The 60,948-nt window shown below is 40.7% G+C and overlaps 1 protein-coding gene and 1 pseudogene across 2 annotated transcripts; both read right to left on the bottom strand.

Annotated features, from left to right (window-relative positions):
• Positions 1-3,101: 3,101 nt before the first annotated feature.
• API5 (apoptosis inhibitor 5) lies at positions 3,102-24,201 on the bottom strand. 2 transcript variants are annotated; one of them, XM_016197650.2, is made up of 14 exons: positions 24,071-24,201; positions 20,272-20,433; positions 19,133-19,226; positions 18,610-18,675; positions 17,959-18,110; positions 16,705-16,911; positions 15,688-15,792; positions 14,585-14,674; positions 13,410-13,591; positions 12,076-12,169; positions 11,250-11,306; positions 10,758-10,834; positions 10,101-10,237; positions 3,102-5,212 (listed from the first exon to the last, which is right to left on the bottom strand). In XM_016197650.2, exons 1-14 carry the CDS (start codon positions 24,137-24,139, stop codon positions 5,130-5,132), a joined length of 1,575 nt encoding a protein of 524 aa, XP_016053136.2. In that variant the 5' UTR covers positions 24,140-24,201; the 3' UTR covers positions 3,102-5,129. The 2 variants fall into 2 exon arrangements, with proteins under 2 accessions (XP_016053136.2, XP_016053137.2); XM_016197651.2 differs by having other exon boundaries at positions 3,102-5,207.
• On the bottom strand, positions 12,076-13,357 carry LOC148092046 (small nuclear ribonucleoprotein E pseudogene; annotated as a pseudogene).
• Positions 24,202-60,948: the final 36,747 nt, after the last annotated feature.

The following is a 60,948-nucleotide window of genomic DNA, read 5'->3' as shown; positions in this document are numbered from 1 at the left end:
GGCGCAGCTCCAATCCCAGATTGTAAAAAAGCCTGCCAGCTTCTATTTGCCTCTTCTGATTTCTGCCACATGAATATTGCAATTAATGCCATGTTACTTTGTGATATTGTTTGCACAGTTTGAATAGCTAAACTCTTGAGTAATTCTTCATTCACCTAGTCAGACTATTAGCGTCTTGAGGACAGGAAACATCTCGTATACAAGTATGTTTTTATCTCCCATAAAGCTTCCATAGACAAGCAGTTAGTTTGCTTAGTTTGTTAGCACCTCCACCAAAGGTAGCTTTCCCATTTTATGTGAATAAAACAATAAAAAACCTTTACCTGAGTAGAATTATTGCTACTTATTTTCTACACCCAGATAGATCACCTGTTACCCTTATTTTATTCTAAGACTTGGCATTTCTTTTCCCTTTTTAATTATATGTCCTCTTTTAGATGCTTAGATAAAACCAAAAAAATATAAGATGGTAGTTGAAAAAATTTTGATCTCTAAATTGTAATTTAATTCTCAGTTGAACAAATGATAGAAAAACCCATAACTGCATTTAATTTGGTCTTTCAACATAAAGTATTTTGGCAAATAGATCTTTTATTTACTCATTATAGATTATAGAATTTTTGAAGCTAGGAATTGGACAATGATAAAATGATTTTTCTGGGCTTTCAATTTCCTCCCTTGGGCCATTTTATCTGAAAGTTGCAAAAAAATCTCTATACTGTTTATTCCTTAGCAAAGAATACTTAAGATATAAATATCTCGGAGAGAGTTAACATTAGTTTCAATTCTGTTAATTTATTATCTTTTGCTTCATAGTCAACTTAAATCTTAGTGGCTTAAGTTTTAAAACATGATTATTTTTCATTGTTTGTGGCTGGACTCAGCTGGGTGGTTCTTCTCTTCCTGCTGTTGGCTAGGGTCATTCATAAGGCTGCATTCGGCGGATGCAGCTGGGGCTGGGGCTGGGGCTGGAATGTCTCTAAATGGCTCCTCTCACGTGTCTAGTGCTTTAGCTGGAGTGGCTGAAATGGCCAGGGTGGCTGGGCCTCTCTCTCAGTCAGGGTAGTTAGAGGCTTCTTACAGGGTGGCACAGGGCTCTGAAAAAGTGAAAGTAGAAGCTGCCAGGCTCCTTGAGGGCCATGCCAGAACTGGCAAAGTGTCACGCATTCTGTTGGTCAAAGAAAGATTCAAGGGGAAACAAACAGATGCGTCTTGAGTGGAGCAGCATGTTTGAGCATGAATGGAAGGAATTACTGGTTTGTCTCAGATCTTATTTCTAATATCAGCTCTTTACGATGACCAGAATTTTACTGGATTTTCTTATTTGTGGTTACATTAGTTTTAGGGAATCAGTGTACAACTTCTAGGAATAAGTCTACAGTTTCTTAGTTTTTTGATAGACTTGTTTCAACTACCCTTGCTAAAATTACATTTCACTTGCTGTTTTCTACCCACCCAGAACTGATTTGAGCTCCTCCTATAGTTTCTAAAACGGAGGGTAAGGATAGTGAGTTGAGGAGCACACAGGTGAATGGTTGAGTCTAGTCCAACCTGAAGGATCAATCAGCCAGATGAAGGGGGCAATTGTCAGGGAACAGTACTTTTCCAGACAGAGGAAACATGCCTCAGTATCTGAAAGAGCCTGGTGCCCTTTGAGTTACTGAAGGTAGTTCACAGTCAGAGCAGATGAGGAATTTAGGAGTTGGGTCAAGATGAGGAGCTACAGGCTTTGAGACAACCCCTTCTCTAGCAGGCTGGCATTCTCAAAGCCAGGTGTTCTGTAGGTTTGTTGCCTTGATCTCAAATGCTGTTCTTTGAAATCTTCATTAGGCCGGGTCCAAAAAACCATCCAGGTATCAGCTGCAGTGAATTCCTCAGAGGCTTTTTCCAACCATTCTCTGCTAGCTCTCTTACAGATTACCCCGAGTGCCTCAGTGTCCTCGTAACACTCACTCACTCTCTGAAATCAGCTTACCAGGCTCTGCATAATAAAATGGAAACTCCATGGGTTTGCCTGACTTGTTCCCGCTGTATGTCCAGAGCCTAAACACTACCTTTGACTTACTGAAAGCTTACTTTGTACCAAACACTGTTTTGAGATGCTTGGGGTTATCAGTGAGCAACATGCAAAAATCCTTACTTTGTGGCATTTTAGCCATATTACATTCTCCCAGGGGAGACAGGGAATAAACAACATATAAGCAAATTATATGCTCCAGAGAACAAAGGGTAAGTGGGATCTGGAGTCTTGGCAGGATAGAAAGGGGCATTGCAATATGAAATAGGATTCCTTGAGATCTTTGGGTACATGAAGGAAATGGAGTTAGGCAAGCAGACATAAGGAAGAGTGGCTAGAGGGAACGGCTAGTGCCATGATTCTGAGGCAGGAGTGCACCTGCCTAGCCTGCATGAAGCCAAACTGACTTGAGCAGCGTGGAGGGGAAGAGTAGCAGCTGAGGTCAGAAATGAAAAGCAATGGCAATATTTTTGATTTTTATTCTGAAATGAGGAGCCACTGAAAAGCTTCAAGTGAGAGTAGATGTCTCTTTGCTGCTGTATTTACAACAGACTATAGAATCTAGTGTAATAGCAGGAAGAATTGGGAGGTTACGGTGAAACTCCAAGAAATGGACACAAATTTGTCAGTCCTCAGTATATGGATGGTATTAAAGCCACAGGATGTGACCACCAAGGGAACTTACCTTGTTCTGATCCATTTCAACTTTAGCTTTAGAACACTCCTAACCTTTGGTGCTGCTTCAGGAAGACTTTTTCATAAAGGCTGGTAGTCAAGAAGTTCCAGCTTGCTTTGCATATTAACTTGAGGATGGAAATGTTTCATGATTTGGCAAGTATCTGATGTTTTACTTTGATTAGAACCAAATCCTTTTTTCAGAAGAGTGTATTAGCTTCTAAAAATAAATCCAAGGATGAAAATTAAAGATAACTTTTAAAGCTGAACTTGAAGGCAGAGCAGTAGCTTGTCTATCTTTGTATTTTCATGGTCTGACACACTGCCTGGCACATGAAGAGCAATCAATAAATGTTTAATGAATATCCAAGAATCTGAAGATATAATCATAACACATCAAGACACAAAACAAAATTACAAAAGGAAATTTATTTCAAAAGCATAAGGAAACATTTACTTTTGAACAATGTGATAAACAGGTGTCTTGCAAAAGAAAAAAAAAATCACACGGAAGTTTTTCATTTGAATTTTTGAAGCAAAAATAACCTAAGTTGTGCATTATTGCCTTAGGAAAGGGAAGGGGAACAATGAGATGGTAAAGGAAGAAACAGTCAACTCAATACCAAACTTAGAGTCAATTCTGCTTAGCTTTGAATTTACAAATATTCTTAAAAAAAGAAAAAGTTACATTTAATGTTCAAATTTATATAACTGTAGTCCTATTATAGTTCCTATATTTGAAATGGCTTTCGGCCACTGGCTGAACTGCCTCTGACGTCCAGCTTTCTGGTCACAGTTTTCAGATGGTAATTCCATATTCCTATGTCTGTTCAGATTCCAAGGGAGCTTAAGTTCAGCTCATTGCCTTTTGGAATGTTTAGATTATTGCCACCACTCCATAGTCAAGCTGACTAATTCTTTTGCTCCCTTGTATAATTCTAGTCTTCAAAAAATATTTTCCCCATAAACATGTGCAGTAATTTCAACAAAGGGGTTTTGCTTTTCCCCTAATGTAAAGGTTAACAGTAATGAAGACACCTGTATTAGAATCACTAACTATTCCTCAAAAAATATGTCCAACTACTAGAAAATGTCATTCAGACATTGGATTTGAATAGCAAACTTGGGGAGGGAAGATTAACTGTAGGACAAAAATATTTGAAACATTCAAATGCAGAGCAAAGGGCCTATGCTACTAAAAATGCCCATGACATTAAACACTCCACAAACCCCCGTCTGTTATTTTAACCTAAAGATTCTATTGGCTAACTTATACAATAATTTTGATTAATAACCTGAGAAGTTAAAATCTTCAAAGTGGCAAAAGCAAACAGAGAGCATCCCTTATTACTGGTACAGCATGTTATCAAGTCACTTTTCCTGGACTGCCCTGGTTATTAAATTCCCAAATTCTAAATTATTCTGTGTCATCCTGTAGAAACCTATATGTACATCAGATTCAATATTTTGGCTGTATTTCTCCAAAAGGGATCTCCAAACTCATCTTTGAAAATGCAGTTTTTGTTTATTTTTAGTTTTAAATAACAATAATCATGTAAGTGCAACTGACTCAAAATCCCTTACTACTGGGAGGAAAACCTAGATAAGAAGTTAATAATGGATTCAGTCTCAAAAGGGTAATCATCATGTCAAAGATTACCTGTTCCTGGAATTTAAAAAAATGATTTACGTTGTATAGTCAAGTTTCACAGCATGCATATATACACACACACACATATATATGCTTATGTATGTATGTATGTATGTATATTATACATACACATTTCCATTCAAATAGTAAGATCCCATATTCAAAAGTTTATATTACAACATATGGAGAAGAGTTAAGTAAGCAGTGCAAAGCAGCTTACTTTCTCCTAAAAATGTAATACTTCTACATTTTAGGAAAGCTGGTAAGTATTTTGCTCTCAGGACACTAGGTAGGAATGCTGAACCACTGCCTAGCAGCTTTATTAAAAAACAATGAAAACCAAATGTTAAGACTGACCATTACTCTTCTCCATACATTGGGGGAAAGGACAAAGGGAGAAGAGAATCAGTAACCCTTTAAAACTGATCATCTTTACTGGTTATCAGAACAGACTGAATTTCATTATATTTTAGACTTGTATAGCTCTCAATAACAAATTATTAAGATGTTTAAAAGTAAAAGATTCACAATATGAATGAAGCCTGAATAATGATGATATTGCAAAAACAAGATTGTGCACAAAGCATCCAAAAATATCGCTGTGGTTTTACCTTGGACACAACCATGGTCTGTTACAAAAGTAGATCATACATACAAAGGTATAAAGAACATTAAGTTTTTAGCTGAAGGCAGCAGTCCTTTTAAAGGGACATCCCCGGCAATCCAATGAGTAGTAGAATTAAGTATATTAAGCTCATGACGATGCTGAAGAATGTGACATCTTATTCAGTAGAGTCTTCCCCGACTACGATTTCCTCGTGCTCCCCAACCTCGGCCACCTCTACTTCCCCTGAAGGCTCCTCTCTGCTCTACGAAAAAGCGAACAAGGGTTTAGGTCTTGCTCAGGACTTCATGGTACAGCACATGTAGCTCAGAGCTCTCAATGTAGCAGTAGATGCTGTAACAGCAGCATTGATATTCTTCTACACCACCCACAAATTCAATCTGTACACAAAACCAGGGCAACATATGTACCAAATAATATATGACAAGGTGCAAAATGCAGTCATAGCAGGCACTCAATTAAACAGGTATCCCATTAACAAAGATGTTTCAAGGTCACAATGTTAAAACTATTATTTATTTCAGTGCCTATCACTACCAAAGATAATTAATGAAACTATAAAAATTTCTATACTTAATATGAAATTAACAAAAAAGCCACTGGCTTTTAAAAGTTGGTGACATAAATGCAAAATATCTTAAACTATCGATCAATTTTGAAATATCAGGCTAGACACAATTTTCCTTTCAAATGCAATGGATAGGCAATTTATTTTGGTCATAATATTTCAAGCACCAACACTCAGAAAAACGTAGATATAAATGCTGACAGCTTTCCTCACTGCTTTATCAGCTACATGAGCTGCTCAGAGATGCTGCCAAAAGGTGATGATGTATATACATACAATATTTAGGTTACTGACTGTAAATTAAGCACATCTTTTGATGAAAAATCACATCACTGTGTCAAATGGTAGAATAAGTCTTTGATTCATTAGTTAGTCTCTTTTATAGCTCCAGAGAAATATTCCTCAGGAGTCTTTCCAGTAAAGAAGACTGACTGAAGTGATCAGCAAGCCTAGATTTTTCATCATACATAAATTAATCAAGTCTCAAACTTCTTATTCCAGAGATCAAATCTCTTCATTGAACCTTCAAACTTCCTCATTGTAGCAACCTTATTAGGAGCAGTAAAAAGAACCTGGTGTTGCCATTTTTGGATCCATAATGTTGGATACTTCAAAAATTCCTATTCAGTCAGTATTGCAATCCACTTTTTGCCATTATGGCCAGAAATATAGTTACCTTATTTGGGTGATGTTTTGGTAATTTTTTCCCCTCCAGAAATTGAGTTAAAAAACTAGATCTTTCTCCAGCTTAGCCAACATTTATCTGTTAAATAGAATGGGATCTGATTCAAAGCCACCTCTCATGTCATGATACATTTTTCTAAGTTGATCTGTATGCAGACCATTTAAATGAAACCATCATGTTTATTACCCCAGTGAGCACATTCAGAATACTAGAGATGCTCTGAGGGCAGGAGGCTCCCAGTGACAGATGCAGTGACCATGGGTACATTCAGGTCGTGTCACGACCTTTATGTAGGCTATAACTCTGCACTTTTGACTAAGACTTGGCCTCATCTACTGCACATGTCTACATATTTTCCCATCATACTCATTATAAAACCTGAATTTCTCAGTAAATTTACTATCAACACACTTAACATCCTCACAGATCATTATTATTAGCTATGAGCTAACAGACAAGGGGTTACCAAATTTTCTTTTTGAAGAGCTTCATCCTGAGAGACTGTTCTGCACTTCCCTGATTTTTTCCGGTGGTTTCAAGCTTATATTACTAACTTAAAAAACCACTACTCCCAATTAAAATTATGCTGTTAAAAAAATTATTTTTATATCCTAAAAAGGTAAAAGGTAAAGAACACAAGTAACAAAATATAGAATATTTAGTACTCCTGAGTTACTGGGGAACTTTGTTCACAGGAAGGAAAACCAAACATGGGTATGTGTTTGTAAATGATCTGACTGAAAATGCACCAGGAAGCTGAACTCAGTGTGGAAACCAATATGATGTTCATAAAGTAAATGAAAGAGGCATGGGTTAGTAAAGTGATAAACTTGCATAAGGAAAAGCTCCAAAATATGCCTGCAGGGACTCGAAGGACAATCAGACGCTGGCCCCTTCTTTACGGTGAACAGGCTCAGGCCCATGACATTGTTACAAGTTATTTTCTTTACAATACACCTTTTCACTGTAATAGGTTGGGTGGTGATAGTAACACTACCTGGTTCCCTAATAACACAAAAGGAATAAATTTCACAACCCCTCAGTGTACATGACTTAAAAAAAAAAAAAATCCGTGCGCCGGGCATGGCTCAGCGGTTGAGCATCGGCCTAGGATCCAGCTGATCAGGGTTCCATTCCCAGTCAGGGCACATGCCCCAGTTGGGGCTGCAGCAGATCAATGACTCTCTCATCATTGATGTTTCTATCTCTCTCTCTCCCTCTCCCTTCCTCTCTCTGAAATCAATAAAGACATATTAAAAAAAAGAAAAAAAAAAGTTAAAAAAAAATAAAAAATCCATTCTTCTCTGGAAAAATAAAACATGAGCCCTGGCCGGTGTGGCTCGGTTGGTTGGGTACCATCCCATGTGAAAGGTTGCTGGTTCCATTCCTGGTCAGGGCACATGCCCAGGTTGTGGGCTTGATCCCCAGTGGGGGGGTGTGCAGGAGGCAGCAGATCGATGTTTCCCTCTCACGTCTATGTTTCTCTCTTTCTCTCTCTCTAAAAAAAAAATCTTAAAAAAACAAAAAATGAGCTTGGCTGACATAGAAAAGTAGATTTATGATGATTTTGCCAAATGTGGGCAACAAAATCTATTCTTAAAAAGAACACATTTTCCCCCTCCAAATTCTGAGGCAACATTGACATCCCAGAAAAAAAATGCAACATGCTTCTCCTGTCTTCCTGCCATGCTATCAGTTTCCTAAGCAATTCTCACCTGTAGTACTGTAAGAATACACATAAGCAGATAACATTCAACTCCCAAATATAAAAACCAGAAGAAATTTTAGTCCTATTTTCTAATAAGAAGAATCAGAGTTGAGCTTGCTTTGTAATTCAATTTTTGACAAGCACCCCAGTTACAAGTTGACCCCTATATAAATATTAAAGTATTGTAATACTAAACACAAAAACAATTAGCAGGCATGCTTGTTTGCCCTTCTATTACTTTGATGACTACAGAACTGAAGTTGTGACTCCTGGATTTTTGTCTTGGATAAAAATGTTTTTCACATTGATTGTTTAAAAAATATCACATACAATCTAAGGCTTTGCAATTTTCACGATTATTATCTGCTTCTCCCTAGCAGGCACAGGGCAGAATCCTCTTGGAAACTCAGAGTAACAGATTTGCTCAAGTGAAGTAATACAATTCTCTATGTATTGCCATAGTTTGTTCTTTTATTAAATCAAATGAAAGTAGTATCTGAGATAATAGCTGACTTTAAGAATGGTTGATTTTAAGACATGACATTAACACAAACTCCTTTGCATTTACAAAATGGTTCACAAATATTCTTTGAAGTTTTAAGATCTCGGTGTTATCCCTAGTTTTCAGGTAAGAAAAGAGGCTGAGATGCACATTTTCGTATTATTACATAAGAGTTCAGTGATCTTTCCCACACTAGAGTTGCCTCAAAGAAAAAGGGCAAAAAGCGAAAATAGTACTCAGCGTTCGTTCTGCTGCAAGCCATTAGAGGCAGCATGCAATGAACAGTGAGTGGCTCCGCCAAGCTCCTTCCCTGGGAACTACATTCACTCAGCATCTCAGTATCAAGCTGCCACAGCTCTGAACAGTGTCTGTGATCACCTGTGCTTTATCTTGCTTTTGTGCATACCTGAGCAAGATGTGTCCTCAAGTATCAGAAAAGCCTAAGAGACTTTGTAAAGGTGTTATGCTTAGTGTAAAAGTGGATGTAATTAAGTATTTCGATCGTGGTGAATGAAATAAAGACACCATGTGTGTTGAGTCTGCCTCTGTCCACCATTTACACTTACACACAGAGAGAACCTTGAAAGTTGCTGGTCACTACTGGTTCTGCTAGTATCAAAGTGATCTTTTAGTTGGCATCCAGTAACAGAAAATATACTGCTTGAGTGGACTGATGAATGTACAAAGCATGGTATATATATATCATATCACTCCTGCTTTTACTGTATTATTTGGTGTTTTATGTGTCATTTGGTAGGTTGTTTTTTGGGTCTGGGAATGCTCTAAAATTGTTCCATATAAATTAAAAGATAATTGCTTCACTTCATGCCATTTTGGCTTATAAAGGTTTCACAGGAACGCTCTACTTTTGGGTAGTGGGGGAAACCTGTAGTGCAGAATTAATTCTGATTGGTAATCAAGGTCAATCACAAGCATGCTTGATTGCTAGTATTATTAAACTTTGTTGTGAACAAGATTTGCTGAGTCAGTGATATTTTTGTCCATTCTTCTTTGAAAGGATTTATGAGGGTATAAGTCAGTGAGAAACAAATGCCACTTCTCATTCAGTAGCCCTGGGAAAAAATGGATTAGTGGGAAGCTCTTCTGGCACTAAGAGCTAGGTTTACAGGAGGAATGCACTCTGGGTGGTAGGGAGACCACAATGGGTCACATCCTCCTAGCAAGATGATGCTTTAACATCTGGGTCCATTTCTATGACCTCTCCTTTTGAAACAGCACAGAAGATGGGAAGATAAGCAGTAGGCTGACAAGGTCCAGGTAGGACCATTAATAACACATCGGCCAGAAGCTACAGTTCTATTACTGAAGGAGACTGCACAGAACTTCTTGTCTTGAAGCTAGAACAGGGAAGACTGTGCATGGATGGTTCATGCCAACCTCCTTTCTTTTTTTCTTGTTGGCTCCTCTGAATACAAGAGGCGTATTTTTCTTAAGTGCTTAGGGTTGCATGCTCAGTTCAATGAGCCCACAACAGGGGTCACAAAGGAATGGGATCAATTGTTTCCCCAACAGTTCTAGTTCCCCAAGCTAACTCAGAAAAATTGCACGAAAGAGCTATGATACTATACATAGTTGATTATGAAAATTAAGCACAACACAACTTCTGCCTAATCTCTCATATTGCTTGTACCCAAACGGAAACGCTCACCATAATTAAAGTTGCCCAAATTGCTGCTATATTTCCCACTAGGAGGATTATAAATCTGCCTGGCATCCCTTTTTGGTCCTGCTGGAGATTTCTTGGGTGGTGAACCCGAAGTTGTGTCTTCAGTGGCTCTCTTTTGCCTATAACAGTAAAAAGAACAGCAAAAAAAAAATTCTATTAAACCAGAGACACGTGTAATTTAGCATATCAGTTATGAAAAACATTCTAAAGATGACAGTCACACCAGAAAAAAAGAAATAACATTCTAATGTCATCAAATTAACTGTGCCTTAGTTATGCAGACAGTGTCAAAGAGCATTTACAAGGCTTTTAAATAATCTAATCTATACTACGTAGTTTCAAAGATTATATACAAGTGACTCATTTTGCAAAACTTGAGAAAGTCTAGTTATGCCACAGGAGTATAAACAAGGCTGGGAAATCCAGGGCTGTATTCCACCAGTTTATTTTATAAGCACTGGATTTATGACTTCTATATTTTAAGTCATGCTTCTAATAGTCATATTTTAACATCTTATTAAGAATCACTTAATAATGAACCATTTTGTACAGCAAATGTAACACCTGAATTCAGATTTTCATATTTATAAATCATAAATATTAGAACACTTAAATCCCTTTTATATATATGTTTCTTACCCGATTTCAACCTTCTGTACAGGTTTCCAGGATAATGTTACTGTGCTCTTATAAGAGGGAGGAATGTGGAAGAGATCCTGAAAAGACAAAATTAGGCAAGATTTCTATGAATTTGATGGTATGGGGAGCGGAGTGCTGGTGAGGGTAAGAAACAGGAAGACATCTTGAAGATTAATTTTAGGAAAGAAAGCTTTATCTTTCCTGCTCTTGTGCTTATGACTAAGAACCTAAAAAAAACTATAAGTAAACAAAGGCAATTTTGTTAAAACTTATACCTATTACTTATTAATGTCCTTTTTGTGCACAACACTTAAGAAATGGAAGCTAAGTTTTTTCTAAATGTGATTTCAAATTCCAGGATAAAATATCAGTATTTATCAACTTTAACAAAGTCAACAAGTAATTCTTTTGCACATTTTTAAGTAGTTCAAAACTAGAACACTACTTTTCTAGCTAGCTAGGAAGACTGGGTAAGAAAGGAAGACTTCCTACCTTGATTAAAACATTGATGTTATTGGTTATTTTCAACGCAACAACTTTAATCTTGTTCTGCAAAAGGAAAACAAAATTACATTAAAATGGCAATAACTTTTAAGATGCATATTCCACTACCAGAGAGAACTAGAGTAATTATACTTCTCTTTCAGAATCATTATTCCTATTTTTTTCCTCTAAACCAGTACAGAGATGGTAAATAAAGCATATAATCTTTATGCTCCCTTGACAGGTTAGAACATTAAAGTGTTACCTACAATTTACCTGAAAAAATGAGCAAGGGACAGGGCATATGCACATAGGAGTTGTTTTAAAACAATCAGTTTAAGTTACAGAAAGACATGATGAAAACTTAAAATATTTCACTAGGAAGAGTGATCAAAATAGATGAGACCAGGGGAGCAGATATCCTAACAAACATACATAGAGTTTGGTACAGAATTGACAATTTAATCTTTTTTCCCTAATGTAAGTTAATATTTGGGTTTCAAAAAGGTGAAATGAAAAACAGTACAACCATCAATCAAATATTAAAACATATGCTAATGAGACCCTAGTGAAAGGCTGGTATGTATCTAAGTTTGGTAACAAACACTGTTCACACTGGAAACATTCCAGATATTGCAACAATGACAAAAATGTAACTTGGCAAATAACTAAATATGTAGACAATCTTCTAATATCATGTATCTCAGCACAGACTTGTATTGCCAGTTCAAATAAAGTAGAATTTTACATGTCAATGTATGAATTCAGTCTGAATTTGTAATAAATGGCAGCTATTATAAAAATTTCCTTGAGAGATGTGACCCAGCATTCCTACCTCGTCTGTTTTTAAGGCCTCGCCTGTTTTACCCTGGAGAGCCAAGCGAAGTTGTCTGATATAAACTTGCAGGCCCCGTGCAAAGTACTGCAGCCTAAAAGAAGAAGAATTTGTTAATTAGCAAACCATCAATTCGACTTTTCCTACTTCAACTTTAACTTAGACAAGTCAATCTCTGTGTTTATCTGCTAACGAGTGACGGTGTTTGACCTGTTTGTACCTCAAGGTCCAGTTAAAAATAAACAAAATGGCAGATTTGAGAATTTAGTATAAACTCATATAAATCTCAAAGGGTCCTGAGTAATCTCTTTTTTAAGTCTGTTCCCACGTAATATCTGAAAAAAGAGTCAGTAACATTAACTCCATCTTGCTGACTTCTAGGCACTCTGCTTAACCTGGCACCATTTTTTTATTTAGAGTAATTTGCTTATTTATTTTTCTAAAAACAATCCCACAGCATTGTCACCTAGTAATAACACAAAGGTAACCAAAGCAATACAAATAAATGTTTAAGAGCTATACTCCCAACAAAGGACACCTGAAAAACACAAACTGTATTGCCTTCTCAACAATTTCTCACTTCTCCAGTCATTTGTAGGTGGAGGCACTTTGGAGCAGAGTAATATTATCTCCTTTTAGCATGATCCGACCTAGCTGTTTTCTTGACTTTTAAAATGAATCTCTTCTATATCATCTGAGGTTCATATACTCATCAAAACCAATGATACAGCCCTCTATCCGCATGTTCACTTGCTTGTAAAGCCACGTCTGAATCTGAGATCTATTCTGCAAGTATCTGAAGATGAGGCTAACAGGCTGCACCATCCCCTTCTGCAGTTTTTGGCTCTGGCACGGTACGCCACAGTGGAAGCTGACAAAGACCACACTAACTTCTAGGGTAATTTCTTAAGTTACCTGCTTCTGATCAAATGTTTCAACAATTATTACTGAGTACCCACTATGTGCCAGGCATCGTGCTCAACGCTTCCCATTCATTGTCTCATTTAATTCTCACAACTTTGAGGTGGGTGCTATTATCACTTTACAGCTGAGGAAAATTTGGGGTGTTAGAGAGTTTAGGGAACCTGCCCAAATCGTAAGCAAGTGGGGAGAGCCAGAGTCCATTTTTGAAAAAGTTCATTCTCCTCTATGGATTTGTTATACCACAGGTGTCATATGTTTGCGTATATTACTGTTTTGTGGCACTTCTGTTTTGTTCCACTGGGGTAAGGCAGGGTGGGAAGACAGCTCTTGTGAAAATGAAAACAAAACCCAGGGAGCATCAAATAGCCATCATCTTTGTCAAGGATTGGACTATTTCAATCATACATCACCTAATTTTAAAATCTTTGAGCTTTTCTGCATTCAGTTTGGCTGTTAAGAAATCTGGAAGTTTTCGGCCCAACTGGTGGAAGCTATACAGTAAGCATTCCACATAACTGAACTGCAGCTTGGGTTCTTCGTTACCAGCATTCTCCCCATTTTCTGCTTCTTCTGGAGGAAGAGGCATGTACTCCTAAGAGATGAAAATATAGAGATATTTGCAACCTGCTCTAAATAATTATAAACATATACTCAATTAATTGTAGGGCATGCTTTTAAGGCATGAAGCACTAAAAACTACCAAGATCAGAAATTTAGGTAAGATGTTTCTTTTAGACCTATTGAATCAATGATCTAGGCTATCAAGTCTCCATATTAACCTATGTTGTAGATGCTACTACTACTACTAATGACAATAAAAATAGCTAACACTTATTAGGTGCTCAATGTTGATGGAATTCTGAAAGCTTAGGCATCTTTCCTATGGTGAAAAGGTTAGTAAGCTGAATAGTCGATTTAGGTTTGACTTCAAAAGTCCACGCTCTTAACCCAGTACATTATGCTAACTCCACAAATCTTTGAATATTAGTCCATAATCTTTAAGTATTGACTTTTTTTTCATTCAAAGTACTACCAAAGGTATTCCATATCAGTAGTTACACCCTAGTAGATATTACAGGTCTGGAAGAGCACCAGGTACTGGGTGACTAATTCATACTATGGGCCTAATGCTTATTACTGTGTCATAACTGCTTACATCCAATAAGAAAATCGCCTGGTGACTCTGATAATGATTTTATCAGATGGCCTATTTTCTCCACAATTATGACTTAAATGACCTTATTTCCTAGTTGCTAAAGCTACTTGGCCTTGCTACTCAGGCAGCAACCTGAATGGTGAACTGCAGCTAATGTAAAACATATTTTGATGAAGGAATAGCAGAAAGCCCTACTATATAAATCCTGTATTATACTTTATGCAAAGCATCGACAACAGAAGGAATGCCAAAGATTAAAAGATTAAAAAAAAAATTAGACAATATGTGGCCTGAACAGGTAACAACACTTCCTAGAATTATTGTCCAATACTGTAACTTCAAAATCAGGTTCTCCATAATCTAGAAATTATTACTACACTATTAAACTTTGGGGTTATACACTTACATAGGGAAAGAAAAGGTTCTTACCAGTAACTTATCAAACAGCTTCCTTAAATTTGTTTCTAGCTTTTCCATGTCACCACAAAATGAACTCATCTCCGCCAACAGTTTCAATACCTAAAATACACAATTCACTGTTATTAGTATTATTTTCTTGAATGAGTAAAGACTATAAAGTAAGAATGATTCTAGATAATTACTTAAGACTGCTTATTTTTCAATTGCACTTTAATGGAATCAGAATGTTTGAACTAAAAAAAAAATTTAGAGATGCAACCCTGTATTTTACTGTTGAGGAAACTGAAGGTCAGAGAGATTGTATCACTGGTCAAGTCACAATATATGTCAGTTGCAGGGCAAGACCTTAAAACCCAGCTCTCAGGACTTTCAACTTAGATCTGTGAGAAGCAGTAAGGAAAACACGTGATACTTTTTGTTCTAGTTAAATTTAGTCTCTGGTAATTGCCACTATGCTCAAGGTCCGTCTCTGCTCTATTCAATCCAGTTGGAAAGACCAAACCCAGAACATCTGAAGCAAACTAAGTGTCAGCACACAGTGACTCTTATCTATCCCAAAGACCTACGAGGGAAATACGTTTCTATATTTCAGTTTGATTAAAAAATCATCAAGTGCCTTTCAGAATCAGGCTCTGCACTAGATTCTGGGGATATAGAGATGAACCTGGTTAAATGTGAGGAGATAGTATTACACATACTGTAAAAAAAAGTACATAAACATTAGAGCTGAGATACAAAAGGAGAGAAAGGGAGAGGAGTCAATTCTATAGGAGAAGGGATAAAGGATATTTTGTGTTAATTCGGCTTAAATCTGGCTCTATCAGTTGTGGATAGAGATGGGAACTGTCATGAATTAAACACCTTATTTAAAAGTATTCAGGCTACAAAGGTAGAGACTGACTATAATGAAAGGTTTAAGCAGTGCTTTCCCATTGCAACAACCTTTAATTGAATCCATAAAGCATTCCTATGTAATTAATCCTGGGACAGATTACTTGCTAGTCATCACCAGACCTCTACTGTTTTAGAAATCAGATTTAAGTTAGTGGTTTACATTTTTATTAAAATATAAGAATGGCTTTTCAGTACTCAAAGCAAAAATTTTCTCTTACCTCCAACTGTATATCAAGACCCTCCACTGGGGTAGTCAAGGAGCTGAGGTTAGGGAGAACCTGCTCACAGAAATAAGTCACAAACCTTGTGGAATGCACATTTTTCTGTAAAAATCCAAAAGACATTGAGTTGTCAGAAAAAAGGAGACACATTCTCTCAAATAAAATAGAATCTCATTCCACAAATGCTAACAGCACCACAGCATCAAGTACTGTTGCTACAAATACAATACAGTGCATACCCTGGAGCACCCCAGAAATAATTTCTGCATATCTTTTTTTTTTTTCCCCCAATCCTCCCCCAAGGATGTTTTTATTGTTTTTAGAGAGAGAGGAAGGGGGGCAGGGCAGAGAGAAACATCGATGTGAGAGACAAACTTCAACTGGTTGCCTCCCATACCTGCCCTGACCAGGGATCAAACCCACAACCTAGCTATGTGCTCTGACGAGAAATTGAACCCACAACCTTTTGCTTTATGATGCTCCAACCAACTGAGCCACTCAGGCAGGGCAACGTCTATACATCTTTCAATGATTCCATTCTCAGGTCAAATTTTGGGGAAAATTTTAGTGTTGAAATTTCAGATTGTACATGTCTCACAAAAGACAGATCCTTTAAACTTTTTTCCAAATTATGGTATGCACATCTCAGATCACTAATAGCGAGAGATAGCACAAAGCCAGAGATAAAGAGCATATCTACCTAGAACAACAATCAGAAAATTAAAGAAAAACAAAAATTAAATTACTAAAGCAAGTATTTTAGAAATTCAGCCAAATGGTAAATTATAATGCAAAATTCTCAAGACTTTTAAAAAGTCTCTTAGAAAGACTCTGAAGGAACGTCTTACTGCTTTGGCCTCTCACCAACCCCACTCAAGCCCCTATAAACTAAATATCGACTCTGCTATATTACTACTTTTATGCAAAGGTTTGAGGAGAATGCTCAAGTGAGTATCTATAGAAATATAAGCTAACAGAATAATGAATAGCAGCTATGTAAAACAAAGAGCTCACAGAGAAGAGGGGTACCGCCTGCCGAGTACACTGTAGGAGCCTGTCCACACAGTCGGGATCTGATGGGTTGAAGGTTTGTTCCAGGTCAGCTTGTTCAGCCACCAGCTCTACAAGTTGCTGTCTTCCGCTAACTGTCTGTAGGCTCTTCAACCCAGAGAGTATCTTCATGAATAGGACAAATTCTTCACCAGTCACATCTTCTAGGACCTGGGACAAGAGAGTAATTAAAAATAAGCATCTTTATCACTTGAATGGGAAAGATTAACACTAAAATAGTGTAACAAATTTATTTCAGTTACTGAAGTCAGTTTGCTCTTAATGTTTCTGAAATCCTGATGAGAGTATAACTTCTAGCTTCAGTCCATTTAACTTTAGAGAGTAGAACATTACTCTCAATATGGGGCATAATACTGTCGCAAAGGGGGCAAAATTTGGTTCTTGGAAAATTTTAATTTTTTATTTTTTATGTATAAGGCACAAATATACATAAAATACATAAAAAGATATAACAGTATATCTGTGGCATTAAAATTTCATGGAAGAGTGGCTAAGTCTAAAAAGGCTCTTCTGGGGGTGATAGCAAAGATTGAGAAATTCTGTAGTAAATCGGATACAGTTTTCTATATTTAAAAGCAGCCTCATTCACACTAATATGGTAAAAAATAGGAGACCATGCAAGTCTTATTGTAAGTCCTCCATATCAGCGGGTCTAAGCCTTTCTGTTCAATGGCCAAAGGACAAGCAATCATGACATATTCCACCAGATTATTAGTTGGGGCACAGGTAAAATATGCTGACATTCCCAGCTGAGCAACTGCTCCTTTCTCTCTCATTGAAAAAAATCTTATCAGTAAGCAAGTGAATAGTGCTATTAGGGAAAATTTTGAAATTTTTCAGAACATATAACAAAGTAAATTATTCCCAAACTTTGGCACTTTGTAAGTGAAAGTTAATTGTGACACATCTTGAGAATCTCAGCCTCTGTAACTATGCTAGATCTGGCGCCACACTCTTGAAGAGCTTATAGTGTCTGGGGTAGGATGAAAAAAATAGTTATTTCAATGTGATTTCATTTTTATTTTGAAACAATCCAGATACAAGTAACCAAAGTGCAAAATACAATATAAGAAAAACTTCAAGTTCTACAGTGGTTCTAATGGGATACGTCATTTTATACACATTGATGAATATTGCTAATTTCAAATATGTGCTTTTGCTTTAGAGAAGTTCTATTAAATGATGACTAAAGCTTACCTTTTTGGATTCAGTTAGTATAAGTTCCTCTACTTCCTTTGTTAAGACTTCCTCTGGCAAAGTCTTAAGTTTTGTAGAAAGGAATTTGATTGCTCGCTCTCTAACAATGTCTTCTCCTTGAAGGATCTGGCTGAACAAGCCCCCTAAAGTCCCTGCAAAACAAAACAGTTGTGTGTAGCAAGTTGATTCTATATCATAATGAAGTTTTTAAATTTAATTCTGTTTACAGTATTTCTTCCAAAGCGAGTTAATAAATATCCTGAGTATCACTGATACTGGTTAAATTAGTTTGAAGTTTTGGAGTTATAGCTCTAACCGTAAGAGTGATCACAAGCTTTGTTCATGGATTCAGAGTCAGCCTGAGCATGACTTACCTTTTTTATATTACTACAATAAATAAAACTCAGGCATTATGGGAGAATTTCTTTATTAGGAGCAAAGGGAGTTTTCCCAACAGATTTCTAATGAAAAAGTTTAAACTGTTTTTGTAATTACTTCTGCTGGGTTTTCAAGTCACAAACCTCTTGAGCTAAACAGCTTTTTAAAATGAACACTTAGTATTTGTATGAAATACATCTCTAGCTTTATCCTTTATGAGCTCCCCAATTTTTTAAGAAATGAGGCACAACTCAGAACAAGAAGTGGCCTTACCTTTTGCATCCATCTTAAATATACTTAACAGGGCATTGTTCACTAAGTTAAATTCTGCGGAGTCATCTAGATAGAGAAAAAGTGGTACAATGCATAAAATAAATGAAAAATATCATCTGCTTCACTTTCAAACTTAAGATTCAACATAGATTCTCACAGATTACATTGAGACATATAACTAAGCATTTCTCTCAAGTACTGAGAAAATACATCTTCCTTAAAAACGTAGAGAACCTGCTGTAGTATACCTGGAAAGGTTTTATATTAAGATGGTACCAATTATGAAACTATAGAAAATTGGGGGGAAATCGTGATGCATCAAAATTCCCCAAAGAATCTAGTAATTTTGCCTTTATAAATAGAATTAAAAACAAATACAACACTAAGAATTAGATAATCACAAGTCATTGTTTCAAACCATTAAATAGGAAAAAGAATTTAATTTTTTTTAAAAAGCTAAAAACAGAGTCATTATTTCAGAGAAAAGTTATATTTATATAAAAGGGTAGTTAAAATTCCTTACCTGTCTGCAAAAGTTGTGTCAGAATATCTGCCACTCGGGGAAGATTTTCTCCAGTGGCAAACTGAGGAAGCTCTTTAATTGCTTGCCGTCGAATCTGGAAAAATTTCAAACAAAAGTTTAACCAAATACTATCATCAACAAAAACAACAAACTCAATCTTTAAAGAAAACTAAAACCACATAAAAACCATAATTTGGGGCTTATGAGTCACAAAAATATAAAACATGACATTTCTAGTAGTTTCAGAAATAATTTGCTTCAATTTAACGTTCAAGCTTCACAGAATAAAATAAAATGTGGAGGAAGGGAACAGTAAATATAATTATCTGACTGGAGTAGACAGACTTGAGATTATAAACCATGGTATGTACACTGATTATATACAATTGTGGGGTTTTTACGACTTTTGGGCATATAATCCGTATCCCTTAAGAAAGCCTACAGTGGCAATGCCATATCTTGTAACTATTTACAATTTTTAGTATTGATTACTTAATACACATTTGTGAGTAGTGCACTTAACTCCAAATATGTGGTCTTGGCTTATTTAATTTAACATAAAAAATGTATAGGAGTTACAGCTAGCAAATTCTGCATGAAATGTTGGTAATTCACTAATTTCATTTGAAAAGTCATGAAATAATAGTTGAAAATTCTCAAGAACCTGTATCAGTGAAATGCTAAAGGCTAATTCTTATTCTAGTAATCACATGCAATTATTACACAAACCAATTATTTTTCTGCTATGAAAAATATTTAGGGTTGTTGAATCTATGTTTTATGATGTAATACTATTTTAAATATAAGGCAAGCATAAATTGGTTGAAAACTAACATTACTTTAATTTCATATGCACAATGTATAACAACTTATACAAAAGATGTGAGCCACAACCCGTTATGAACAAGCAAAACAAAGTATTTGGTAATTTTATGCATTTTTCACAGTTGAAAGGTGGTAAAAGAGCAAATATATTTTCTTGAATGTAGATTAAGCCTTGGTATGACATTGTGCCAGGCCATATTGCAGTATTTTATTGGGCACTGATAGGACTGGTACTTCAATTACATTAACTACACAGAAAATGTCTGGAAATGGCAACAAAAAAGCTTATTGAAAAGCATCAATGATAAACTTACCGATACATCTTCATCCTCGCAGAGGTCTAACTGTGCATTGATAGCAGAATCAGCCAATTCTGGAAAATGCTTAAAGAATTTTGGAATAAACTGAGCTGCTAATCTTTTTTCCTTCGTACCACCTTTCACACCATCCAATATCACTTGATAGGCATCTTTATGCTAAAACAATAAAGCAGAAAAGAAACACAATTTTGAATGATGAGAAGCTAAACAAGCTTGTCTGAATCTAAATAAGTAAGATTTTACAAAGGCCAAATAAGCTAAGAAATATGGCTTATTTTTGGATGTTACTGCTTCAATTGGACACCTACCTTCCTGCCATCTGCTCCCCCGCCCCCCACGAGTTATTTGTGAGTGGGGGAAGGGAGAAGGCTGACTCTAATTTTAAGTGGAAAAAGCAGATAAGCTTGTTGATGTACCAATAGTTCTTCATTCTAGTGAATACTGACCTTAGAGCCTTATGACTATCATGATTTAAAAATTGTAATGAACATGGCAGAATTCTCAAAGAATTGTGTTACATTTACTTAATTATATTTATTTATTTCCACTTAGCACCTTAAAGCAGGTGAAGAGAATACATTCCTGAAATTAAGCAATACCAGAAAAGTTAGGAAGCTTTACTTTGCCTCATATTTCAGAACATGAAAATGATAATTCATTCTTTATAGACAGCCAATTCTGCATTAAGACTGATTTAATGTCATATATTTAACTTATCAGAATAATACATTCAAAGCTCATTTGTTTCCTTTTAAAAAAATTCAGAACTGCTCTTCCTCAGACACTCATGTGAAGAGTCAACTAGTTCCCCATCCTCCAAACCAGTCTTTGCATTAAATGACAATGGTCAACCTGGCAAACAACAGTAATAAATATGGAGACTGTTTGGGCATATGAATAAAACTTTAATTACTAGAAAACCTTAAACCCTTAAACATTATAATAATGATATCAAATGTGTACACAGCATAGTGTTTACTCTGTATAAGACAATGAGCTAAGTGCTTTAGAAATGTGAGCTTACTTCAGGCCATCAAGAAGGGAATGACTAATAAACATCCAATGGATTCTAGAATGAAATAAAGCATTCTATATGTCAAAAGGTTAGGTCATATATTGCCAACCTACATAAAAAACAAATTCTAAAAATTAGTTCTAAACGACATAAATTCCATTAAAAAAAAAAAAAGATATCAAAAGAATGCTATTTCATGACATGTAAGTCCGTAAAGTTTACACTCTTCCACCCTGAAAAGCCAGTGTACTCCTGTGTAAGAGAACACAGCAGAAATGAGAGTTTAGGCATTATATTGATCTAATCTTAGACAAACCTAACTGTCACAGTCTCTTAACGGGTGTTTGGTATTTTTTTTTTTTTTTTAAACTGAAAAACACTTCTGACTACATCAAATTAAGTACCTACATTTTAACATTAAGTAAATTCATAAAAATCTGAAACACAATTTAAAATAATGGTGGGAAACAGCTAGCTCTATTATGGCTGGTCAGAGCACAGTGGAAAAGGGGGTTAGGGTGGTAAAGGGACACACAGCAGGAGAAGGAGACCTGAAGGAGTGGTAGAGGCAGAGTGGGGGAAAGGGAGGCTGAGTAAGTGCGTGGAATGCAGGCGCTGCAAAAGGAAAGATGACAGAGGGACTGGAAGGTTTTGAGGTATTAAATAATGCTTCCTTTAGAATTTATCAACTGCAGTTTGCTTATTAGAAAATATATGCTCATGGTCTAAGTGGACTGCCACAGTTCAAACCCATGTTGTTCAAGGATCAACTGTAAGAAGACTTAACCCTTAACTCCCAAGACTTTTTATAATTTAGTAAAGGAATAAGAAAAGTCCTCACATGAAATAAAACACAAACCTGAAGTACTACAAATGAATACATAGTGTCAAGGAGGCTCAAAAAAAGAGAAAGATCTGATCTGCTTGAGGAAATTTAGCTGATCAAACCCCCGAGAACCTGTGCTTAGTACTGACAGTAGAGGAAAGGGCATTCCCCTCCGGGGCAGCAACGTGAGCAACTGTGGTACTCAAGGCTTGGACAGAGGGTGAAAATAAAAATGAGAAAGAAGTTCTAGACTAAGAAATTCAAATATGGTCTCAGAAACGTCCAGATAGGTACCCACCAGGAAATGTAAGTCTTGACAGTATATCTCATCAGTTAACATGAAAATCAGGCTTTGCTACACTAAGAATGAATATACTTTTTTCTCTCCTTAAAAAAAAGTGAATGATGTCCCTTTCATTAAGTTGGCTCTTGCTTTTGTTAGTTAAAATTCACAAGCGGTATCCTGAAGCCCACCATCTTTCTTGCTGAGTAGTTTTAGAGGAATTCATAAGCATTACGGTTTCGTTCAACTTCAGGCGGCTCCGAATTCACCGTCTGAGGCTGCGGAAATCACTCCACTTCATTACGCAGAGGTCTGAGAGCCACTGTCCCAGCTTCTACCCATTCCCTCTGCTGACGTACGATTTATCTTTCCCAGCTCAGTCACAATGAATGAGACTATGTCCACTACTAGTTCCTTCCAGGAACAATGACAAAGTCAAATTACGATTGAGCACAGTTTTTCCCACCTTGTCTTAACGGCTAGGGAATTTCTCCTTGCGTACATCTACAACAGGCAGTATGTATTTCCCATCGGTGATGTCGAAATTCCCTACTGAAAGGGAAGTAGGCGGGGAAGGAAAGCCGTGATACCTGAAAGTGTATATTCACAATTCTAGGTTAAGTTAAAAGAAGGTTCCAACACCAACATTTTTTCCCCCTTGGCTCAGAAAGGTTCTGCCTAAATGACACATGTCGGGAAAAGAGACCAGGAGGGGGCAGTACCACAGCTTTGCTAATGTTACTAGACTCTTCCACTTCCTACTCTAAGCAGAAGAATCCCATGAAAATATATACGGCATGGGATTTCTGACAAAAACGGGCAGGATCACCCTCTGGGAGATTCCGGTGTCTTTTCCCAACAAAACACGCACACGCAGTTAGTTATCAGCCCCTCGGCCTCTCCGAGCTCCGGGGCTCGGAAACGCACGAAGAGGCGACGGCTGGTGTGGGCAGCACCGCTCCTCCGAGGCGTCCGGGGCAAACGCTGCAGAGACGAGCCGCTGCCAGGCGGCTCTATTTAAAGCTGCTCTCCCTCTCCCCCCCTCCCCCCGCACGGCCCTGCGGAGTTTTCCACAACACTTTTCATTAAGGAAAAAAGAAAAGCAGCTCTCTTCCCATTCACCCATCGCCGGTCGCGCCCGCTGAGAACACTCCGGAGAGCGCCCGGCGCGGCGGCCGCGGCGCGGAAGGCGCGCCTCCCGCGTCCTGAACCGACGAGACCCCGAGCCCTCACCCCAGTCCGCGCAAACTTCTGCCTCCTAAAGCACTCTTCCTAAATTAACAGCAGGTTTTTACCTCAACAAAGACGCTTCTGACCTCTCGAGAGCTCAATCTAACCTCCCGAGGGACTGAGCGGCGGAGAGCAGGGGGAAGACTCAGGAGAAAGTCAGAGGGCCGGGCTCGGGAGAACTAACGGGGCTGAAGGGGCCGAGTCAGGCGCCGCCGCGGAGGGGAGGGCTGGCCGAGGGCGGCGGGGGAGCCGGGGCCGCGGCCGCGCTCGCCCCGGCGACGCCGGAGTCTCGGCTCCCCGGCGGGGGTCCGCCCCGACCCAACAGCCTGCGCGGCCGAGCGCTCGCGGGGCGGCCGAGCGCAGTCGCCTCCGCCCGGCCCCGGCAGCGCTTCCGAAAGGCCGCGGAGCGCCGGGCCCTGCAGGCCGCTCGGGGACTCACCTGGCCCACTTGCTCCGTGGCATCGGCTAGGATGCCGTAGTTGCGGTAAAGCTCCTCCACGGTCGGCATGGTGAGCGACAAGCCGAGGGCCCGCTCCCGCTGTCGTCGTCGTCCTCGCCGGCGCCACCGCCGCCCCTGAAGTTCCCCGAGCCCGCGAGCCGCACTATTAAGCCCCTAGCTGCCGCCAGCACCGCCTCCAGTCACCGCGCACACCGAGGCTCCGCCCCCAACGTCTACGTAGGAACGCGCGCGTCGGGAGCGGCCTTTAATTGACAGGCGCAGCGCCGCCCGGGGTTTTATTGCCCTCTAACGCCGGGAGGTGCAAAAGGCGGCGGGCGCGCTGCCGCTGGGACGCGCGGTGCTTGCCCGAGCTGCTGGTTCCCAGCGGAGGAACCGACCAGGATGACTGCGTTTCTGCCCTTAAAAGATCTCACGTTGGCCAGAAAACTGATCTTAAAGGGAGAAAAATAGGATGAGGGGTGGGAGTGCAAGCTGTATGAGAAGTCAGTCATAAACTCTAGTTCCTCCTGACGCAGGAAAGATAGCATAAGCCTCTAGCAATAGGGGGTAGTGGGTCCAGTTTATTTTTATTTATTTATTTATTTATTTATTTATTTATTTATTTATTTATTTATTTATTTATTTATTTATTTATTTATTATTTTTTCTCGTTCACTTAAAACCATTCCTGATTGTACATCAAGTTTGGAGTTTGGGTTTACATTGTCGGAGTGGAAATTTTAATTTCCAAATTGAAGGCTATCTTTTAATTAAGAGTGAGCATAAAAGTTATGGGTCTGCCAGAATTTCTCTCTCGGGCCAGGATGAAATTCCTCTCTCTGAATAAATTTTAAAGAGACAGTGGGAGACAACAACGAAGGCAAATTGCTCTTTAATCAGATCCTCCAATGTTACCTCCCCCTGCCTTTGCCCACCTCCCCTCACCTCCCCCTCTTTTGGCCTTCGCCACACTGTTGCCCTTGTCCACGGGATATGCATATATGTTTTTAGCTAATCCCTTCAACTTCTTTATCACCCCCACCCTCCTCCCCTTGGTCTTCTGAAAGTCTGTTCCATGCATCAACGCTTCTGGTTCCCGCATCCTCCCTTCCCTGCTTTGCTACACTATCGTCGGTGTCCCTGGGTTATGCATATGTGCATCTAAGTTCTTGGTTACTCTCTCCCCCCTCCCACTCCCCACCCCACTTTCTCTCTGAAATTCCTCTGGCTGCTCCATGGTTCTGTGTCTATCTCGTTCATCAGTTTATTTTGTTCATTAGATTCCACCTATCAGTGAGATCATGTGATGTTCGTCTTTCTCTGACTGGCTTATTTCACTTAGCATATTACTCTCCAGTTCCATCCATGCTGTCACTAAGGTAAGAGTTCCTTCTTTTTTACAGCTGTGTAGTATTCCATGGTGTAAATGTACCACAGCTTTTTTATCCATTCATCTGCTGATGGGCACTTGGGCTGTTTCCAGATCTTAGCTGTTGTAAATAACACTGCTATGAACACAAGGGTGCATATATTCTTTCTGGTTAGTGTGCTTTGCTTTCCTTACTTAACAATGTGTTTTATAGATCTTTCCATGAAAGTACTGCCTAGTATCAATGTACCATAGTTGATTTATCCATTTATTTTTGGATATGTAGGTTGTTTCCTATTTTTTGTTATTATGAACTCTGATAAATGGGTGATTTTATTTCCTTCTTTGTGCTTTTTTGAAGTGTACAGATTTTCTACAGTGACTTTTGTAATTTTATATATATTCCCCCTCTCTGCTGTTGGATCTGTGAATGAGTCCAGAGGTCTTTTTGTCAAACTCCCTTTATTCTTACAAAGGCAAAATTAAGTCCCAGAAAAGAAAATGATAGATTAACCTAGCTTAGGTCACGTGTCTGCTGCTGTCCAATCAGTTAAGACCAGGAAAGCAAGGTCATACAAAGCAACCATGGCTGCTGGGGTCCTGTGTACAGATAAAGGAGGACGGACTGGTCCCGGAGAATATTAAAGGTCACCTGGATTCCATTCTATCAAGCTGCATGCTTCAGTGGGGGCTAGGCTTCGCTCTTCACTCAGCGCGTATTGGTCAGACACCCCCTATGAGCCAGGCACTGTTTTAGAATGCAGCCAAGCCAGGTAGGCAAGAAGCTTACATTCTGGTAGAGGGAGAGGAACAATAAACAAAATGCACAAGTAAAATACATTTGGTTTATAAAAGTAAAACAGTAATATCAACAGACAGTACAACCAGCCTCTAGAAAGGTTTCATGCACTGACGCCATGGCATGTGACGGATGCCATGGCCTGGAATCAGCCTTACGGGAACTCCAGGAGATCTGGGAAGTCACCTGGTTTAGCACTTTCCCCAGAGATCTGCAGTGAACACCACTTCCCTTGTAGTGTCCTTTAGGACACTATTTTTTTCTAGCCTGTATTGCAGTTGTTTGTGTACCCCACCACTAGCTCATAAAACTTGATGATCAAGAACCACTTACTTATGGTCACAAATGTTAAACAAATGAAGGCATGAACTGAGGGATAAACAAACCCAAACTTTTCTGACGACGTTATTAGAGTGGGGCAAAAACTCCTACCAATTTCTTGGCAGTAGGGTTGCTTACTTTGGTTTCATTTTTATTATTTTACTTTATTTTCTCCCTCTTTCTCCTTGCCTCCTCTCCTTCCCTGCCTACCTAATGATCAGTGTTTTTTTTTTCTCTTTTTTTAAATCCTCACCCAAGGATATTTTTTTCCATTGCTTTTCAAAGAGAGTGGAAGGGAGAGAGAGAGAGAAAAACACCAATATGATAGAGACACATGAATTGGTTGCCTCCTGCACAAGCCCCAACTGGGGCTGGGGAATAAGCCTGCAACCGAAGTACATGCCCTTGGCTGGAATTGAATCCAAGACCCTTCAGTCTGCAGGCTGATGCTCTAACCACTGAGCCAAACCAGTGAGGGCCAATCAGTGGCTTTTGCTGTAGCAAATTGTGATATTTCAAGTGCTGCAACTATCTTTGAATCTATTTATTTTGCAATTTTGAAATTGGGTTTAATTCTCTATTAAATATATGGTGAAAGGCTTAAAGGGCCACCCCCTCCCCTGCCATTACTTTATACGCCTTGTACTTTGGATCAGTCTGAGAGTACACTCTGAGAGCTTTTATTTTAATTCAATTTCTGTCTTCCAAGGAAGCCTTTTTAATTCTAGCAGAAAAAAGATCATGACTCAAGAAAAATCAGAGAAAGATTAAGGTTTAGCTGGGTCTTAATTGAACTAATGATGATAATAGTGGCAAATATCCATTGAGTGTTTACTATGTGCTTAAAAGCATGTGTGTTAGAGGAATAGCTAAACCTTGTGGAGTGGCTGCTATATGCCAGGCTTTGTCCTAAATGCTTCACATGCTTTAACTCACAACCACCTCATGTAAGGCAGGTTTCTGCACTACCTCATTTAAGAGATAGGAAAACCAAGGCACAGAAAGGTTAAGAACCTGCCCAGTGCCACAGAGCTGGTGAGTAGTTTTGTGGTTCATATCCAGGCGGCCTGGCTTGGATGGCTGCACCTCTAACTACTACACTTAACTGCCTCTTGGTTCAATGTGTTTATTTCTTAGTTGTGTTAAGTCATGTCTGGAGTCTCACTGTTCTTTATTCAAGCGCATCCAACTTCCTAACCTTACGTAGGCCTTGCCAGAAGAGATTTACATACTTATTAGTGGCAGCTACTTTATAAGATAATTGTGAAGATTAAACAAAATAATAGAGGTTGGTGCTTAGGACAGTGCCTGGCCCATAGTAAGGGCCCAGTCAATGTTAGCTCCCTTCCCTTGTACCATCTTAAGATCTTAATTATATGTATTTAAAAAAAATGAATGTTTCTTGGTCACTACATGTTGCTCTCTGGAGGTTAGTTTGTTCCCTCTGAATGTATCCTCACTATTGGAAATAGGGGTATATTAGTTTTCTGTGGCAGCTATAAGAAATTACCACAGCCCTGGCCGGTGTGGCTCAATTGGTTGAGCGTCATTCCACTCACTGAGAGGTCACCCATTGGATTTCAGGTCAGGTCACATATCCAGGTTGTTGGCTGGATCCCCAGGAGGGGGTGTGCAGGAGGCAGCAGATCCATGTTTCTCTCTCCCTGTCCCTTCCTCTCTCTCTAAAAATCAATAAAAAAGAATTAAAAAAAAAAGAAAAAAGAAATTACCACAAACTTGGTGGCGTAAAACAACAGACATGGGTTTCTGTTGTCTATCAAATCTCTCCTGTGTGCTTCTTAAACGGACATTAGTCATGGGATTTAGGGCCCACCCAGATAATCTAGTATGATCTCATCTGAAGATCCTTAACTTAATTACATCTACAAACAACCTTTTTTCCAAATAAGGTCACATTCACAGGTTCTGGGGATTAGAAAGTGGGCACATCATTTTGGGGACCGTCATTCAACCCACTACAGGGGGCTAAGAACAGGTACTTGGGAGTCAGACAGCCTTGGTTCTGGCTGTGCTGCTTACTCAGTGGGTACGAGATTCTCAAGGTGATGGTCTGTATAGGTATTTCCCCTCCTCCCCTGCAAATTAAGGGGACAGTAGTTCCCTTTTTCTCTGCCCTAATGCTGAGAAGTCCAGGTGTCCCTGTTCTTGAGAACATTCCACGGCTATGACTTCCTCCCTGAGCATGAAAGACCACAGAGCGAGATAGAGGCTCAGTTACCCCAGCTGCCTCCACTGAGCCCATTGCCCAGCTCACCCTATGCTGAATGAGGCCGCCCGAGTGAGCCCAGGACAAACCAGCAGCAGAACAGCAGCGTCAAACCACAGAACTGTGAGTAGAAACAAATCACTGTTGTAGGCCGGCGGTCTGCAAACTTTTCCTGGAAGGGCCAGATAGCAAATATATTAGGCTTTTCGAGCCATACAATTTCTGTCACAATGACTCAACTCTGCCATGATAGTGTGACAGCCGCCACAGATGACACAGAAACAAATAGGTGTGGCTGACTTCCAAGAGAACTTTATTTTCAAAAACAGGTGGTGAGCTGAATTTGGCCCACGGACGGTAGTTTACTGGCCCTGTTACAGGCCACTAAGTTTTGGGACAGTTTGTCTTGCTGCAGTAAATAACGGAGACAACCTGCCACGTTCTTCTCATTAGTCCAGGTGTCCCCGTTCTTGACAGCATTCCGCGGCTATGGCTTCCTTCCTGAGGACTCCCTGGGGGTGGAATGCCCTCATTTCCCAGGCCTGGCGCGAGGAAAATGAAAAAGCCAGCAGCGTGTGTTTTTAGCTTCCCTGTTGAAAGGTTCTAGGAGAGCCAAAGAGAAATGGCTGTGGAAGTGCTCCTTTCACAGGGAGTGGAAGGTGCCAGCAGCTGAGTTCCAAATGAGTGGGGGAGTCTCTCTCCTCCTGCCCCTGGAACCCCAAGGCTCCGCGGAGTCTGAGCAGGATGACTTCAAGCTGCCTAGTGGCCGTTGAGGTTAGTGTAATGGAAATCTTTTAGCCTGATAGTCTTGTTGTGTCATTAGAAAGACTCAGCTGTCCCCATAAAATGGTGCCTTCTGACCCACCAATCCACACATTGCTCAGAAGCCTCAGATTTCCTGGAATTTCTACTAGAATTCCTAGAACTCTAAGTAATGGCCCTCAAAAATCAGAATTATTGCATCAATGAAATAGAGAGTCCCAACCTGTTGTTATTTCAGCGCTAGTTGGCAGTCAACCTGTTGGGTAACGGTGCTGATTCTGGCTGGAATCAAGCTGCCAGGAGCAAATCCTGCCTCCCATCAACTTCACCACTACATGGCCTTGGGCAAATCATATAATACTCTAAGCTCAAGTTTCCTCAGTTATAAAATGGTCATAATAATGCTATTTATTTTTACAATTTTTTGTGAAGATTGAATGATATCATCCATGTAAAGTGCTTATCACAGTCCTTATCACATTCTAATCATTCAATAAATCTAGCCATTATAATTATTAACTCCCTGTTAGTCAATTCAATAGTTTCCTGATTTCTGAGATTAAAAAAAAATTACTATTATTATTATTTTAAATAATAGTTTATTGATTTTTTTTAGAGAAAGAGGAAGGGAGAGGGAGAGAGAAACATCAATGTGAGAGCACAACAAAGATTGCCTGCCTCCTGCATGTCCCCTACTGGGGATCGAGCCTGAACCTGGGCAGGTGCCCTTGACCAGGAATTGCACTGGCAACCTCTTGGCGCACAGGGCGATGCCCAGCCAACTGAGCCGCACAGGCCAGGGCTGATTTCTGAGATTTTTATAAAAGATTTATATTATTTCCGGAAGTGTTCTCACCTCTGTATTTCATTGATTTGCCTAAAAATTTTTGGAAGTAGGCAGTAAGGGAGTAATTAACCTCCATTTAAAGGGGAGGAAACTGATGTCTAGGTGTTAGGGCTTTTTTGTTTTTGTGTGTTTTTTGTCCAAGTTGTCATAATTCTTGCCCAGTGAAGCTGGTAAACAAGTATACGTGTTCCATATCCTCAACTGACAGGTTGGCCAAAAAGAGGCAGGGACTTGAGGGGGCTCAAGAAAGAACCAGCAAGTTTAAGTGTTTGGGGCAATTCCCCAGGAAGCTGACTCAAGATTTGCGTAAAGCGAGGTCATTGAGAAAAGCTCTCTGACAGCTGTGGGGAGGTGAAGGAAGCAGGACTGGGCAGAGGGGGAAGGTGGGGTGTGGCTCATCCTCACTTATTCCATGGGGAGCTCTGAAGCTGGAAGGACCCTGCCGAGTAGTCCCAAAGGAGGCATCAGGCTGGGCCTTTAAATCCACAAATTGACCATTCATTGGATGTGGGCCACTCCCGATAAGGCATCTGACCTTGGGCAAGGCTACTGTCTTTAAGTGAGAACAACCCCCAGAGGGGATACTCAGCTGTGTGCTCTCAGCTATCACCACTGAAGGTTTTGGGGGGATGTGGGTGGGGTCCCACAGCATCCATGACATACAGCTTCTACTGTGTGCCAGGTATTGTTACGAACTTTAATGTACATCATTTTATTTCAACCTCACCACAAACCTGCAGAATAACTAACAAAGAGAACTTTGTTATCTTTAGTGCCTTCCATAAGTCCAGTGGTTTACAAATTTTAGTTCGTACAATTTTCTTAACAGCTCATCAAAGTTGGAGTTACTTGTTGCACCTGGTAGAAGAGAAATGGACAGTTCAGAAAAGCCAAGTGGCTCAGCGGTTAAATGTCGACTCATGAACCAGGAGGTCACGGTTCAATTCCCATTCAGGGCACACGACTGAGTTTTGGGCTCCTAGCCCCAATAGGGGGCATGCAGGAGGCAGCCGATCAATGACTCTCATCATTGATATTTCTATGTCTCTCTCTCTCTCCCTTCCTCTTTCTAAAATCAATAAAAATCAATAAAAACATATTTAAAAAGAGCCAAAAAAAAAAAAGCCAAGTTGGTGCTCAGGACATCAACTCAGCTCTGTCTCACTGGGCAGTACTGATCTATTTTATAGACCGGGAACTCGCCGTTTAGTGAGATGAAATGACTTTTCCGAAGTTCAGAGCTAGTCAGGTCAGAGTTAGGGCTTAACTCAGGTCTGTGGGATGCTCTTTCCCAGGTACCATGCTGCTTTGCATAAGTGATAAAGTTGTGCATTGGGAAAAAGGAGTAAGACCATAAAGGAGTGGGCGAAAAAGGGCAGCTATGATGCAGCTCAGCTTCCCTGGATTCTGCTAATTTATCCTTGGTGCTTCAAGGGCTTTTAAGATTTTCCTGAAAGCTGCAGTTTATGGGCTTTGAGTATCTCACTAGGGCTGGCCCTGAAGGCTTTAGGAAATTTCGCCTCTGATTTGCTTCCCCCCTCCCTCCTGCTATATCAGCTTTTAGAACTTGGCCCCGACTTTGAGTTCTGATTTCGGTGCAGGGAGGCCAGAAGATTTTCCTTTGGGGATATTAAGTTACAAATGAGGTCTGGTGCTTTTGGCCAAGCTGTTTACTGCACTTGGCTTGCAGCTGGGGCCAGTAGATGGCGCCCACCCTCCGTGCCTGAGGATCCTGCTCGCCACGTGTGGTTGCCCCGCTCCCTTTTTTTCCTCTGTCCTGAATTAGCAATATTACCAGCTAAAAGTTATTGAGAAGTTACTAAGTGTCTGGTAAGTTACTGTGCTAAGTAACTGTAGCATAGTTTACATAAATTATCTTTACATAAATTATCTCATTTAATCCTTACTGCAACCCTTTAAGGTAGGTATTGCTGTTCTTAATTTATGAATTTTATGAATGAGGGTAATTTACCAAGTAATAAAACTAGTTCAGGCTGAGCCAAACCAGGATTTAAACCAGGTGGTGATTTAGAACTTTGACCTCTACATTCTGTTTCCCCAATTATTATGTTATGATGACGATTGGGTGCTAACTATGTGACAGTTTGTAGTTTTCTTCATTTTAAAACTCATAATGTTCTCACCAAAAAAAAAAAAAAAAAATGTTAATTAACTTGATGGGGAAATTCTTTCACATATATGTGTATATCACCACATTTTACATTTTAAATATCTTACAATTTTGTTTGTCCATTATACTTAAATTTAAAAAAACCTCCTAAGATCCTTACGAAATAACTACTGCTATTCTGCCATCTTAAAAGTGAGAAGATGGAGGGGTAGAAAGGCTAACTAATTGCCAAGGCCCAGCTAATTAGTGGGACCCAGGCTGTATCCAGATTTCCGAGGTGTGAATCTCAAAAAGGTTTACCTTCTGAGAGGTGACAAAAATGAGAATATTGACCCACTTGAGTTCATTGGGGTTCTAGGATTTGGGAGACACCCTAAGAGTGTCTCTGTAAGCACCTTCTGCCTCCTGGAAGAGAACTCTCCTTAGCGGGCTTAACATGCCGGGAGGCAGCCTAGGCTTTGAGCCGCGACCATGTTCAAATCCTGGCTCCTCTGTGTGGCTTCAGCTCCACTTGCCTCCAGTTAAACTTCTCTCAGCTTCTGCTCCCTTGGTTGTAAACATGCGGTATCACACTCCCAGTCTTGTAGTGTTGCTGTGAGACTGGAGTCCAGGCAGGGAAGGGATGTCCTTTTTCCAAGAAATGGTGTCCCCTTCCCCTCCCTCTCAGAGCCTACAGGTGTAAAAAGGTCCAGGAGGAGTTTTGGGCACAACTTTTCCTAAGTGGGTCAGAGGCCTGTTAACTCCAAAAGACACTGGAGTAAAAAAAAGTGAGACTTTATGTTGCAAACTTGGGAGACGCAGTCTCCAGCAAAAACCTGAAAGTGTGCTCCACCAAGATGAAGGGGAGGCTATTTAAAAAAAAAACCCACAGAAATTCCTAATCAAGTTACTAATTAGGTCCATTGGACAGGGCAGGTCTCAGGTTATTGGTTGAGAGGGCAAACCAGGAACCCTTTATAAGAGCTGATGCAGCTGAAGTAAAGGAGCTGGGCACAGTGCGTGAAGCTGACAGAGATTCTTCACTGTGCACGGAAGACCATCAGATGACCTCTAGAGTCTCATTATTTATACAATTTGGACCTTCAGTTGACCGTGGGGAGTCCATCTCAGAAGGTAAAGTCTTTCTCAGGGTCCACAGGCCCTTGAAATTGATGCCTTCCTTTCTGGAGGTGCTGAAAGAAGCAATTATTTCATGCCCTTATGTGTGGATTTGCTTGAGGTCTCCTTCCCCTTCTGGCCTTGGTGGTTTTTGTTCCAGGGCTGAACTTGGTGATCAGAGGGTTGAACCTATAGTCTCCATGGTCTTTTACACTCCCAGAATTAACCCCTCCCACCACCTCCCCTTTCTGGCCCTTTTCAGATTTAAGAGCTGGAATCAGTTGTTCGTATGAAAAATAATACAAAAATTTATAAATAACAAGACAAGAATAAACTCATGTTTCATGTACCCACAACTGTGAACCTACTTTTGCCCCGCCCTGGACTTCACTATACGCTTTCTTTTCTTTCTTTATCCAGTAGATGGCGATAAGTCTCCATTTATTATTATTTTTTGTAATCCAGTTTTTACTCCAGCCTGTGTTGTGGGAAGAGGCCTTGGGGAGTGGCTGAAACAATTCAGACTGAGGGGACTCCTCTGGGAGGCATTAAGCACCCCTCAGGGCACAAAAAGTGTTCATTTTCACCCAGAGGGACTTCTCTAGAGCTCTTTCAACTGTGTTTCCCCCAACACAGCAAGCACAGATACAGATTTTATATTTGTAACAAAAGATATTCTATTTTCCCAGAACAAAGATATATATATATCTTGCTAAATTCCAGAGGGGACCCAGTCGTAATGGTTAAGAGATGAACCCCATCTCACCGGTAAATCTCATGGTATTTTGCAAGGCATGGACGTATCTCAGTGAGTTTTGGGCCACACCTGGGAGCTTCTTAGCAAGGCAGGCTGTGGAATCAGACCTGTGGAATCAGAATCTACATTTTAACAAGCAACCCAGGTGACTCCTATACTCATTAAAGTTTGAAAAGTTCTGGCCTCCAGGATCTCAGATGGAAATGATTCCTCCTGCCAGCCCCCAAATAGTTCTCTATAATTCAGTGAGGAGTAATAAGCTGGCATTGTCATCATGTGTCATATTTGCAGTGTTACTATTCCTAAAGGACATTTATATATAGTCCTATTTGGTCACTGTACCTTTCCAGCAATACTTTGGCTCAATCTCATTTTAGTTGAGGTAAGGAGGCTCAGAGGTGGGGGAGTATCCAGTAGAACTGAGACATGAGCTCAGGGTTTCTGAGCCCATAGTGATTGGATTTCAAAATAGTAATAGAAATAATAGCTAACATTCCGTGCTCGCCATGTACCAGGCTGTATGCTAAGTGCTAAATATATTATTTCTTATAATTCTAAGGGAGGGTACTATTATTGTCACTATTTCATAAAAGAGAAAACTGAAGCATAGAGGGGTCAATACACTTGTTGTAGGCTACACAGCTGCTAAATAAGTGATTGATCTAGGATTATAACTCAAGCCAGTATGACTCCAAGCCCGAGAACTTAAATGTGGCAGCTTTAGCTCTCTCTGAGGACTGTATAAATTTCTTGTATATATGTAATTTTGAAACACTTAACTATGATTATAATCTACTTTTGAGTAAATCATTATTTTGAGCTTAAAATAAACAATTATACCAGGATAGTTTCTTCCCTAATGTTTAGCACCTTTTCTTAGTACCTGTATTAGTTTCCTAGGGCAGCTGTAACGAAGTACCACAGAGGGAATGGCTTAAAACAATAGAAAGTTACTTTTCCCCAGTTCTGGAGCCAAGAAGCATGGAATCAAGGCATCAGAAGAGCCAGGCTCCCTCTGAAATTTCTAGGAGAGGATCCCTGCTACTCCCTACCTTATGCTAGTTTGCTGGTAATCCTCGGTGTTCCTTGGCTTGTAGCTGCATAACTCTTAACCTCTGCCCCTGTTTTCACACGGCTTTCTTCCTTGTGTTGGATTAAGAGCCCACCCTTCTCTAGTATGACCCCAACAACGTAACTAATTGCATCTGTAATGAGCCTATATCCAAATAAGGTCACATTCTGTGGTACTGGGGATTAGAAATTTAATTTTTTTGGGGGTGGTGGTGCACACAATTCAACCCATAACAGCATCTCATAAGGTAGAAACATGGCCAGGTAATGTGAGTTCCAGAATCAGAGTGGTAGGGTTCAAATTGTGACTCTGCCACATAAGTTGGGTGACTCAGAGCAAGTTGCTTAGATTATCTGACCTTCACTTTTCTCTGTCAATTAGGAGAACCTCATAGGGTTGTCATGAATTAATACACCTAAAGTACCTAGCCAGCCCAATGTTGTAGTAGAAACAGCTGGTGCACCCCTTCCGAGCCATGGCTAACAGCTCACACCAGTGACTTTCTATGCATAATTGCCCTTGGCTGACAGGAACCACTTTGTTAGAGATGCCTGGGAGGTTGACCAGGGCAGGTTGACCTTGGTTTACTGACTAAGGCTGGACTTACCTGAGGCCACATCCTTGCTCAGCTCTTTCCTGTTGCCTCATTCTCTCACAGTCCCTCCTGAGAGCACTACCTCAGTAAGTTATGTGCACCTGAATCCCTGCCTCAGGCTCTGCTTCCAGAGGACCCTATTCAAGAGGAGTGCCCAGGATGAAAGCACAAGATTGATGTTGTTATCACTGTCAGGGAACCAGGAATTAACTTACCAATCTTCCTGCCTTTCCCATGATTTGATACTGCAATTATGTCTTCTTTTTCCTGCTGTTCATCTTCTAATGCCAAGAATGGCAAAGTTTTCCCCATACACATCAACTCATTTCTGGGCTGAGACTGTCCAGTCCACAGGCAGGGGGAGCTGCTCCTTCATTGCTACTGGTCACCTCCGAGAGTGCTTGCAGATTTGGGGCATCTCTTCACCATACCTCAACTCTGGACTACTATGGGCCCTTCCTTGCTCCACTTTGGCACCCCATTTCCCAGTGCTTGCTCCTCTGTTGTTTATATAGAGAGCCGTCTGCTCTGTAAGAGACTCAGGGGTTAGAAATTGCTGTTGGCTTAGCTAAACACAGTCTCACCTATCTGTCTTTAGGTTGGCTGGGAACACCTTAGCCCCATCCATAGTGTCATCGTCTTAATATTCACTTACTGAGTAATGTGTGGCAGACAGACAGTACACAGTATCCATAATAAGATGAATATTAGTTCTAACCCTCCCAAACTCTTTGAAATTGAGAGTGACATCCTCATTTTATTAACAAGGTGCAGAAGGTCTGAGAAGTTAGGTCACTGTGGTCATGCAGCGGTTGAGTCAGACTTTGAATCGCAGCCATCTGGTGGGGAGCCAAGTGTAACTCTCAAGTTCCTTATTGAAACTACATTCTCTAAAGCAATCAAACCATGAACCACTGATTTTCTCCCTGTGAATTGCACTTTTTAATAGCTGGTGTTCTAGGCCATTCCCAGCAAGGTGAGTTGTGGCTGTGTCATTTCTCATAGTTTACTTATAATGATGCCTTGGAAAGACCTTATTAATTGAGCTCCCAAGCAATGCCTCCTCCTTTTTCCTTCCTCATAGCCCAACCATTCATTAGGATTAGGTTACTCTAAAATTTCCAGTTGGTACTAACCTGTGGCAGATATCTGAATTACTTAACAAATCACAGGGGTTTATGAAATTGCACAGGGAAAGGCTCCACTAACGAGCTCATCACACACAGCAGTTCCCAGTCAGGCAGCCTTCCCTGATCAGCCCTGGCCTCTATCCCCTTATGTCACCCCGTGCCTTGGTGGGTGGGTATCTGGCTCTTGATAATTTATGAAGGATGAACACCTGATAAATGGAATGTGAATTCAATGGAAGCCAGTTGCAAAGGAAACCTAGAAATTCTGCAAAGGGTGTGGGATTTCGTGGAGTTGGTGGAATTGATGTTAGAAGGCTGTCTGAATTGCATGCATGCTGTTTGGCAAAACAGGATTGCAGAGAACCCTTAATAGCTGAGGCAGTGGGCAAGGGCGAGGGTGCCTGAGCTTCTCCAAGAGAGAATGATTAGAATGTAAAATGCTTAGGAGAGTCCTTTGGGAAAACGGAGGAAGACTTAAGGTATAGGGTGTCCCAAAACTCGTGTACACACTTAAAAGCTGATAGCTCAATTGATGTTTCTTTCTTTTTAGATTCAACCCATTGGAATTAATAACCATTCAAAGCATGTATACATTTTTTGGGGGACACCCTGTATTTTTAAAAAATGTCTCATTTGCTCTTGCTGTGAAAGTTGAATATAAAATCAAGAATGCTCCGTTGTGCAGTCACGTAATTATGTGGAAAATCATGCCCAAGGAATCAATATATGATTTATTCTTTGTTCTGGAATAACAATGACCTAAATTTGGTTAAATATAAGCAAAAATAAGTCAATTTCTATAACTTTTCATTTCAGTTTTTAAACCTGGTCATCACTATTAACTGTGACATTTTACTCTCCTTTTAAGTAGGTTTATTCTCTGGACATCAAGGACAATTAACTGTGGGGACCAGAGAACCTGCCCAGAGGAAGTTTATGATCTTGCTGGCGAGGCTTTCCTAACTCTGGGGACAGGACAGGATCCCTGAGGAGTGAGAGGATCCCTTTGCCAGGTTGCAACTAGAGTTTAGCTGGGAAGGGAGCAGGTGGGAAAAGGAACGTGGACGTGTCTTCCGCTTGCAGTCAAGATCTGCAGACTCCTTAGCCTGGTCCTGGCCTTGCTCTCTTTGGCTTTGGAGAATACTCTAATTTTCTGCACAAACCTTCCTGCCTGCTGCTGTCAATAACTTGGTGACAAGGCTCTTTTGTCAGCTTCCTGAGGGAGCTCATGAAAAGCACATTGGGAGTTAGCAAAACACTGGGGCTCTAACTGCTCCTGAATGAGATGGAATTAGAAAAATTGAAAACTTAATTTTCAATTAGTGTACATTCAGGCAGGAGTGGGAGGGATTAAGGAACGGCACCTTGTTTGGTTAGCACACTTTTTAGAAGACATGCTTGCAAGCTATTAGTTAGCACCTTCCTTCCCTCCCCTTCCCACGGCTCTAAGTGCTCCTCGCTCTGCAAGACTGACTCAGATGCAAGTGGCATTAGCCACTGGATGTGGGATGCACCCTGTCGCCTCTGAGACTAGCTTGTGTGTGTCAACCTTGCTGTGGACTCTGATGCCATGAGTGATCTTGGCACCCCTAAGCATGCGTGCCCTTCTGATGGCTTAACATTTTTTTCCCCTCCAACATATTTGATCATAGTATGCTCACTATTGGGCCAACATACTTAGCGTAGGTTCAACATTTGGGGTTTGTGATGAGAGAGTGGGTTGAAAGTGGGGAGGTGAATGCTGCAAGAGAGCGGTATGAAGTTGGGTGTAGGTGATGGCAGAGGCTGCCACTGATCACGGACATGAATGGTTTAATGTGTCCTCTGGTGCCTTCCTCCCTGGTTTTACATAGCTCCTGTCATTCTCTCTCCCTTTCCCCTTTTCCTAAGCAGAATGCTTTACCAGGCTCTGAGTGTTCTGGCAACCACAGCCTGATCCCCTTGGTTGGCCCTGTTTTCTCCCAACACTTTGGTCCCTGCAGTGAGTTAACCGGAGATTCAGTGTCTCCAAAGCGCTGCCTTAAGGAACACGTGAGCACTGAACGTGTGTGTTTACAAGCACTGTAACTGAAAACTATTAATTCAGTCAGCAGAGCCATAACTTCATTAGGAACTTCTCACTGTCAGGCGTCGGCTGGAGAAAGTGTGCCACGGTGATTAAACATGGCATTTCAGACGTCACAGCAAGGCCGCCGTCTTCTTGGCAGGTGCTCTTCCTCTTGGCCCACTCCTTCCAACTCTTCTCCGATCCAGCAGAGCTGGCTGCACATGTTGGAAGCAAGTGTTTCATTTTTATAACAGACATGGCCACTGGCTCCGCAGATCTGTCACTAGGGTTTTCCTGACTCCTTCCTCGACCTTGGCTCACATCCCAGCCCCAAGCTCCTGGTGACATCTGCTCCCCACAGATTGGCCTGAACAAACTCCAAGTGCCTTGACTTAAGGCTCTCTCTCTCGGTGAGTGCAATCCTAGGCGAATGCTTGCAACCTTCCTCAAAGGCACCGGTGTCTTCAGCACCACTGGTGACATCCTTCCCAAGGTTAAACTCCTCTCCAGAGAAGTGATCGCCGCACACTGTTTATTCAGTGACTCCTCTGTCTCTGCCAACCGAGCTGTAGGCTTCCAGCCAGTTTCCAAGAAGTGCTGGATTTAACTGAAGAAAGGGTGAGAAAAATTAGCAGCTCCAATGCTAACACAAGCTTCCAGACTGACACAAGAGAATGGGAAGACGTTTTGGAAAAACAACTTCTGCTAGAAAAATTACCAATGAATCCTGGTAACTCAGAAGCAAATGACTTAGAGAAATAAAACTGAAAACTAGGGTTTGGGGTTTTGGAGGGGTCTTAGAAGTCTTGTAATCTTTTTATCTTATGAATGGGGAAACTCTGACTTAAGAGGCTAAAGGGCCTGCCCAGGTAACTCCCTAGGGAACGGCGGAGAAAGGCCTCTGGCCTGAAGCCTGACATGCTTCCTGCAGCCTGCTCTGTGCAACACACCCCACAGTCCGTTTCTTCTTTCCCTTTGTGAAGGCGGTTGAAAAGGTTTTTGGTGAAGATGCCAAAGCTCATCTACTCATGGTTTTTAAGGATGCCAATATGCTTCTTCCCAGGATTTAGGGGCATATCAGTCAGAGCTCTTTCGGTTACAAGGGAAAGAGAGACAGCTTGTCCAGAAGGAGTTATTAGCCCGTGGGATCTAAAGGAGGTTGGCTAACCAAATCATAGAAATCTGGGGTAGAGGAGAGATTAGAACAAAGACTGGAGTATCGTGAGACCTTTCTTTGTTTTTCACTGTGTCACCTGCATCCTGTCTCACTGAAGATTGCTTTGCTTTGCTTTTTTCTCTTTTTCACAGGGCTGGAAACTAATGTAGCAACAGCTCTGTTTTCCACCTTACAGTTCCTACCATTGGAGAAGACTTAATCGCCCATCTGTTGCCTCAGCCCCTAGTGAACATGGGGTTGGGATCTATAAGAATGTGGCTACCCCTATATAATTCTCATGGTTAGAGTTTATATGTGGGGAGGGTGGGCAGGGAATGACATTTCCACCAGAAGGCAGGTGCCGAGTCAACAAAATGACAGCAACCCTGTTATAAAGGGTAACCTGTCTCTTATTTAATGAATTCCATTTCACCTTGATGTTCACCTCTGTAGATTCTGAGATGACACTTAATTGAAGGGGGAGACTTCTAGTTTTTCAGTCTTTCCAACCACCTTTCCAAATATAAGGCAATAAAAGTTGACAAACATAATAAGGAAAGAAAAGCTAGTTGAATGCATGTCATTGGGTTGGTCGAATTTGAAAGGGAGAGGCATAAATTTATACCCTGCTATAGTTTAATTAATCCAATACTCGGATTTAAAAACAGTATATTTTTTACTGATGAGTTTGTTCGTCATTTGTGGCCATACTCCCCAGTTCTGGTTATAAGCCCTTCTGTTGCTCTATCATAGAGGAAGCTGAGGTCTCAAAGCGACATTAACATCTTTACCTCACTGGTGGGATATTGGAAGGCATTTTTTTTTTCTTTTTATAGTGACTCCTAGAGTATAACACTTATCATAAAGTGAATATGAGTTACTGTTGCAACGCGACTATAAACCTTCCATTCCTTTTCCATTTGTAGCTTTCCTGATGCAAGGGGATATTCTTTGGGTTCTGGTAATGATTTTATCACTTTCTTGGGCGGAGGTACAATTAGATCAGCACTCAGTAGAATCATCATCATAATAACATCAACTATTGAGTGCTTATAATATGCCACTTACTGTTAGTTTTACGTGTGTTCATTGATCCTCATAACACATCAGGAGTTTAATATAATTAAATATTATTCCTCCTTTGTAGATGGTATTAATAACACAGATAGGTTAAGTCATTTGTTCAAGGTCACACAACTAGAAAGTGGCAGAGCTGAGTCTTGAACCTGGGCCATCGGGATTTGTGGAATGTACATGAAACCATCATGCTATGCCACTTGTGAAGTGGCCAGATACTATTATGGGATTTAAGGAGTTTTGGAAAAGCCTGTTCAATTTCCTCAAATACTTTACCAACCTGTTGAATAATGACCTAGATTTATTTAATTCAAAGTATCAATTTTGCTGTTAAAAATGGAAATAATCCTGGGAAAAACATTGTGTTAATTTTGATTAGTAAGTTACCCTTAATTTCAACTACCATTTCTTTGCTCTAACTCATTTACTTGCTACGTTGGAGATGGTATAATCTCCATCTTCCAGGCGAGGAAGGTGGATGGTATAATCTCCATCTTCCAGGCGAGGAAACTAAGACTTAGCTAGGTTATTGATGGCTGAAGGCACATGGAAATAAAGTGAGCAAGCCAGAATGTGAACCAGGCCTGCCTCATTACCATCCCAGTGCGCTCTGTAATGCTTGCAAAGGAAGTGAAATTAACCTTTCAGATGTCTGTTGGTTGGCAGAGCAGGTTTTAATAGGGAAGAAAGGTGGAAAGTGCAAGACACTGTGTCCTTGCAGGGGTAAAAGTGGGGTCCCTTGAAGGATGGGAGGCGGCTGGTATATGAAGGAAAAAAACTCTCTCATTTTGCTGCCCAGAGAGAAGGGAAACATTTACTTAGCTAATGTTCGGAAGGCTCTGGCAAATAGGGTGTTAATACTCGGTGTAGTCACAATTACTCTGTACCTACCAATTATGGGAAAACACATCATTTTGGGGTAATGTAATTACGTTAAATAGCACCAGTCATGTCGGCTTGGGGCAGCCCCTAATTATCCACTGTACCCAGACACCTCTGCCTGGATCAGGAATAATTGGTGTAAAGCAGCTTCGCGTTTCAGGGTTGGCCCCAGTTTTCCTCTGGAAAGGTTTCCTTGCTTTCTGATCCTCCCGCGTGTGTGTGATCTGGAAGCAGATGTGATGTTAACATCTCCAATCTAGGCGAGGCAGCATTTCCCCAAGCGAGAAAGGATTTGGGAGGCATGCTTCTCTTACAGGTGGGGAACCCCGGAGGGCCAGGACTGCCTCGATTCCTCTTTTCTCTCCCCATCTCACGGGGCAGGGAATGGGGGCTAACTCATCCTGCGTGTCTCCCACGGTCCAGGGGCTGTGCTAAGTATTTTGCATATGTTTCACTATGAATTCCCAAAACAACCCTATAAAGGAGATATTAAAATCCACACTTAATGGAAGAGAGAACTACGTTTTCCAGGGGAAATGAAACAACTTGCCCCAAACCATAGGATTAACAAGTAGTACAGCCAGATTCATCTTCTCCTAAAGCCCGTGCTCTTTCCGCTCCTTCCCAGTAGGTGGCTAATAAATATTTATTGAATAAAGGTGGAGGGGGCTGCACATATTTGCACGGGAGGATGGCCCTTTACTTCCTGGTCTATTTATCACATCAGCTTCTTCAGGATTAGATATGTAGTTTGGTTAATTTCTAAAAATTGTTCTTTCCTTCTTACCTGACAACCCAAATCTGATTCCTTTTAGTATTTGGAGAGTGCCTCCCAGTGATTGGTGTGTGTGTATACAGTAAAAAAAAAAAAAAAAAAATCAAAAAAAAAAATCAATCAATTGTAAAGTTAATCTGAATAAAGATCCTTGGGGAAAACCCAGGTCTTGGAAGGAAAACCTGAGCTGCTGTGTGGTGAAGAGGCCCAAAGGTATGATAAAGCTAAAAAGGGTCTTATTTTTCTTCTTTCTTTGATATCTGGATTTGGCAGTGATCTGATTTAAAAATGAGGGGAGCACAGCAGATGGTGTGATTTAGATTCACATATAAAATGCTTTTCCCAAGTGATTTGGAGGCCCTGTGGGGCTTTACAATTACAATAGCTGAGATTATTGTCGTGTATTTTTTAGACAGTGTTTTGGTCATCCCTGATGGACCACTTCTCACCCGAAAGCAGAAGATGCAAGAATAAGCACCCCCACTTAAGAGATGGGGAAATGGGAATGGAGGAGATGATTAAAAAATAGATTTACCGTGGGAGGCATCGGCACAGGTCACTGTGGCCCTGAGAGCCCCGCCTGATGGAATTCAGTTCGCCCTCAACAGAAAGAGATATTATTACAGTGGAGGTCAGTCACTGACATGTACCGGCAGTGGGATTTAGAGCTTCCTGCTGACTGATGGGCCTCACCTTTTCAAATGAATTTCCTTTGCTTATATAAAGTCTCCTCAGAGAAGCTTTTAGTGGTCTCTGTGGAGTCAGAGAAGTTAGACTTTTCTGTTCAGAACTTATGATAGTCAACCTGCAACTGGGCTTCTTAATTAATATCTAGAAGAGAGAGCTGTTACTTTGGAAAACCCTCAAGCTCTTTCATGCACAGGGTAAATCAGGATGCTGGGAAGTGCCCACTCTTCCACCAGGAGAAGCTGAGGAGGGAGGAGTGGAGCTGGAACCTGGAGGACAGGGCATTTCAGGAAAATCCAAAGTGTCCCAACGACCCCAATGGGAATGCTCCTGGTGCTGCTGTGGACCCAGGAAAAACCAAATACCCAGATAGTGGCATACAATTTTCAAAGTTAACTAAATTTCCTCTATAGTTTGATCTTAATTGTTAACTGTCTAATTCAAAAATTTTATGATCCCCTTTTAATCCTCAAAGTAATCAATGCTTGTGATAAAATTTGAATAGTCATAGGGGATATAAAGTAAAAGTAAAAGACCCTCCCCCCATCCTTACCTCTCTTCCATTCCAACCTTAGAATTAACAACTGTGGATAATTTCTTGTTATCTAAGATCATTTTAAATAAAAGCAAGCATATATTTATATGTGAATAAATCATACTCTTCATACATTTCCACAGCTTTTTTTTTTTTTTTTTTTTCATTTAACACTCTATCTTGGGCATTGTTCTATATCATTAATCACAGATTTATTGTTCATTTGAAAATTATTGCAAATGATTATAGTGTATAGATGTTCCATTATTTACTTCCATTCCTTATTTGGGTGCTGGTCAGGATTATTTTTTTCTTTATCATTAAAAAAAATTGTCATTGCAAACAATGCTACCCTGCACACTTTTATGCCAGTCCATTTTAGAAACCTCAGGACCAGAGCTGAAAGTATCGTTAGAGGTCAGCAAGTTCAAGTTCCTTTGTTTGTAGGTTAGAGAATTAAGATCAGAAAGGAGAAGAGAAATGATTTTTCTCAGGATTATCAATTCTATTATGGTTTAGCCATTTTTATAAATCCTGGTCTCTTTACTCTAGAATCTTCTGTGTCCTGGAATTTAAATGACTATTGAATATTCCTTGAAATAGTGTGTAGGCAACCATTCTGACATCATCACACAGTTTCCTGTTGGGGGTGCTGAGTGTGGATGGACATGTGGTCGGCACCCAGACAGAGGTGAGCAAGGCTGACACGCAGAGTGGCTGCACTAGCTAAGCCCTGAGCTGCGCCTTGGTGCTGCATCTAAACGGCTTTCTCAGACTGGACACCTTTCTCATAACTGCCCAGAGACACCGTACAGGCTGGTGGCTTGTTACATCGTATGCAATGATGCAATATCATTCATTTTAGTGGAAGTAGAGTTTGTGGTATTTGTGCTTATTCATCTAGTTTTCCCTATGACTCACAGTTTGCATTTGATAGACAACTATGTGGGATTAGGGCTATTAACAGTTTATTGTCACAGGAAGGTTAATTTAAAAAAATTATTTTTCAATTATAGTTGACACACATTGTTATATTAGTTTCAGGTATACAACATAGTGATTTGACATTTATATATTTTTATGAAGTGATCACCTTGGTAAGTTGAGTACAACCCGTCTGATATCATAATAGTTATTACAATAGTATTGGCTACATTCCCTATGCTGTACTTTACATTCCTGTGGCTATTTTGTAACTATCCTTTTGTACTTCTTAATCTCTTTACTTTTTCACCCAACTCCCAGCCCCCTTTCCCCTCTGGCAACCATCAGTTTGTTCTCTGTATCTATGAGTCTCTTTCTGTTTTGTTTATTTTGTTCTATAGATCCCGCATGTAAGTGAAATCCTATGATATTAGTCTTTGTCTGTTGGACTTATTTCACTTAGCATAATACACTCTAGGTCCATCCATACTGTAGCAAATGGTAAGATTTCATTCTTTTTTACGGCTGAGTAATATTCCATTGTACATATGTACCACCTCTTCTCGGTCCATTCATCTATCAGTGGACACTTAGGTTTCTTCCATATCTTGACTATTATAAATAATGCTATGATAAACATAAGGGTGCATATATTGTTTCAAATTTGTGTTTTGTATTTATTCAGATAAATACCCAGCAGTGAAATTGCTGGGTTATATGGTAGTTCTATTTTTAATTTTTTGAGGAACCTCCAATAGTGGTTGCACCAATCTGCATTCCCACCAGCAGTGCACAAGGATTCCCTTTTTGCCACACCCCCGCCAACATTTGTTTCTTGATTTATTGATGGAGCCATTCTGACAGTGTGAGGCGATATCTCATTGTGGATTTAATTTGCATTTCTCTGATGATTAGTGTTACTGAGCATCTTTTCATATGTCTATTGGTCATATGTATGTCCTCTTTGGAGAAATGTCTATTCAGGTCCTCTGCCCAATTTTTAATTGGATTGTTTGCTTTTTTGGTGTTGAGTTGTATGAGTTGCTTATATATTTTGGATATTAACCCCTTATCAGTTGTATCATTGGGAAATATCTTCTTCCATTCAGTAGGTTATCTTTTCATTTTGTTTATGGTTTCCTTCACTGTGCAAAGCCGTTTTTAGTTTGATGTAGTCTCATTGTTTCTTTTTCTTTTTCCCCCCACTTTCCCGTAGAGACATCTCTAAAACCATATTGCTAAGAACAATGTCAAAGAGTTTACTGCCTATGTTTTCTTCAAGGAGTTTTATGATTTCAGGTCTTACATTTGAGTCTTTAATCCATTTTGGGATTATCCTGTATATGGTATAAGAAAGTGGTCTAGTTTCATTTCTTCACATGTATCTGGGCACTGAGGTTGCTTCTTTATTTTGGCTATTGTAAATAATGCTTCAGAGAACAAAGGGGTGTAAATGTCTTTTTGAATTAGTGTTTTGTATTTCTTTGGATAAATACCCAGAAGTGGAATTGCTGGGAGGTATGGTATATCTATTTTCAGTTTTTTTGAGGAATCTCCACACTGTTTTCTATAGCGGCTGCACCCATTTGCAGTCCCACCATCAATGCACGAGGTTTTCCTTTTTCCCACACCCTTGCCAACACATATTGTCTGTTGACTTTTTGATAATGGCCATTGCCCTGGAATGATTTAATGTTGCTCTATGGTTTGTTGATGATTCTTGGGAAAGGATAAGTATTGGATATCTAGATGGGTTATTCCATGAGGCAGGAAGAAGAAGGGAATATTGGAATGATTGACTGTAGAGCAAGAGGAGCGGAGGAAGCATGAGATGCCAGAGAATGGCCCTCAAGAGGAGCTGATCAAGGCTGCAGGGAGCAACCGTTTATGAAAGACTGGAAAGCTGTGGAGTTGAGACGGGGAGCAGAGGCATGGAGCAGGGAAGAGAGGAGCTGGTTCTGGGAGATTTCCAGGGAGAAGGGGAGAGAAGGTGATCAGGCAGCATGAATTTGTGGAGATGTTAGGGGGATGGTGGAAAGGCAGCTCAGCCTAAAGAGGTTGCAAGGTCTGGGCTTTGCTTTTCTAATGAGAATGAGAAGTCTCTAAGGAAAATAGAGACTCATAAAGAGTTAGAGACACAAAGAGGGATGGAGAGAGAAAGAGAGATACACAGATCAAGAGAGAGAAAAAGAGAAAGAAGGAGGCTACATAGTCTTAACCTCCAACTGACTGTCTGCAAAGACCTCAGGCTAAAGAGACACAAGCTAAATAGTGGCGCTATCTAAAGATGCGAGAAGCCAGGGAAATACAGCCTTGGTCATAAGAGGGAAACAGGCAAGCCAGACACCCAGCAAACATTTGTTCTTCTGATGGAGGTGACAGGAAAGCCACTGCTTTGTGTGATGTCCCGGGTCTTTTGTTTTTGTTACTGTTTTAAAATTAACACCTGTTCTTAAGGCAGAGCGGTTCCTTCTTTCTGGGTGTAGGTTGGGATGGAGATCTTCTGTTAGATTTTGGGAGTTCAAGTTCTTTCTTACACTTTAGCTACTAACTGTCTAGCTGTCTGCCACTCAATAAAGTGACAAATCAGAAACAATATAAACAGGGAAAATCCAGTGCCTTATTTCATTAACACGTGGCAGGACCCAAAGGGATGGGAGACCCTCCTACTCCCAGGTTTGGTGAGTGGGTAAAATATCCTGTCCCAACTCTCCTGCTGGTGACTCCATGAGACCAGCCTGCAGCTTCTTCTGTCCCAGCTAGAAACAGGGTTGCTCTGAGTTTGGGGACAGTGGCACCAACCTGCTTTCCAAATGGCCATGGAGAAACTTGTCTTTCATGGCCTCCCTTCTTACATCAGAAGACGAATGGTGAATGTTTGTAAAATAACCCATCTGTGATTTTGTGAAAGTGAGCTAATGATGGTTAGGTGTATTCTTGAGTGGGTGCAAACTGTTATGTCTAATCTTTCAAGGCCAACAGACCCAAAAAATTACCAAACATGGGTAAACAGAAAAGAAATATTTATATTTTTTGGCCTGAAAGTGGTGAAGGCGATTTTGTTTCCCACGGGCTAGAAATCAGCTAAAGAAAGAGGCCTTATAGCCATTCACATTTTTGTATCTTCAATTTCCACTATCAATTAAAAGACAGTAAACTCTTATCCTGAATAGAAGTGCAATTAGATCCAATAATGAAATCATCAAGTGCTGCTGAGGTGGAACTTGGCAATAATTAGTTTTTTGATACATAAATACAATTTTCAAAAGCAATTTGTCCCTAAACCCGGGCTGCTGATTCAATTCACTGTGGCCGCTATTACAAGGGGCTGTGATGAGTGGTCCAGTTCCTCAGGGCCCTGTATTCCCCCCACAGAGAATGAAGTGAGCTGGCTAACACCTGAAATTTCTAGTTGGACTTGGAGAGGAGAAGTTGTGTGGCTCCCCTGGAGACTGGAGTGGAGGGTGCCCCCTAGGATCTCGTTGGCATGAGAATCACTCAAATCAACCTGCTTTCTCAATGGCTATGGGGAAATGCATCTTCCATTGCCTCAGTTCCTGTATCCATCTGGAGGCAAGCTGATCCTTTCTGCCTGTCCTTTTTTCTATGTCTGTCCATCTGTCTGCCTCTCTTCCCCTTCTGTCTCTCCCTGACATTGCCTCTTCATTTATTTGTGTTCATTCATTCAGTATTTATTGAGCATCTACTCTATTGTATTAGGTTCTGGGACATAGAAGTAAAGAAAGTAGACAGTTCTTGTCCACAAAGGACTGTTAGCCTAGTATTCAATATTAAAGAAACGTTTGTTCAGACAGTTGTAATGCTGTAAAGGGTCCCATGAGAGTGTGAAATGAAGGCTCTATCTTAGCCTGAGGGTTCAGGGAAGATTTCCCCTAGGCATTGACAGTGCAGCTTTGATCTGAAATATGAATAGGACTTAGGCAGAAAACTTAGAGAAACATCCAGGCAGAGAGAACTCCAGAAGGAAATTTAGTGCAGTAGAGAAATAGGGAGAATGCCAGTGAGGGAGGAGCAGAGGAAGAAATAGGCCCAGGGGCAGGTGGATGAGATGAGGTTGTGTCTAGAGAAGGGCCAGATTGTACAGGGCCTCGTAGCCCTTGTTCAAGGTTTTAGGTTAGGAGTTCTTTGAAGATTTTAAACATAGAGGAGAAATATGATCCTACTCTTTAGTCACCAGGCTCCCCTAAAGTTCAATAATGATGTATCTCTTATTTGGAATCTTGATTTGATCGTTTCTACCACCTCTCAACATTTTCAGAGATTCCAGCTGGGAGGGAAGTATAGCCAGTGGCAGACCCTCCATCAGTGACTTGTGATGTCAGAATGTCAGTGCTATGGAGCCCTAGCAATCATTATCAAAAGTCCGTCAGGCAAAGGTTAAAGAAAGATACATGATGGGATTCATCAGATGAAAAATCCCAGCTCTGTGTGAGTGAATAGATTTAAAAAGTGTTGGCAGAGAGTGATAGTTCCCCCTTGGTGCCTTTTTAACCCAAATCCACCTAAAAAGTACTCAGATCATTGCTTTATGTTCTCCTCTTAAGCTTTGGTCTATGGGGGGCCTTTGGATTCTTTCTGCAAAATTCCAGAGTGAAGTATCTTTTGACCAAGTTTTGTAAATGAATGGAGACTGTACCTTCAGTTGCCCCAGTATGTTGGTTAGAAGAGAGTAGGCTGCTGTAACAGAGACGCAACAACAGAACAGTTGAAAGAACAGAAATGCCTATTTCTCTTTCACATAGCATTCCTGATGTGAGCAATTCAGGTCACGAGAAAGCTCTGCTTATCTTGGTCACTTGAGATTCCAAGTTCCTCAGAAGTCCTTACTCCTCTGTCTCCTGGGACAGTGTCATCAGCTGCATAAATGGCTCTAGGTTGTTCTACATTGAGATTCCAGCTGATGAGAAGGTGGAATAGAGTCTCCCAGAAGACATTCCTAGATATCTTAAGTAGTATGCATCACTCCGTTCACATTCCATTGGTAAAAACAGTTCATAACGAGAATTTAGTCACCCATGATCACACTCAATTGCAAAGAAAACTATGAAAATGTAATCTACACTGCTGGCTACAGTTCTATTACTACGGAAAAAGGGAGAGCGGATTTTGATGGACAGCTAAGATTCTCCACCACACACCGCGTGGTAGATTGATTGCAAAATGACCCCAATCCTTCACATCTCCCTGTGTCCACACTTTTTGCAATGTGACATTAAAGCTCCTGCCACCAATAAATGGAGTCTGTTTTCCATCCTTTGAATTTGGGTTGTGCTTGTGTTTGCTTCAGTAAATAGAGTATGGTAAAAGCGGCAGTGTGCCAGTCCAAACCTGAGCCTCAAGAGAGTTTGTGCACTCTCCTGGACCCCCATCTCCACCACTAAGGCCATCCTAGACAAGCTCAGATAGCTGGTTGGCTCCCCAAAGTGTGAGAAAGCCAAGCCAAGATCCATAGAGCTGCCTATCCAGCCCATAGCTGACCAGGGATGCATCACTGTGTCCAGTTGAGACCAACAGAGCTATTCAGCCAACCCAAAGGCCCATGAGTAGTAATAGATGCCTACTGTTTTAAGCCACTGGGTTTGGGTGGTTTGACTTTAGATGTTTTCTTACTATCTTTATGTAGCCTGTGGATTGGTAGAAGGAAAGCTAATGAACATGGTGCCAATATAAAAGGATATTAAACTAGAAGTTTTGATTGAAGTAATGAGATAAAATAGCCCTACTTACCAAGATAGATTGTGATATAGACCAGCCAGTAAAAAGTTCGAAGTAGGAGTCCTAGAAATTTAGCTTTTATCAGATTGAGGACATAAAAGGACACTGAGTAGAGAGATAGGGAAATAATTTGCAAGGATTCTTTTCTTCGAGCATATTCTCCAAAGGAGAGGCTAATGTGGAGTATCTGCTTCTTCCTTCAGGTCTAGTGCAGGAGACTTCACCTGGATGATCTGGGCAGTGTGATGTACGTTCTGTGCAGTTGGGAGGCACAGTGGATTAGTGTCTACATCGATCTGCCCCAGGAAATCCCACATGCAAGAGGTAAGTGGTGAGCACTTCAGTATGGTAGTCTGGAAGCTTGCTGTGTTTTGTGATTGGTCTATAATCCCAAAGTTTTTAAAGGAAACATATGCAGGAGTATTCCCCCCCCCCCCCATGGACTGGATGTGGACTTTGCATGCGAGAGAGACCATGTAGGGCCACCTTAGATTTCATTAAAGTGGTTCTTCTAGGTGGCAACTGTACCTTGACGGAAAGGGAGCTGGAAGTGGATGCTGGGTCTGTGGGACGGCGCGGGGAGGAAGCGACTCTGAAATAGAATGTATTTGCCTAGGTCTGTGGTTCTCAACCAAGGGTGATTTTGCCCTCCAGCAGAAATTTAGTAATGTCTGGAGACATTTTTGGTTACAGTCTGGGGAGATGCTACTGGCATCTAGGGGGTTGAGGGCAGAGATGCTGCTAAACATCATCGCAGGCATAGGAAAGTTCTCCACAACAAAGAATTATTCACTCCAAATGGCTATAGTGCTAAGGCTGAGAACCCTGGCTGAGGTCAAAGTGATGTTGGGGGTCTTTGAAGGATGAACAAAAGCAGCTACGAGAGAAAGTCGGAGAGCATAGAACCACCCAAGGTGTATGCCAGTCATGTGAGAACATTCCTGACCCCCAGCATCTCCTAGCTGCGCCCTCCTACCTTCCACTTTCCAACCCCAGCACCACTGTGATGGAGGCAGAAACCTCAGTTATCAAGAAGGGAAAGAGAGTAGATGGAAGTGTGTGGAGAAGGTGATAAGAAAGACCACGACCCCTTTTCATTGACAATGGCTATTTTGCAGCAGGCCCCAGCTAGGCAAGGGAAAATTTATAGTTAAATTGGGTTTGCAGTGTGAAATATTGCACAGGACAAGACATTAGAATTATTGAGTTGAGATCGTGTCTACAGTTTAATGTAACCCTAGGAACCCCTGGAGGGAGCAGAAAAATCTTGGAACCTACTTACAATTTTAACCAGAGCATTCTAAAGGGATTGTGGGAAGACAAATACAATAAGGTTGCCTATTCCATTCCCTGGGCCCTGCTTATACACCCATGACCTTAAGAGTTGCTGAATAGCCGCTGTAAAAGCTGGGAGTGGTAATATACATTACCTCATTTAATCACCAGGATTGAGGAGAGCATATATTTCTGTTGTAGTGTTTGAAGCAGAATGATTATTTTTACCTTGCAGGGAGGAAACCAAGGCTTAGAGATGTGGAGTAACTTGACCAAGGAAGGGTTGGTTGGTGGGACTGGGGGTGCGGAGTGCAGGAAGTGGTTTCAGTGATATCCACTTGTTGAAACATTCATTTCAGAATCCTGCTATCTTAGGGCTGGTGTGCAGGGGTTTCCAAAGTTAGACCCAGGCGTGTAGCAATATATTATGTTTTCATGTCAGTGGTCAGCTAAGAGGGAGAGAGCAAGAGCTTTTAATACACTGCATTTCAACCGACTCCAAGAAATTATTTAGAGCCAATATTTTTGAGGTATGGGCACATGGAGAGAGGAGTCCAGAGCTGAGTCCCATTCCAAAGGAGTCTTTTTGTAGCTGGCCGAGTTAGTCAAATGTGTGTCCTCTCCTTCTGTAGCGGACTGAAAGGCTTCTTCATGGCACTTTATGTAAACCCGCGTTACAGCCTGTGTCACATTGTCTTATAATAATTATTTCCCATGATTTTTGTTCTTGCCAGGTAGGTAACCTCCTTCAATCTGAGGCTTTTTTTGCTTTATTTATCTTTATATCTTGTAGCACCTAATATATAGTAGATATTTAATACATGTGGAAGAAATAATTTATTAAGCTAAGGTCATTACCTCAAGGAGTTTACAGTGTATGTTGGGGAAATGTGAAAAAAGGAAGTTACAACATAGTATAAATGTTATAATTTTTGTTTCAAGATACATATATGTAAGTACATGGACCAAAAATAATACCTGAAGAACTCTGCATCAAATGGTTAACAGTGGTTATCTTTTTGAGGTCAATGATGGGGGACTTTTCTTTCTGTGTAATATATTCCTAGAAGTTAGCAGAAGGGTTTTAGTCATTTAGTATTTAGTCAGGGAAAATAATAAGATATAAATAAGAGCAATGAAATACTGTCTATAATGCAGAGTTGTATGTGATTAGTTTTAAAATGAGTGCAGCATGTGGCCAGAATAATGGGAGTCCAGGGGGCACTTTAGACTGTGGACTGAGGTGGTCATGGAAGCTTCTAGAAGGACTTTGAATCTTATGCATTATCCAGGGCCTTGAAATAGATTTCTGAAAGGCATGCAGAGCCTGATCTTCCCATTTGATCTCAGGATCTTGTCGTTGCTTTTAGATAAGCCAGTGTCATTTGTTTTCAGAAGCTGGTACCCACACCTGCCTGCTAATTTTAACTTCTAAACCACTTTAAAAATTAACGGCTTTATAAAAGGTCTGCAACTCCCTCTTAAGAGTTTAATATCATTTATAAACTCAGTTTCTTATTGCGATCCAGCATATTGCAAATAATTTACAGTGTTGTACTGTTCAGAGCATAACTAATGTGGAACCACAGCTGTGCAGGTAACTTTTCATATCAGTGGGTGATAAACTATAAGTGGCCCCATTTGGATGTGAGGAAATTGTCCAGATTTTAAAAGCTGCATTGGTGCATCTGGGAGGGACATTCTACAGGAATGGCTTCTCTTACCTGGAAATCATTGCAATAGGAATAAATACAGCCAGCCTCATTGCTACCTAGAAAGAGTGAGCTGGTCATAAAGTTCATGGCCCTTTGGTCTTGCATGAACACTTTCCTGAGCAGTTGCTAAGTAGTGTGGAAAGTGGGTCAGCCAGCCCAGAGGCCCCTGAGACCAAGAGACAAGATCTGGAATGGCCCCACAATTGGACTAAGGGTTTGGATCTGTGTCAGCTGCTCCATAACGATGAAATGTGTAATGTGTACGTTTATGTCCTTTGCTTGTGCCTTAACATCTCTTTAGTAATTTCTTAGTGTATTTTGGGATCCTGGGAATCAGCTCTGTTCTTCCCCAACAAACCAGGTATTAGGTTCTTGCTTTCAAGGTCATGTTTCTTGTGCAAGATTCAGTCTACCTGCATCTTGAGAGTCTTAATTACACAGACTCCCCTGGCGCCCTTTGGGATGAAGTACCAAGGTTATTTGATGCTAAATTTAAATTGGAAACCCAGGTGAAAATTTTACACACTGCTCTGTTTAACTAGATGGAGGCTGTATCTCAATTGTCAAACATCAATGAATGAGTATCTATAATGTGCTAAAGATGGCACTTGGTGCTAGGGATAAAAATGTTAAAAAATAAACCCATATTTTGTTCATCCTGTCCTCTCAGCCTAGAATTCCCACCCCACTCATGAGCTTGGTACTTCAATATCATATTGAAGGCAAATATAAGCACTTGCTTTTATTTTAAAAGCGTGTCCTGCAGGGTCCTAGTTTCTGATGAAGCGCCCCCGGAACCACGATAGAAGGCAGGAGAAAGAACCCAGGACTCTAGAGAAGATTCTGGGCTGGCTTGTCCCAACCATCAACTAGAAAAGCTCCTCTTTTATACTCAGAGACTCTGATAGATTAGATTATTGTTTGGGCAAATATTCGTTCATTTCCTCCTTCTGCCTCCATGGAAGAAGAAGACTTACCTGCACACTGATGTCAGGGTTGGCTATATGATTTGCTTCGGCCAATGAAATGTAGGTAGAAATGATGAAGTGCCTTTTCTGAGCCTAGGCCTTAAAGTGGCGTCGCTCCTTCTCACCCACAAGAAGACTATGACCCTGGTAGCTTCTGCTCCTCCAGCCTGATCCTCAGAGTGAGACACACGGAGCATGCTAAAATAAACAAGTGTTACTGTATGGCACTGATATGTTGTGGCTGCTTATAAGGCAGTAGCAAGTGATTAATACAAACATCTAGCTAAGATCTCATTTGGAGTTAAGAGTTCATTCATAGGTTCATTCATTCAAAAAATATTGAGTGCCTTATATATATCAGGCAGGACACCACTGGAATAGGTGGTTTTTAATATCTAATGACTTTGCTCATCTCCCAGACTTCTGCTTTTTACATTTAATATAAAGGAGTTTATGGTCATTTATAATATACTGACTATAAGAAATGCAACCAAGAGAATGAAAAAATAATACTAAAACATCAATTTGAGAAGTGATAAAAAAAAAATCCCTGGAGAACAAATTAATGTCCATTTATGTGCAAAAACATAAGCAAACCACATGCAAACAAAGATAACTGAAAACTATCTTTTGCAGAAGAGATTGTTGAGAGGACTGGCTCCCAGTACTTATGATTCCATTTCTTGCTCTGGGAATTGTAAACCCTACAGGAGTCCCTGGTAGTCTTAGAGACAAAGGGGGCTGATATGACCAAGCCAGCTTTCCTCTGCCCTGTGTGACTAGAGCCCATGTTTCAGGCCAGGGGGAAGGTGCCAGAGCTGATCTGAATGTATTTAGAATGAATCTTCTTAATGATCTGTCAAGTTCAGGGGAATTGCCAGACCTGGGCTTTAATAATTTCCTGGTTTTTAGTACCTGAGCCTATAAAGATGATATACAGGCCACAGAGGATGGAGAGTGGCCAGGGTATGGTGAAAAGGTGGGGGCAGGGGAGTTGGAGCCACCATCACAATAGGTGGCACGTGCAAAACCTTCTGATTTTGCAGCTGAAGACAAAGGGATGGAGAGGGCAGAGGTGAAGTAACTAAGGGTGAAATTAGGAAACAGACAAAGCTTGAATGGGGAGACCTCTGGCCTGCCTTTTTACAAAGCTTTCCTGAGTCCTTCCTCCTCTTGCTCCCATACTCCCTCCTTCCTCATCATCTTTTCAATCTATCCAATTTTCTTCTCTGAAAGGCATTGCTCTTTTTGTTGTCATATAAGTCACAGTGTATCAGGACTCGATGGCGTGATAGAGTTATAAACAGGGAGCAGCATTCCAGAACCCTCACTTGTGGATGGGGACTCTGAGACCGCAAAATTTTCCAGCTAGTTAGTTGCAGACCCAAGACTGGGTCTCCTGACCTTAAATGATGCACTTTTCTGTATTCTAATGGGAATTAATCTCTGCTAAGGTCTTGTGATAATATCATCACCCTGAAACTCTTGAAGAAAAGCTATAGTAGAGATGTAAAAGTATAATAAAAAAGATTTCAGTTTTCAAAGTTCAGCAAGTAGGGAACACATTTATGGTCAGAGGAGACCTGCAGTACCTCTTTCATTAAGCTCTGAGCTATATCCTGTTCTGTGTGTGTGTGTGTGTGTGTGGGGGGGGGACTTTTTAAATGAGAGAGCCTCCAAATCTGCCTGTTGTGAAAGAGGGGCTATCCTTTCGGAAGTTAGTATGCACTGACACTCTGAGGCTCCTATACCATTACAGGAGCCCTATACTAGCTAATTCTACCATAGCAAATGTGATTAAGGGAGATATCCCCCTTCATCTCCCATTTCTTAGATTCCTAGCTCATCCCCCACCCCCGTTCATTCGGATAAGGCATTTCTTGCTAACTGCCTTAGTGAAGGGCTGACGCAGAATGGAGGTAAAACAAAGAATATAGGTCTCGGCCTCGAGGGGACTAAGTAACGTGTGAGGACAGAACTAGCCACAGCCTGGACAAGAGGCTGGAAATGAAGAGAGACGGAGAGTTGGAGAGGAGAGAGGAACATTTAGAAAGTGGCATTTTCTTGGACTCTGTACTTTGCCCACCCTTTGCTGAGCACTGGGGTGTGTATGTGAAAAAAAATCCTGTAGATAAATTTGGAGATCTGTCTGGAGAGAGGAACCGTGGTGTTATATTGGTTAACTAATGTTGCATAACAAAGTACCCCAAACAGTGAGCATTTACTTAACTCTTGCATCTATGGGTTGGTGAGAGCAGACTGAAGATGACCGGTGAGAACTTGGTGGTTCTGTTGATCTCAGCTGGGCTTGTTTACTCCCATGTTGAGATGTTTGGCTGGGGATCAGATAATCTAGCCTGGACTCACTGGAGAAGCTTGGCTCTGCTCCATGTGTTTCTTATCTTCTTCAGACCAGCGGCCTAGCCTGGGTATATTCTTCTCAGGGATATACTAGAGATGTAAGAGGGTGAGCAGAAGTGTGCAAAGCCTTTTAAAACCTACACTTGGAACTGGCACACTGTCCCTTTTATCTCATTCAATTATTCAAGGAAAGTCATGTGACCACATCATAATGAAGGGGCAGAGAAATATAATCTGGAGGAACTGCAAATTCACATAGTGAAATGTGTGACTACAGGGAGATATGAAGAACTGGACCAGTCATGCAACTGACCATATTCTTATTTTCTGAGTAGAATTCAAAGAGAGGGCAAGACCTCAGCATGCCATGGGAGCAAATAGTAGTAGTATTTGACTAGAAGGTAGTAGAGCTGTAACTGGTCTTATAATGTACCCATCTCCCATAAGAATATTTCCTGTGATGTTGGCCATGGCATACATGTAACACTGAAGGGGCCATCAAATGGGTATTACCAGCAATGGCTTGCTGGATTAAGGGCTGAGGACCACATGAAACGATGGATAGTCACAGTGCATGCCCATATGACTGTATGACAACCAAAGACTGGTTGCTTTAAAGCCTTGGAACCATAAAAACTTTCTGGAACCTAGATATAATCTCTAGAAAAGAGTGTGTGTGTGTGTGTGTGTGTGTGTGTGTGTGTTAGGTGGGGGTGGGGAAAGCAGATCCCAAACTGGCTGAGATTAAGTTTTTTTTTAAAACTGACATATACTAGAATGTCTTACAATTCACCAGTTTTTAAAGCTCACTGAATAATTCTTTTGAGCACTCCAGCAATAAAGCATTCCAAATGCTACAGACTAGCACTAACCAATAGAAATATAATATGAGCCACAGGTATAATTTTAAGTTTTCTAGCAGCCACATTAAAAAATGTGGAAAGAGGGGAAATTAATTTTAATAGTATTTTTTTATTTAACTCAATATATCCAAAATATTATGAGATGAAATTTTTACCATTAATTGGAATGGGGGGATTGAAATAGAAATTAATTTTAAAATACATTTCTAGCATACTTGAGTTCCTGGTTTGCTATTGATCCCAGCTTTCCCTACTCTCTAATTTATTCACAAGTTCTATTTTCTGACTTAGTCATTGCTTTTAAAGACCTCCCCATTTCCCACATCGGCACTAGTAGATGGCTTTCTTGTCACCAATCACTATTTTTCTTTTATAACTCCACAAGAGTCACTGAATACAGAGGAGTGGTGGCCTTGAAATGCAGAGGCTACATGATCAACAAGCTCACCCACTAAATGACTTGGTCAGAACACCAGCTTTGTGACCCCTGGTTCAGATTCCTGCTGAATGGCCTTAAGTTATTCCACATTCTGGACCTTCCATATTGCCCTCAAATATTAAATCTAGAAATGTCCACAGTCTATTGTGTAATTTTTCTCATTTGAGCCATACCCTAAACTCCTATGCTTCCCCCACCCCCTTCACAGTGAAGAAAGTCAAGGGCAGGTTCAGAAGATTTCATGACTATTCCAACGTAGTTCCATTTTCTCTCCTTCAGGATGCGCTTAGGGATAACACCAACACAATTTCAAGTGTTGCTAATATATTCCAGTAAAAGAATAAAAAAATGGAAAAATATTTCTTTGGACAAACTTCATTTTCAATTTTGTAAACAAACTATGCTGGAGTTTCACTCCTGGGATCACTAGGGTTGGCTTTTCTCAGCTCGAAATGGAAAAGGCATTGGTTTAATTATAGATGGCGTCCATTCGTATTGGAAGTTGTGTGTGTTGAATTTAACAGTTGTCTTGGACGTGGCAAAACTCAGGTTAGGTGACGTACGGGTAAAAGATGTGGCAATCAAAAAGATCTTGTGTACTTTGTCCACTATCTTATTTAAATCTTAAAAAGACCCTTTTTAGGCTAAGGAGGCGTTATCCTCATGTAACAGTATCCTTTACTGACCATTCTCAGAACTCAGGTGAGTTTCCTTCCTAAGCAGGCTGGCTGTGTTAGAACTCTGTAAGGAGCTGTCTACCTGCACAAGATACCAGCAGAGTGAGTAAATGCTTGTGGAAATGGTCACCTGTCATTCTTGTTTCGTGCTCGGTGGAACAGGGTTTCCTCCTCCTTAGAGACTGCCTTTGATGTGCATACAGTGAAGTTCTCTGTTGAGTAGAAGTGAGCCATCTGCTGACAAAGACGTCAGTCTAACATGGCTCCTGGGCTCAGACCACATCCCTTGCATGTGTATTGGTGTGGGTGGTGGGAATGGAGGAGAGGCTTTCTGAAACACCGGGTATCAGATGGAGCCACAGCAACCACCCCAGACTGGGTGTGTTCCATCTCCCTCCAACCTCCAGGTCCTCACTACCCCCCAACAGGAAGCTCTCTCTCTCTTTCTCTTTCTCTCTCCCCAAATTTCATGCACAATTGTAAACCTCTCAAATCATTGGAAACTCCTCAATCTTAAAACACAAAGAAACAAACAAAAACCTAGGACCATTCTCATGTCCCCCAGAGGAAAAAGACTTATTTCCTTCTGAGGGCATAGAGAGGAGCTAGGCAGGGAGGGAGTGGACTGTTCCTTTCTCTTGACTGGGCTGTGACACTATTAACGAAACAAATAAAGGAGGGGAAGCCCCCAAAGCTGGGTTTTCTAATTTTAAGAGTCATGATATTTTTGCTGCACCAGAGCATGTAGCTTTTAGGTCAGCCCTAACTAGTACATACACATGGAGAGCAAAAGAAAAAACAAAAAAAAAGGCCATTTAAGTTAAATGCTGAGATGGGCAGTATACAACACATGGAATATGCTGTGCAGGAGAAATAAGTCTGACTCCCCTCTTTGTTCCTTAATGCTGCCCTGCTCCTCTCGTATGAATGACTGCTCAGCCCTTCGCTCAGGCAGTGGTTGGATTTGGGAGGGTCAAGGGGTGTTGACTAAAATGGCCAAAGCACAGATAGATTCCAGTTCCATTAGAGCTCAGCCTAAAAGCACTTTCCTTTCTTTGAGGGAAGCAAAGATCAAGTGAAAAGGTAGTTGCCAGACCCTTCACTCTCTTGCTGGAAGCTAATGGACCATGAGAGGAAGGATGCTCATGCAGCTCTAGATGCAGCCAAACAAGGTGCTCTTAAGGTGCTGCCTGGAGACTGCAAATGTCTCTTTCTCTTGAAACGCACTCTGTCCATGTCACCAAGTCAGGGGTGTCAGAGGCCAGTTCCATCCTTTCCTTTCAGCTTGATCCAGGTTTAGACATGGGCTTGATTGATGAATCGATTCATTTATTTTTTTTAATTTTAATTTTTTTAGGAGAGGAAAGGAAAAGGGAGAGAGAGAGAGAAACATTGATTGGTTGCTTCTAATATGCGCCCTGATTGGGGATTGAACCCATAACCTGTGTGTGTGTCCTGACCAGGAACCGAACCCACCACTTTTCAGTGTACAGGACAGTGCTCCCACCAACTGAGGCACACTGGCCAAGGCAGATGAATCGATCCATTTAATGAGCAGTAACTAATTAGCTCAAGAAAAAATTTCAGAAGTCAATCTGAGACCCTTCGTCTCCCAGCTGTGTTCTTATGAGAGTCAGGGGTGACGGATTGATT

This window comes from Miniopterus natalensis, chromosome 11 (assembly GCF_054644295.1).
Source record: "Miniopterus natalensis isolate mMinNat1 chromosome 11, mMinNat1.hap1, whole genome shotgun sequence".
NCBI lineage: Eukaryota > Metazoa > Chordata > Mammalia > Chiroptera > Miniopteridae > Miniopterus > Miniopterus natalensis.
This window is presented reverse-complemented; position numbering and strand designations above follow the sequence as displayed.

Coding starts and splice junctions, on each gene's coding strand:
- API5 (XM_016197650.2), bottom strand. CDS start 24,139: ATGCCGACCGTGGAGGAGCTTTACCGCAACTACGGCATCCTAGCCGAT. Junction 10,835..11,249: donor ACATCAATGTTTTAATCAAG/GTAGGAAGTCTT, acceptor TTGTCTTTTCAG/GATCTCTTCCACATTCCTCC. Junction 5,213..10,100: donor TTTGGGCAACTTTAATTATG/GTGAGCGTTTCC, acceptor GCTTTTTCGTAG/AGCAGAGAGGAGCCTTCAGG.